This window comes from Malania oleifera, chromosome 5, assembly GCF_029873635.1.
Source record: "Malania oleifera isolate guangnan ecotype guangnan chromosome 5, ASM2987363v1, whole genome shotgun sequence".
Classification (NCBI taxonomy): Eukaryota; Viridiplantae; Streptophyta; class Magnoliopsida; order Santalales; family Ximeniaceae; genus Malania; species Malania oleifera.
The window spans coordinates 14,693,580-14,758,768 of record NC_080421.1 but is presented as its reverse complement, the minus strand read 5'-3'; the positions used below and the strand labels follow the sequence as shown (position 1 = coordinate 14,758,768).

General features: G+C 33.5%; 1 protein-coding gene across 4 annotated transcripts; it reads right to left on the bottom strand.

Moving 5' to 3' along the window:
- Positions 1 to 20,832: 20,832 nt before the first annotated feature.
- On the bottom strand, positions 20,833 to 47,181 carry LOC131156515 (uncharacterized). Of its 4 annotated transcripts, XM_058110252.1 has the most exons (6): positions 46,951 to 47,181; positions 46,149 to 46,595; positions 45,742 to 45,842; positions 29,602 to 29,908; positions 21,523 to 21,622; positions 20,833 to 21,205 (listed from the first exon to the last, which is right to left on the bottom strand). In XM_058110252.1, the coding sequence occupies exons 1-3, from the start codon at positions 47,125 to 47,127 to the stop codon at positions 45,795 to 45,797; spliced, it is 672 nt and encodes a 223-aa protein (XP_057966235.1). In that variant the 5' UTR covers positions 47,128 to 47,181; the 3' UTR covers positions 20,833 to 21,205; positions 21,523 to 21,622; positions 29,602 to 29,908; positions 45,742 to 45,794. The 4 variants fall into 4 exon arrangements, with proteins under 4 accessions (XP_057966235.1, XP_057966232.1, XP_057966234.1 ...); XM_058110249.1 differs by lacking the exon at positions 29,602 to 29,908 and having other exon boundaries at positions 46,131 to 46,595; XM_058110251.1 differs by lacking the exon at positions 29,602 to 29,908.
- Between the last annotated feature and the right edge of the window lie 18,008 nt (positions 47,182 to 65,189).

The following is a 65,189-nucleotide window of genomic DNA, read 5'->3' as shown; positions in this document are numbered from 1 at the left end:
TCATATAAAATGAAATTTAAAAAAAAAAAAACACTCTTTCATTTTATTTTTAAACGAGTCATAAATCGGTCACCCAATGGGTGACTCAACTCAAACCCGCCTGACTCATTTAATAAACGGGTTAGGCCTGGATTGACTCGTTTATAAATGGATAAACGGGTCAACTTGTATTAAACTAAAACTTAGTTTAAATGGGCAGGTCACATATCACCCATCGGGTTTCAACCCGTTTTGCCATCCCTAGTATTCTGAAATATAGTATACTTTTGCATGTCCCTTGGAAGGAGTATCTCGTATTGTGTTCTTAGCCTAACTCCTAATAGACCAATAAATGAAATATATTTTTGTATATGTAGGAATATTTTTGAGCAAGTTTGGCTCATGCATGACCAAAAGTAGATCTTGTGAACTTATTTGATATTTAAGTTGAAAAGTATTGTAGACAATAAGTAAAACTAATTGTTTACTATTTACTAGATAAAGTTATAAAAGTGTTTAAAATGTAGTAATTATATTTTTTATTATCTTTTGAATAATTTAAGCTATAAGTGATTAATAATATAATAATTCAGTATTCAGTAAATTAAGTCATACTAGTATTAAATTTACCATAACTAACCAATTAAAGTTTAGATAAAAAAGTTTCACATCCAATTTTAGAAAGAATGTATACCTCAATTTTCAAATGAATTAAAAAAATTTCTCTCTTTCAAAAGTTGCAAAAAAATTTTTGTCGAATATCACATATATAACTTTTACTTTCACAACAAAAAAAGTAATTATGCACGAGTCAAACTTACTATTCGCTCTTTTACATTATTTTCTATATCTTGATTTTCAGTTGAATCTCGTGCTTTTAAATTTTAAAAAAATGAAACATGCTTTTAATCTCTTTCATCACAATGTTAGCACATGCTATTATAGTACTATTACATATGTTTCATGTGGTCACACAAAAAAAATAAGAAAAAATAATTAAAAGATAAGGCTATTTTTGTTAGGTAATCCAGTCTAATGGAAGGAGAGTTTAGGCGCAACAACAAGGTTGTCGCCATGTGACCTAAATGTCACAGGTTCGAGGTGTGGAAACAATCTCTTACAAAAATATAAGGTAAGGTTACATAATGGTCCATCCCTTTCCCACACCCCTCATACGCAGAAGTTTTATGTACCGAACTGTCCTTTTAATCCAATCTAATGATTTGCTAAAGAATTAATTTAATATAAAAAGAATATAATATATATAAACACACTTTTGTACATTTAAGAATATATAAATGAAAAAGTTTATATAAAAAAGTTGATATACAATTTTAGAAAACACGTCTCTAAGTTCTAAAATTATTTCAAGTATGTTTCTCTTTTGTAAAAGTTACAAAATATTACCGTCAAATGTCACATGTATAGTTTCCCAAACAAAAAAAAGCAAAGTAATACAAATGTGCAGCAAAACTCACCCTTGCCTTTTTCTTTCACCTTTATTTCTATATTTTCAATTGTATTGAATTGTCTTGTTTTGATTTTTAAAAGATCAAAAATGCTTGCAATTTTCTTAACATGTGCTATTATTATATATATTTCACGTGCTCATACACAAAATATAAACCGAGCAAAGACTCCATGTTATGTGTACGACACATATTCATGTATTGAATCACAAAATTTATATGCTACTGAAATTTTTACATGCATTTCCTTTAGATTTTAAAATTTTTACATGCTTTTAACCTATACAAGTTTTAAAAAATACTTTTATATAAAAACTTTAGTATTCAATTAAATGTTTAAATTAATGGTCATCAGGAGTAAAACACAAAACTCGAAAATATTTCACTGAAATTATACACCAACTTTTAGAAAGAGTTTTTTTTCTTTACACATCAATATGAATTGGCACGTCAAGTAAAAATTTTTTTTACTTAATACTTGTATGTTGGTACTTGTAAAATATTATTAATTATATGAAATTTTTTAAATGGTTATACCTTTTAAAACAATGTGCTTTAGAAAAATATTGACCAAAGCATGTTTTTTTAATTAATGATCACATGATGTTTAAAAACTTTAATTAGGTACACTTCTCGTATAGTCATCAAATATTATTATATGACATAATGAGAAAATGTATTTCTTATCAGTCAAACTAAAGTAGGTAATTTATTAAATTAAGCAAAGTCTTATATTTGGTCAACTAATAATTATATTGATTATTACGTTATAATGGAAATATAGAAAGTAAAATTTAATATAAGAGCTCTTCTTAAGAAAGGTCGATGTGTAATACAAGAAAACAAAGACTCATTAAAAATACATATGAATAATAAGTGATCAATAAGATCAATGACTAACAAATTCCAATAAATAAGAATTTAGCTTAAATCTTTAAAAATATCAAAAATCTAAAAAAATTAGTATCAGAGGTAACCTCCTAAATCTTTTAACACTTTATACTCTATGAATGCGTATATATATATAGATGTGTGGGGCCCAACTAGTTAACTAGGCGTGTCGTGAAGGGATTCTTTGTAAGGCGACCCAAATACTTGTGTGCATTTGGTAATACTTTTTAGCAAGGTTGGCTTGTTCGGGTGATGAAAAGCTATTAATAACAAGGTCATGTGAAGTTATTTGATATTTATGTTGAAAAGTAATTAGCGATAAGTAGACGTGGTTATTGAATATTTAGCTTTAATAAAAGTAACTATTGAGTATTTGAAAAAAAAAAATTTATACAAGTGTTTAAATGTCTTTAAAAATTATTTTATTAGGTGTTTGATGGCTTAACATGACTTAATAATATTATTTTGATGATATCAAATCAAAGGTAATTTAACATGTTTTGGTGAAAGTAATGATACTTCAAGAATTATGTTTTTTAAACTCAAGTTCAAGTAATCACGAAACTTATTGCAAGACTATATGAAAAGGAAATGAAAGCTTTAATGATATGAAAGCATGAATTCCAAAGATGACTTGATGAAAGTTTAAAGAATTAAAGCTTAAAGGCAAGATAGACTCAGCAAATGACAACTATGAAAACTCCAAACTTAGAATATGTTTAAGTCTTAAGAGAGTCTCTATGTAAGTATTTCATTCAAATGATGATACGATTGGATTTGAAGCTTATTAGGAAAATTATTGACTTAGAGACCATATTTTGAAAAACCCGGGAAAATATTTTTCAAAGCCTTAAATTACTTTGGGGAATATAAAAGAGCAAAAAGATTTTGGAAATAAAAATAAAAAAATAGCAATTTTGTTTGTCTAAGCGCCTGACTAAGATGGCCTAGACGACTGACATGTAGACAGAATGATTTGTGGAAAACCCGAGAGGACCCAAGCGACCGATTCTTGATAACTCAGTCGATTGATACCTTACGGCCATTGAATTTTCAATTTTTTTAATGACCCAGGCAACTGACCCTTCATGAACTAGTCGATTGATTCTTCGAAAATTCAAATTTTAAAGATAACAGGAAGTTTCCAAAATTGAGTTTTTAAAAAGTATTCATTATGAAAACTTGGGAAACACTCCAAGTCACTTGGTGAACACGAAATTAACATTTTTACATCTATAAATACCCCCCAAAACAAAGTTATTGAATATACCAAGCAATACACAGCAATCAAAGTTTTCTTACTTACAATACTTTCAAAGCTCTCTTGCTTACAATACTTTCAAAGCTTTCTTGCTCACATATTTGCTGAGTTTTACTATGAAATCCTCACAAATCTCTGAGCATATACTGAATTCTTTCCATCAAGAAAGAAGCTCACGGTGATATGCATCTAAAGCTTCAAATTCTCTCTATTGTTATTTTGAATTAAGTATATAGTAGTATTTTATTCTTGTACTAATCAACTCTTGTCGAGAAAGTCTTTGTACATGGAATTTGTTTTTTGTTTTTGTAAACGGTTCAGGTTTTTGAATCGTTGATTGGACCGAGCATGGGATATCGCTTGGAGAGGAGGATTTTATCCTATTGAAGGAGAGATTGTAATAGGTTACTCCTACCCGTTAAAGGAGTGTGTAAGGTTGCTCCTACTCGTAAAGGAGTTGAATAGTGAATCCTTAGGTATATTGCCTAAGGCGAGGACATAGGCGGGGATAGTCGAACCTCATAAAACTCGTGGTGTCACTCTCTTCCCTGCTCTCATTTAATTTTCTGCTCATATAAACTGCATGGTTGGATATTTAATTTTCAACTTATATAAACTATGTGGATTGGATATTAAATAAGCTTAAAATTAATATTAGGATTGCGAAAATCAAAAGGGAGTACGTTGGTTGATCAATACTTCTTGTGGAAATCATATGGGAGTACTTTTATTGATTAGCACCCAAGATTCATTAATTAATTGAAAGTGGTTTGTTTAAATTTTGAGTCTTGGAAGAGTGGTTGAAAATTTCTATTGTGCTTCATATTGAGAAATCAAGTCTATTAATACGGGGCATTTATCAGCTACATACTTAAACTCAACATTGACTTACTCAATTGCTAAATCTTGGAAGCATTGCTAGAATTATTCTATATTGTCAATCTTGTCTTGGTTATCTTGGTTGGTTGAATTAAATTGCTGAAAGAATTTTTGAAAATTCATAAAGCATTCAAATTGGTATACTCATACTCATTCATAGAGGTTATAACTTAATTAATTTTTCGTTGTACTTGTTATTAAAAATCAATCTTACATGAGTGGTTGCTGAAATCAAAATAAGTTGAGAAAGAATTAATTAAAGAGTTTTTAAAGAAAATTTTTTAAAATACCAATTCACCTCCCTCTTGGGAGTACACGTAGTAACCTAAAAAAAATTAATTAAAATAAAATAAAATAAAATAATAATAATAATAATAATAATAATAAAATTAAAAATAATAATAAATTAAATTAATTAATTAAATTAGTAAGTAAAATGAATAGTATGATAAGGAAAAAAATACTGAAACAAGATAAATATATATATATATATATATATATAAGTAAGTTATTATAATATATATGTAATATATATAATTTAAAGTTATATATATGTATATACAATAGAATAAGCTTCTCCCAGAAGCTACTTTTTTTTTCTTCTTTCTTAACTTCCTGCGCCTGCATGTTCTCAGCTCTCTCTTAGTCTGTCCCTGGTCTCCGCGTCTTCTCTCTCCCACTCTCCTCCATCTCGTCTTCGTTATTTGGCCAATCAAAAATCCGAAAATACCGTTAGACTCTACTCGCTGCCACCGACATTTCTACTAGAGCGGATCTATCGTGTGAGTGGCTTAGGCATATCTCCTGGAGTAAGGTCAAATCTCAAACTTACCTCATTTTCTCTTAAACTATAAGTCCCATTAACAAACGGAAATTGTCAAGAAACTCATGGAGAGATTCTTTACAATCTAGCTGGAGCAGGTTTTCGAATTGGAGTTCTGGGGTACCAATCCTAAATCGAGGGTAAGTTTGATAATTTAGGCTTTTATTAGGCTATTTAGGGTATTTAGAACCTAGGAAAATTTTAGGGAAAGTTACTCTAGGGATTGTAACGAATAATATGGTGAAATTTGAATTTTAGGGCTCAGGAGTTTTGAACGCTGTGGGGCGTAGGCCAAGATTTTGTCGGGCTTTTCAAGAATCAAGTAAGGGGATTAAGTTAAGTCAGTAATTTTATGAAAGTTGAATCAATTTAATTGTTATGTTTATATAAATTTATTTATTTATTTATTTATTTATTCATTTGGGAATTTAAAGGTTATTTTGAAAACCAACCGTTTGAAATGAATTTTACAAATTTAGGATATATGGTATGATATTTTTGAATAAAATGAACGGTGGAAAGCTTGTTTGTTTATATGAATATGTTAAAATATGAAAAATCGTGTAGCAGATGATTTAATTTGTATGGATTATTGTATATCTGGATTTTGGATTTTGAAATACTAAATTGTTTGTGAAATACTGAATTGTTTGATAAATACTGGAAGTGCTTGTAAAATTGCTGGAACTGTTTATAAAATGCAGGTGTTTGAACTAACGGCCAGTGGTTAGGTATTGTTTGATTGACCAAGGGTCAGGATTATTATTTGACGACCGAGGGCTGAGTTTTAATTTGTGGCTATATACCGGATTGTATTTTGTGGTCGGGGGCCAGATTTTTGGAAAAACAGGAAATATATATGAATTAATGTTTTAAATGGTGATTTCTATTATCTAAATTACATGATATGCTTTGGGAACCCTAAGGACCAATGCATTTTGAGCACGGTACTGTTGCTAGTTAGACCATGTGCACTCACACTGTCTGGATAGAAGTGTAGGGGGCCAGCCGACTGCCTGCGTGAGGTTGAAGTAAGAGTGTTGGACCTGCAGTTTTGCTGTGGATGCCTGCAGATGTGTTTGTAGAGGATGTTGTATTTGACTTTGTTTGGGCTGATCACCCAGGCTTAGTCCAGCCTTTGGGCCGCACAACCCGTGCCATGGGGAAGTAAATCGCGTGTTTGTCATAGGGAGTGTGATGGGGATCAACATGCCTTATGTATCCCTTTTACTGATATGATGACACATGGACGACCTCCCGATCTCCACTCCTTTTCTGACATGGTGACACGTGGACGACCTCCAGATGTCCACTATTGTTTATATCTATTTTGCAGGAACACATGGGATTAATTGAAGATCATCTACTTCTTTGATGGAAGATTTTTTTTATGTGAAGACTTTGCTATTGTGTTAATTTATATTTTTCGTCTATATGTTATTTCAAGATTACTATGTGCTTGAAGACCCAAGTGAAGTATTGAAGCAAAGTCCAACTCAAAACCCATGTGGCCCCCACATGGCTCCAATGGGTCCCACACGGTTTTGGCCTTCCTTTTGGAATGTGTTTAAATTTCAAATTTGAATTGTAATAATGCAAGACAACTAAGCTTGACTTGTGTGCTTATGAGTTGGAGTTCCTTGTTTTTTAGTAAGTATTAATTGTGTTAGGTTAATAGAAGTTGAAGTTGAATATTGAAGAAGCATCTCTTTGCTTGAGCTTGTAAAGCTTGTTCCTCTCCTTATGAGTGAGTAGTGTGAGGCTACGGCGTTCTCTCCGGAGATCAAGTGGTGAGAGACCACTAAACTATCCAACGACTCCATCAACCCCTCCTCCATCTAATATTCTCACGGCCCCCATCAACACCACACGGCCAGCGTCTTCATACATCCACACGACGATCATCATCTACACTTCATTGCTGTGTTCATCTTGTGATTCAAAGCTTGTACAAAGGACCAACGATATGACCTAACTACGTGTGGAACAACGTCAAGTCATCCAAACCAATATCTTGGTAACTTCAATACTTGTGTTTGAATCTTTTTTATATTTTGTGAACCCTTGCTAGTAGATTAAAATCACATCTTTGAATAGCCATTTGATCCATAGATTGCAATATTGGTACTTGCTAGTTAAAATCAATTGTATGAATATTAGTTTGCTAACATAGAACTTTTATTCTTGAATCTTTGAAATAACAACTTTTCAATATACATAACTTGATTCTTTTTTGAAAAAACCAATCGGGACTTAATTGCTGGACAAGTCATATACCTTTTCAAAATCCTTGAACATGTGAAATAAAACATGATTTATTGTGTTTATGTTCGGATAATTAAATTCTTAAATTAAAGTATTTAAGTGTATGTGCTTGTGTGAGGGTTGAATTGTAGGACATAGGTCGACCTTTCCCGTCCTACATCAGAGTGTCTTATATGCATATCTGTTAATTTATGTGAATACATTTAATTAATAAGATAACTTCGAGTGCTTATTGAGAAAGGTGAGTGCCCTGGTAGTAGTAATGGTACTAGAGTAGAGGGAAGCTACTTGTATGGGCGGGTAATCTTCCCTATCCTCGACTAATTATCTGTGTGAGTGTAAAACAAGAATATTTTCATAAATGTGATTATCTGCTTAGTGAACTGGTTATTTTTTGTACACTAAATGCATGTTGGCCACACACTGACATTAACTTAATCTTTCCCCTACTGAGCTGTGCCTCATCCCTATTTTACAAAATGTCTTTTCAGGGAATCCTCGAGATTGAATCTAGCAGACTAGAGGAGCTGAGCTAGTGGTGTAAATTTTATGTAGGTAGTGTGTAGATGGAGATTTTATTTTCGTTTAGTTTTATGGGATGTAATTATATGGAAATGGATATACTTGTGTATAAAGATGGTTAGAATTCTGGTAATGTAATTTGAGGATTTTATATTTTATTTTTGATGCGTATATGTGTTTTATATTTGATGAATAAGGTATCAAGTACACTGACATCACTAAAGTAGCACTTCGGGCCCACGTGGCGGGTCGGAGTCATTACAGTACACCTTACTTTTCAATTGGTATCAGAGTGAGGTTATAGTAAATCCTAACTATAAGGTACATAAAATCCCTATGACACACCTAAGTGTATCTCCATTTGCTGAAGGTCAATCCTATTATAGACCACCCTTCTTTTGCGATGTCAACTATACTTTTTGGAAACAACGAATAAGGATATACCTACAAACCATGGATAGGAAAGCTTGGAAAGTTGTCACACATGGTGACCTATTATATTCATTATCACACAAAGTACAATAAAGAAAGTTTTTGGTTTGGAAGTTAAGCTCAACTAACCTTGTTTCGGTGCCCAACAACTCCACAAGTTGTTTTGGTTCTCCTTCGGCATTTTTGAACTCAAAATCTCCTTTGGTGATGACCCGCCACATTTTGAGATTGTGTGCTTGGATGAAAATTGTCATTCGATTTTTTTAAGCTGGGTAGTTGGAGCTGTTGAACAATGGCGACTTGGTCATGGATTGTCCTTGCGAAGAGGTGCCCACCAAATACTTCATTTGATCTTTTACGCTTTGAAATTTACTTCGAAAAATGCAAGCACCCCGCTTTGATACCACTTGTTAATCGTCCCACCTGGGAGTATATAGTCCAAGAGGGGGGGGGTGAATGGACTCTTTTCACGTATTTGGGCTTTCTTTACAAAATAAAAACTCTTGGCAAGATTCAAGCAATTAAATCACAATATACAAAATATAAATCATGCATAAGACAAATAAAATAAAGAGTAGGGAGAGAAAAACTTAACACCGGAGTTTTAACGTGGTTTGGCACCAAACCAAGCCAAAGATTTCATAATCCACTATAAAACTTCTTCACTGGTGGAGCAAGCCTTACAACTCGGGTACCAAAACCTACACTCGGGAACAAATCCCTACTGTGCTCACCAAGGGCCTTCACCAAGCTAGTCACCAAGAACCTTCATAATGGTTCACATGCAAAGAATCTTATAAGAAGAAGATGATTACAATGAAAATGCTCCTTGATTGAGCAAATATCAAATACAAAGCAAACCTCACACTTAATCTCTCAAGGAATGAATCATATAAGATAAGTGAGCAAGAGAGATGAGAGCACTTGTGAATATGAACTAAATGCAAAGTGTTAGGTTTTGGATTTAAAGATGTTTTTCACTAAATGCTTGTAATAATAATCAAAACCATGTATAAACAAGCCTAATAGCTTGTATTTATAGCCAAAGAGCCAATATGAACATTAACTAGCCGTTGGGAGTGAATCCCAATTGATTGGCTTGAGTTCTAGTCATTTTCTGCCCGTTACTGCACTGAGCTCAAGGTCATTCGTCGACGAGTCCCCTGCTCTTATCGACAAGTCACTTGGGCTGATAACTCGAATCGGCTATTGGTCTCATTCATCGACGAGTACTCTACTCTCATCGACGAGTCCCCTGTATTCATCAATGAGTGCCCTAAATTAGAAAAAAGTCATCAACATGAAAGTTGTGAGATTTTCTCTTAGCTTTTCAAGGACACCAAGATCGTCCCTTTTGAAATTTTCTAACAAAAGTTATGCCCCAAATACCTAAGGGTGTTCAAGAAATTTGATAGGTGCATAACTAAGGTTTTAAACCCAACTAGGACCAAGTATGAAGATGTCTATAATACTAGGATGTTGAAAACTTGTCCCTTTTTGAAAAAAAAAATGTTTGAGTTTAGGATTCTTTTGACAAACTCTTTGATTTTAACTTTGAAAACTATTAAAGTTGAGTTTATGATTTTAGGTGAAATACTATAAACTCATGTGTCCTAGTATGCATGCATTTACTCAACTCTTACTTAGAAATCATGTAAGAAACAAACGCAAGAGTTACAACATGTTCCTACCACACAAAACCCTTTTTACATACAATTCAATAATTAATGTTCCTTTGGTTATGCTTGAGTCCTTTCCGAGTGGGTGTCCTTTTGATCTTTCTTGCTTGACATCTACTCGGTTCGATCTTTGCCTTGATCCAGTACTTCATGTATTCATCACTGGAACCTGTACTAAACATGATCTGTAAAGATAGAAAATATTAGGAACAACATATAGGTTAATATCATCAAAACATATAAATCATGATTATGTAACCCCCAAGGCTAATAGAAATAACTTGTAACTAACAAAAAGTCGATAAATTAGTTAATTTAACGCATTAAATTTTAAAATAGGGTACCATATCTAACTTGTTTAACTAGCTTTTAATGTGCACAATAGCAAGCCATTATTTAACTTATTTAACTAGTGTAAAAGTCTTTAATATCCATAGTGTTGTGGGTTCTTATCACATAGAAAGTAAATCAAAATAGTAACACAATCTACAAGTATTCCTTTGTGTGTGTCTGTTGTGAGTTCCCATGTGTAAATCCCAAAATACTGGCACATCTCTCAATTACTATTTTTGTAGAAATAATAATAATAAAAAGTATACTCATCCCAAGAAATAATTGAATAGTAAATTTATTATATTAGTAAGAAAGAAATTAAACCATATTGATAGAAACTATTAGGCAATATTTTAATCTTAGAAAGCATTTAATAAATTAATAATCTATTTAAATTTAAAATAATCCAAAATACATGACTATGACATTTGCAAAAGAAAATAAAAGAAAGGAGAAGAGTTGTGAACATATATGTAAATTCAAGGAAAAAATTATATACTTTTATTAGATTTGTTGGTTAGCATGTGGTTAGAAAATGCTATTCAAATGTACAATCTTCAAATTATGAACATTAATAAAACTACCCTTCAAAATAATCTAAGAAAATTGATGAGTTCATTTGGGTACTCATTCAATTTGAAAGAAACCCCCAAAAAAAGGTATTCACTTTTGATCTAGACTTGTTTCATATTGTTCTAAAAATTACTTGTAATAATTTGAGTATTTGTTATATATGGTGAAATCAAAGGTGCAATTGCTAAGGTGCTTGAGGCTTATGAGGAGAAAGTCTTCATTGACATTATGGGAAATGATGGATATGGACAACTATGAGATATCTACATAGTCCAACATCTAAGGTGCACTTTAAACAAATGAAGAAGATGATCTATATACAAATTAGGTAGAAAATGGAGGTGTGGCTATTTAGGATTGCAGGGTTTTGGAAGAATAATTTTGTTAAAAGGTAATACTTTTTCTTAAAGGTGTGCAAATGATCGGTTCGGTCAAATTCGATTAATTAATCGAATTAATCAAAATTTTTTATTAACAATAATCTCTAACCAAACCGACTGAATTAGGTGTCGTAACCGAATTGAAACGGACCGAACCAACTTCTCGGGTAATTCAATTAACCGAATTTGACCGAAATAATTTAAAATTAATTATAAAAATAAAATATGATTGCAAATTTTAAAATTAATTGTAAAATTAATGTTAACCCTTTCTTTTAATTGTAAGAGTTGAATTAGGAGAATGACATTTATTTAATAAATAAATTAAGAAAATCGAATTATAATATATCAATTATATTTGATAATACTAATTTATAAAAAAAAAATTAATTAATTAGTAATTTGGGTAATTCGGTTAACCGAATTAAAAGTTTCCATACTCGAACCAAAAATCGAAAACCCAAAATTATCCAAATTTGTAACCGAACTTGGTTGATTAATTCGATTAAAAACGAATTATGATCACCCCTAGTTTTTCTCACTTGAATGAGTTTTAGGATACAATAAAACTGCTAGAAATCTGTAAGCAGCAAACTGGTTAATACATCATATAGAGATTGTGTCAAGAAGATTTTGGATTCATTGGATAAAATATTTTATTTGGAGAAAGGAAAGTAAAGGAAAACAAGTAGGAAAACTCATTTCTTATTATATTTTCTCTCGATATTAAATAATATTTAAAATAAAAATCTACTCTAATAGAATTTAAAAAATTAAAAATTTTAAAAAAAATACTAATAATGTGTAAAATTTAAATTATTGGAATTAATTTTCTATATAATTTATTATTAAATTTACTTTCCTTGAAAACTAAATATAAAAAAGTTTATTCAATTCAAAATAGTTCTTTAATTTCCATGACACTCTCCATAGTGTTTGTGTTTTTCTTGGGAGGATGGACAAATTCATAGAATGGATTCAGATCTCTACATTCATATCACATCACTTTAGATTAAAATTAAATCCTATAACCATTGAGATATCATACGTCGTTTGTTGGATTTTCCTTTTTTTTTTTTTTTGTGATTTTCATTTTTGAAATCCTTGACTGCAGACCAACCAAACCCCCCCACTCTACTACTTCCAACATCTAAATTTTATTTGGATTTTAACTAAAATAAGTTAGGTCAAAAGTCATCTTCATGGAATTGATGTAAACTAAATTTTAGCTTAACTTTTTATTCTTAATTGAGAGTTTAGATTACAATTAAAATCTATTCTCTCTCACACAATCTCAACGTTTAACACATGTTATTCATTCTTGATTCTCAAAACCCGGGTTGAATTCTTTGTTAAGAAGAATTTGAGATTGGAAATGAGCAAGGGAGGGGAGTTTGGGGTCTTAGATCTTATGTGTTTGTCCCTATGAAAATACTAGTTTGTATATAACTATAATTAAAATTTGAATCTGTAGAGTTAGTCTCCGATTAAAATTTGAGACATTTCTTTGAGATTTTGAATTTGAGTCCTAAGGAGTAACATATTATTGTATCCTCTTATCCTCCTATTTAAGAAGAATGTTGTGTAAAACCCTCAAATATGCACAACGGAATATATATATATATATATATATATATATATATATATATATATATATTTGTATGTAAACAATCAAACACACAATACAACACTTAAATGGTGAATATACAGAACAATCCACAACCACAACAAGTAAATGAAAGTAAAAACAATCACAATGACCAAAAATTACGTGGTTCTCAACAAACATCAACCAATACTTTAAATATATCAACTATGACATATATAGCTAGAGAGTTCCTAGAGATTTTCCCTCCAAAGTCCAACCAAACCAACATCTCCTAATTCAAATTTGAAATATGCGCTGGATGACCCGAGCAAGACCGTCGACAATTTCAGACAGAAAGTAAATTGTCTGAAATTCTGCTCCAAGTTGGCGACGGTTAGAGTCTTATCGTCGACGATTTCCCCTGCTGCTGCTTGATTTCTTTCATACTTTCCTTTTATGTATGTTTTCTACTCAAAATGTGAGACACAATTCACATCAAAGAAGAAGAAGTCAATGAGTGTGTGAACTGGGATGTTACAGTTTGAAATCAAAGGTCATAGGATTATGTCAATGTTGCTTGACATTTGACAAGAAACCAATTTATGGAGTCGACGTTTGGTTGCTTTAAAATATCAACCCTTCATTTCTCTCTCTCTCTCTCTCTCATTATTTTTCTTCAAGCGTTGTTTGGTTAAGGAAAAAAAAAGTGTCTTAAAATATAATTAAAATATTTTTTTTTGATTTTGTACTATATACAAGAGAAACATATTTTTACAAAAAAAAAAAATCCTAGTTAGAGTAAAAAATTATCATTTTTTTAAAATCTATTACAAATGAAAAATAAATTTTTTTCAAAAAGATAATTCCAATTTTTTTTTCTTTTTACAATCCTTCAATTATTCAAGCAAAGTGACAAGAAAAATCCATTCAAATGATGCATGATGTCCATTTAGAGCATTGGGTTAGATTAGCATTCCCAATTAAAAGGAAACAAAAAATTCAACAAACAAAGAAAGAGAGGGCAAGTGGATTTAGAATTTAAAAATGACTTACACCCACTTGTCAATTGTACTAATTTAGAGAATATTCACTATCCAATGCAGTTGAGGTACTCACTTTCAATATCAACCACAACATTACAACAATAACAAAACTAAACCTTAAGTCCCTCTAGGTAGAGTCGGCTATATGAATCTTTTTTCAATCATAAACCATTTCTTTTGACAAATTTAGGACTATTAAATTCTTCAACCACAATATTAAATAACACACACACACACAAAGATATATATATATATATATATATATTAGTACCTCAACAAGATCCATTAACAAAGATCCAATTTCATACAATTATACCAAGTGGACAATATTTTAGTTTGAGTTTAAATTTGCATTAAATTTAAATAAAATATAATATAAAAGTATATAAAATTTTCTCAAAAGTTAAATTTATAAATCCTCATCTTATGTTTGACAGAGGTTTTGGATCAAATTTATATGTTTTAGGTCTGCCATTATCACATCATGATCGTCTATTTAACAAGTGTTATATATTTTTTTATTGACAAATTTGTAAATTCATCGAATAAATGATGATAATATGTCAAATTTACTACTTCATAAATGAAGGTATGTCCCCCACAAAATGTCAAATTAAAAGCCCTAGTCTAGAGAATATTGTTGTGCCTTTGACCATAAGAGAGAGAGAGAGAGAGAGAGAGAGAGAGAGAGAGAGAGAGAAAGGATGGTCTGTGTTTGTGATCTTCAGTACTTTTTTTCTGTTTAGATCTTCATATTTGTTTTCTTTTGGAAGAACCCCACCAGTCTTACAAGTTCCTTCCATCTTTACCTCCACCTTTTTCTTTTGGGTTCCTTAAAGGGTCCTCCAAAGTATTCTTTCCATGTTGAAATGTCATTGACAATCCACTTTTTTTCATCATTGTATATCAACTTGAGTTGATTCCCCACTCACTGCCATTGCAATGGAATATATGTTTGAAAGTTAAAAAAGGAGAGGCAATTCTTCTCAAACTTGTATCCCAAGAAGACACTGGTACGAGATGGATCCCACGCCCACATACGGGTGACGCTCCATTTCGATCTTGTATCTTTCCAAAATACTTCTAATATATAAGTTTTTGAAGTTTTGTCATATTCAAAGTAAGAAGCCCCACCCCACCCTCTCTCTCTCTCTCTCTCTCTCTCTCTAAGTTTTTGGTGTATTACCAACTTGTGATTTTTTACTTAACAAAAAATATAAAGGACCATCCTCTTATACGCATACGCATGGCAGATTCTATAAAAAATTATTGAATAAACATTGACAAAATACATCACTATACTACTATATTATAATATCTATCACTTGTTGAACAAATATGTAAATATAAGACGATTTTCTACATCCATAGTAACGAGAGAATTCTTGACCCATATGTACCTAAAATATTGTCATTCGATTTAGCAAATCCTACCACTAAAAGTACACGAAACCCACTAATAAAGTGCAGTGATGTGTTTGATACACTTGCACCCAAACACACTGAAAAATTTCTCCTCTTTTCAAATTTGACTTATACCTACATTTGTGCTCTTTAGTCAAGGCACTTAATTAAAGGTGGAGGTAAAAATGAGAGTGGAGTGGTTTCCCCACTCTCCAATTTGCTCCCCATGGAGATGCTCTGCTTTAGAGAGGACCCAAGTTTGGCAAGAAATAATAAATAACCCCACTTGAAAAGTACACAAAACCAGGAGAGAGAGAGAGAGAGAGAGAGAGAGAGAGAGAGAGGGTGATGACCTCCCCACCGTTGAGAAAGCAATCAACAGAGAGAGAGAGAGAGAGAGTGATGACCTCCCCACCGTTCAGAAAGCAACCAACACCAATGTCATGAGCAACATTTATAAGAAGTCCACATCCACTAATGAATTTCGATCTCTGCATTCAAATAAGTTTGGGGGACCCAACCCTCGATGGGCTTGCATGTGATGCATAATATATATTTAAGTTTTGCTGTGAAGCCATAGCTAGGGTTTGTGTAAAGGAACTTCCTTTAAGGAAGCTAGCTAGCTATGTTATAAAAGTTGTGTGGACATCATAGCCCATGCATTGATTCGGTGTTCAACTCATTCAAAAAATCTATAGGTGGTTGGCCTGCCCTTTTTAATGAGTCTTCATCAACCCATTAGAAGTTGTGCAGTTGCACCATGCATGGCAACCTCATAAATAAACTTCAAGGCCATGCTTTATAGAGTTTTTATTTTTTATTTTAAAATGTTCAAATAGTCACAACAATGTTGAATTGTTTTTTTAATTTTTAAATATTTGTAAATAAAAACGGATCTAGATAACGTGCGAAGGATTGGGCAAATTAAAAGATCAAAAGTAATTATTTATATTCGTCTCAATTAAGTAGTGATTTGAGTTAGATAATTTGTGATCGATGGTAAATAACCTATCATTTTTTAGAACATTTGTATCATAATAGTTGGAATTGTGTTACAATTTCTAATTAATAAATTGTGAAACATTTAATAACTATTTACAAAATTAGAATCATCTCTAATAATTTAATAATTCTACAACTGCGAATTCATGCAAGCAAAATTAAAAACATAAAATTATAAAAAATAATCAAATCTAAGTAAAAAGCATAGCTATTCTTAAAACTATATCATAAACATAAATAAATAATCTAATGAATCTTTCTCAATAACTCTAAACTATGTGCGGGAAGTCTTTTTAATTAACTACAATATTTATACGTCACTTCACATCTTAGCGTCCACTATACATTTGGGAAAGCAAATTGATTAACCCCATTTCCAAAACAAAGACTTCCCAATTTCTATCCTGGGAGAAGTTGAAGTCTAGACATCTCTTTTGAGTATTCAGTTATGTTTGATTTGCGAAATATCCATTTCCAAGAATAAATTAGTTTTAATAGAATAATTACAATTAGTTATACAAAAAATTATGTTATTATTATAAAGTAAATAATAATGTAAAATATTTTTTTATAAATCCATAATAAAAAATAGGTAAGCAATAATTATTCAAAAATTTGATTATATGGATACCCATTCCTTTCTTACCATATCGTGCATAAAAAATTAGAAATAAATATGAAATAATTATTCTCTTAATTTCCATAATTTAAACTATATTTTATCTTATTTAAATGAATAGCTATTCCACCAAACTATTAACTTGGAGCTTTAATCTTTATTACACCCACAACACAAAACATAGTTTGGGCATGTGGCTTTGGCTTGAACCATAAGGAAAAAGGTCTAAAAACCAAGCCAAGTTCAGATTTTATGTATGAATTTAAATACAACTAGAAAGACTATCCGCGATATGTGGCGGGATAATATAAAAGAAAAAAAATTATATAGAAAATAATTTAAAAATAAATTTAAGTAATAAGATCAATGATAAAAATACAGAATTGCAATAATATATAATTATAGCATGGACTTTGAATGTAAATACAATTTTATTATTAGTAAAAATGTGTAGGAAAAACATATCTAGATAAATTCATTAAACAATACCTTTAAAACACATATAGGATAAAAAATATTTAAGTATAATTTCTTTTGCGTATTTTTAGCGAGATTAATTGTTAATTAAATCACGACAAAAACGAATCAAATTAATCTCCTTGATAAGCGAAAAAGTTAGAAAATACAAAATTGCAATCATATATCATTTTAGTAGAGAACTAAACATTACGTTGAAACAAATAGAATACAAACAATATTTAAGCATAGGTTTTTTTTGTATATTTTTTAATGCAATTAATTGCTAATTAAATCACTTAAAAAATAGATCACCTTAGCTTCCTTGATCAACCAACACTTTTACCAATAAGAAGGAATTATTTAAAGAAGTAATCAAATTTGTTTAATCAAAGGGAAAAATTTTCGTCATCAATTATCGAAGATGAGGCCAACAGTAGGACTCCCTTTTCTGTTAGAGGTCTGGATGTCATGTATAAAAAAAAAAAAAAAAAAAACGGATGAAAAGAAAGAAAGAAAAGAAAAGAGAGAGAAGACGGGTCCTAATACAAATCATATTTAGATATAACTTTTTTGTGTATTTTTAGTGAGATTAATTGTTATATATGTGTGTGTGTGTGTGTGTGTGTGTGTGTGTGTGTGTGTGTATTTAGATAATTAGTTTTAACAATAGTATCATAATTTAACACATTATTTTATATTATTTGTTCAACCTAACTAACAAATATTGATAAATTAATATGAATAATGTAATATGTATATAGTACATAAAACTATAAAAAAAATATTATGGACATACATATATGATATAAATTTATTTGCGGCGGATCAATTTAAATGTAAAATTAATTGAGAAAAATAAAATATAGATATAAACCATAAGAATATTGAATAAGGATTTAAAATATAAAATTTGAATAAAAATTAAATATTTTATTTTATAACATATGAAAAATTGAACACTAACTAAATTAAATGCTTTTATGTATAATTGTAATTTTTTGATATCAAAACTTTTTGGTAGAAGGTAAGTGAGAAAACAACCACTTATTCTAATTTTAATGCATATAATATATGTAAATAGAAATATAACACGGTATATGTATTTCTATATTTTTGAATAATATTAATTAAAATTAATTTTATATTTTTAGTAGAGAAAATTTGCATTATGTAAAGAAAAATTGAAACAGTAATAAATATTTTATTCAATACGTGAGTCGTGAACACTACATACTTTAGAGAGGACACAAGCATGGATATTTATACACAATTATATGACATAGGAGACAATAAAAGATTTGAATTATTACTATATATCATTTTTTTTGAATGAATAGGCTCTGATTTATTGACATATATGATTTTCAGACCATTGACTCTGGACCTTTGATGTTCGATAGTCTTTATTGTGATAATTTACCTCGCATTTTTGTCATTTAAAACTTAGTGGGACTCGACCCCATTGACAGAGATGGAAGGGAAAAAGAAATAAGAAGTTAATAAATGTGAGGCCCACAGGGCCCGTATCTGCAATTATTTTTTTTCTCAAACGCCCACATGGGTCCCCCTTGATATAAAAGACAGAAGGAAAAAAAATACAGCACAGGGTTGAAACTTTGAATTCAGAAATCATATATATATAAAAATTTCGTTCCAATTTTGTTTGGTTTATAAAGCATTTAGCTTGATTTAATTGATATATTTTTTTGAACGAAAAAATGTCAGAGGTAAGAATTAAATTGAACCGTACGGTTCTTGGCTTGGAGGAACTAAACCAATCCAAACACTACAAAGGATCAAACCAAACTGAGTTGATGTTTGAAAATATAATTTTTACAACTTGGATAAATTTCAAACAAAATCAATACAATTTCATTTCATATTTTATTCAAATTCAAAATTTCAATTCTACGCTTCTAACAGAGGAGATGAGTTATTTGATTTTGTTTTGGTTGTTCTGTTTTCATGTTTCCCTGTGACAGCAATATGAGGTGTCGTCCCCGCAACAATTTTGCAGAGTGACAAATCATTATTTCGCCATCAAGAGGGAGATTATTAATTTGGTTGTTGCGTGGGCTTCCTAACCCAACCCATGCTTTATTTAATGTGGAATAGCCTAATAAAGGGGTGGTTGGCCAACCTTTCCAATGAAACTTAGCCAACCTTCAGAATTTGTACACTCCCATGAAATGATCAAATGCTTGTATCAAGCTATGAGATGTGCCAGATAACGATGAGATGAGAAATAAGTTGAACGGCTCATAAAAGTTCACAATATGTTATGTAAGCAGTGAAAATATTAGGCACAGGCGGCAATGGAACTATTTTGTTTTAAGATTGGGCTTTAATAGCTGTATTTTTGGTATTCCACTTTCCTAAAGTTTATGCTACTCTCTCTCTCTCTCTCTCTCATGCCTTGTACTCCTGTAATCTCCTTACTATGTATTTGAAAATTTTCAGCCATTAATCAGCATCTATAGTTGAACAAAATACAATATTAAAATTTACTAGAATTTGTCCAAAATTTACAAATTCAAATTCAAAATATATGTTTCTAAATACAACTTAGACACATTTATCAAACCACATGAATTTGGGCATTGCCTATGCATTTGATCAAATCTTAACGCAATGCCTAACTAAATCATGGATCAAGCGAAAGAACAGCCACTATTATTCTCTTATTCTTATTATTGTAGCGGTTCTTCCCACTTTTTGTTTAGCTAGTTTGGGCGAAAAGAAATTAGGTTCTCTAGTAGGACTAGTGTGGTCGGTCTCTCCGTCAAATAAAATCACTACAAATAGTAGATTCCAATCAACATTAGTCCAATGGACCTATTTTAAAAAAGTGATTTCATTATATATAAGCACAACATAGGTATCCAATGGGAGCCAGGAAATCAATTGCGTGGAGCCGTAGTTATTTGAGGGGCTCAACTTTTAGCAAGCCAACCACTTTTTCCACTAGCAAACCCAGGGAATTGAAGTGGGAATAGAAACAATTGGTTGGAGTCCCTACTTCCGTCCGTTCTGATCACAAATTCAAGCTTCCCAAGGCACCCATCTATTGACCTAAGAGGGAGGCCCAATAACCCTTTTGCCCTGAGTGAAAAATATTAACACCGAACATGAGCTAACCACAAAGCATATAGTGTAAAATGGCCCACAATCATTTTGCCACCATCCAACCACACGCAGAAAATTTGGTAAAGAGTTGAGAACTTTCGTCTAGAAAAAGAAAGATAATTAAAGAAATTGTAAGCAATTGCGTGGTTGGATACTATCTACCAAAAAGTAAGACAGGCTATTTTTTGGGTTTCAATACATGGTTTTTGTAGGTCAATTTCAGGAGAAATTTTTGGGACCACATTTCACATGGTTTAATTAGTACATGCTCAAATTCAATATAGCACCATATATTTTCATCAGCATAAAGTCGACGGTAAGTTACCAGACCATGAACAAATCTTCATACTGCAGTTGAGACCATGAGATTAAAGGCATTACTTGAAGTTTGAAGGGAAGTAATATCCTCTCTCACACCAAAAAAGTCCTACTGAACATGCAAAGAACACCATTTGTTGCTCCAGAATGATATCTCACCCTGTGCACAATAAATTGGTCAGTGTTGTTCTCTCTGCCAGAAGTTTCAATATTTGGTTTCAACGTAAATGTCAATAATAGGACAAAACCATCAGTATTTTGGAATATCAGATAATCTGAATCTAATGAAATATTAGCACTTCGTTTAGTGATTTTTTCTTGATATGCAGTTGGTTAAATAAATAATTGAAATCTTAAATAACTTAGACATAAAACACAGTGGAAAGATAATGACATGGTCGAAATTTTTTGCAAATTCAAACACTCAGTCACAGCCATAGTAATATTTCTAGCTAAGGTTCTCAATAGGATACATACCATAAAAATCAATGCGGCTCTGATTCATACTCAATTAGAGCAACATGTAATCCCTTTTCCTTCAATGCGAAGATCTTAGGAGCCTGCTCAGTATGCACAACTCACAGACACCCCCCAAGTGCCAAAACCAAAATAAAATTGAGAGGTAATAAAAAGTTTGTAGCATTATTAAAAACAGAAATGGAATTATTGAAAAATATTTGAGTTAATGAGATGCAATAATAAAAGTGAAAATGCAAGGATGTCATATTTTTCCAAATTTGGAAAAACACTAAAAGATAAAAAAAAAAAAGGAAAAAAAGGAAACCTGCACAAAGAACACATTCAAAGGTATTTTTCTGTGCACTAAAATAAACAAAATCTCCGAAGACGATCCCAATCACAAGATGGTCAAATTAACTATTTTTCCTGCATTTTCACCTCCATTCTCTTTCCAGCTCTCATCATTGTCATATACTTGGAAATTATTGCACTGTTTGGAAATGTTCTTCTGGACATGTAACCAACAAAGAGAACTCAGGCGTATGTAAAGCCAGCTTAATCCATTCAGAAACCCCATATGGGTGTCATATATCTCTCTACACATGAAGAGTTTTAAAGAGATCAGAATACATGGGTGCTTAGAAGACAAGGGATTGGGATCAGTTAAAACTAATAAGAGTGGGAGGGGTGTGTCACTTTTGTAACCTTAAGGAAGGTCCTTGTCTTTTTGCCAAACCTCAAGGGAGGTCAATGTCTTTTACCCATTTTGTTAGGCTTTAGATGGGGATAGGGAGACCCGGGGGGGTGGGGGTGTGAAGGTCTAATAAGTTCAGTAGAAATTAGTTAGATTAGTGACCTCAGTGAACTATGAGAAAGGGCATTGATAGTGTAACCAAATGAAGATTTTATCTTGGAACATAAGATGTCTAAAAGAGGGGGAGAGGGGGTTAGATAAGAGACGAGTTGTTAGAGACTTAATTGGTGAATAAAGTGAATCCTGATATATTGTTTTTACAAGAGTCTAAATTAGGTGAGGTTGATTCCTTTGTTTTTAAGACTATTTGGGATCATAGATTTAAGGATTGGGTATCTCTTCCTTCCTAAAGGGCCTCTAGGGGTCAAATTATAGCATAGGATGCTATAGTTGTGTCTTGTAAGGATTTGTATTCAGTTCCTTCTCTTTGTTTGTACTACTTGAGATCAAGGGGATTGGGGGTTGGGGATTGGTGGTTACTACCCTACAATACACTCCTAAAGGGGCAGTTCTTTTTTTAGGAGTTCGCTAGCTTTTATGGCCTTTGCAATCCTTGTTGGGTGGTAGGAGGCAATTTCAATGTTATCAGAACATCTAGGGAGAATTCTGGGGCATCAAGGGTGAGAAGTTGTATGAGATCTTTTGGCTCTTTCATTAGTGATAGTGGTTTGAGAGATGTCCTTTTGAATAATGGTAGTTTCACCTAGATGGCTAGTGGGGACAAACAAACATCAACTCGTAGTAATAGACTTCTTTTTCACAGATGCTTGGGAAGATTTATTTCCTAAGATTGTGCAAGAGGTGTTAGTTTTAGGTTTGAGAACATGTGGCTTTCTCACCCTTCTTTTTATGATAATATTGGAACTTGGTGGAAAGAGTGTTATGTTCAGCGTGGGAGGGTTTTGAGTTTATGAGGAAGTTGAATTTTGTCCATTGTAAGCTTAATAGATGGAATAATGAAGGGTTTGGGGATATTAAGGAGAGGAAAAAACAATATTATGAAGGAGAACAGTAGTTTGGATAGATAGGGGGAGTATGGCCTTTTGGTGGAGTAGGATAGAAAGAAAAGAGTTTGCCTTAATGGTGATCTTGAGGTGCTTCAGTTGAGGGAAAAGAGGAGTTGGAAGCAAAAGTTGAGGGTTAGTTGGGTAAGGAGAAGGGAACTGTAATTCTAGACCTTTTCATACGGCGGCCAATGGGAGGAGGAAGAAGAGTATTATTAAGGACGTAGAGGTAGAGATGGGGATCATGGTGAGAGAATAAACAAACTAGAGGTAGAGTAGGGAGCTTGAAATTTTTCGATCTTTAATGGGTTTTGAGTCCTTGTCTTGGCCTTTTTCTTATCTTGATTTCCCTCAAGGGAGTGACCCTTTATCAAATTTTTTTGGGACCCAGTGATTGAGAGAGTGAGGAAAAGATTAAAGGGGTGGAAGAGGGCTTATCTATCCTAGGGGTAGGATCACTCTAATTAGAGCATCTTTAGCTAATATTCCTATTTATTTTCTATCACTTTTTAAAATTCCCTCTAGGGTGGTTGGGAAGTTGGACAAGATTAAGAGATATTTCTTGTGGTCGAGTATTGATGAGAATAAGAGGAACCATTTAACTAGTAGAGATGTTGTTAAGAGGCCTAAATCAAAGGGGTGTTTGGGGCTTGGTAATGTGCTTTCTAAGAGCATATTCTTAATGGGGAAATGGTTATAGCAGTTTCTCTTAGAATGTAATTCCCTACGGCACAAGGTAATAAAGAATAAATCCAGAATACATAAGAATAGATGGGATTCCAAAGGGAGTGGTAAATCCCACTCATGCGATTCCTTGGAAGTTTGTTTCCCAGGTTGCGAGTCTTTTCTTTCCTCTCACTCATTTCAAGTATTAGGGATAAAATTCAATTCTAGGAGGACGTTTGGGTCGGTGATTCGTCGTTGGAGCTGTTGGTGCCATATTTATTTAGACTTGACACTGTTCACAATGCAGCAATTCTAGCCTTTTATTCTCTTGAGGGGAGCTCTCTTTCTTGGGATTTTCATTTCTTTAGAAGTCTCAATGAAAACGAGGTTGTTGAGTTAACTCTTCTATTGGGTGTACTAGATTCTTTTGTGCCAAATTCATTGGGGGATGCAAGGCTTTGGGTTGGGGACACTTCAAAGTCTTTCTTTTCCAATCTCATGAAAAATCCCCATATCCAAGCCCTTCTCTCTTTCACAAAGCTGTTCAGAAAGCAAAGATCCTTTTTAAAATCCAGGCCTTCATTTGGAACTTAATTCTTAACAAGATCAACACGAATGATATGCTACAAACAGAGGCTTCACAAGTCCCTTAGTCCAGATATTTGTATGTTGTGCAATGAGTCTAAAGAGAATATTCCTTTCATTGTAAGGTAGCAAGATGCATGTGGAACAATTCGTTTTCATACTTTGGTGAGGTTTGGGTGGCTCCAGCTACAATTCAGGATTTTTAAAGATGAAGTTTTGGGGGTTTGGGAAGAAGGCAAGAAAAAGGATATTTTGTGACCATGTGTTTTTACAATCCTGTGGTCCCTTTGCTTGGAAAGGAATGCTAGAGTTTTAAAGATCAAAAGACTACTCCAAGATTGCTTTGGGAAAATTTTATTTTTCTTACTTCTTTTTGGTCTCATTTTTTTGGGGTTTTGGGGGGTCTTTTGCTGTTTGATATTCAAAGGAATTGGAAGGCAGCTTTGATTTAATTTGTTTCTTTTGTGCTTTCTTCTAGGGGGATTCCTTATCCTCATTTCATTGTAATTATGTTTTCTTTTTACTAGACTTGTTTTATTATATAAAAAAATATATATACTCTGGATATAATACAATGCTAAATATGCACAAGCTCACGAAATGTGTTAGTGTGCATATCTCAAATTAATGCCCCTCTTAACAATTGTAAAATTGATTGGCAAATCTATAAGGATTATATGGTTCTACTAAATAGCAATTATTCTTTCTCAAAGTCAAGTGGAATGAATGAAGACTCACCAAGTATTCAAAATCATCTCTCAACAGCATTTTGTGTGACATGCCCCACAAATTCAACATCGTCAATCTCTTTAGGTCTACTGGGCTATAAAGCAATAGTCGTGACGAGTTAGATTATCTATTATTTGAAATTGGACTCATTTCTATATGGAAAAAACAACCTCCACAACCACAAGCACACATAAGTGGTTTTGCAAAACCACATTCTGAGATTGAATAAGTTTTGAAATATGCGCCCATCCATGCATAAACATAACGCTAAGGAAGTATGACTGGGCGTAGTCTAAGTCCCTCTTCAAATGGGGCTATTCGATCAAGACCATTGTAAATGCTCCCCAAATTAGATATCACAAAAAATAAAGCATTTGCCACGAGTCATTAGATCATAAATCTAAAAGTTTCCAGTCAAATATAATCACCACGACCACAAGGAGACACAAAAATACATGACCAAGTTGCCAAAAATGTTGCAAGGTATATCTGATCTTCATCATTAGAATTGATTTCTATGATGTCAAAAATAGCATTTTTTAAGGTTTGATTGCGACGGTTGAGATGTCCAAATGGAACCAAAAAAAAGTCACAATGAATCCCCACAAATTTGAAGCATACTAAAAGGATTGTCATAATACTAATAGAAACTCCCATGAAACTGTAATCTAATCCATGAAGAGAAATTTACCCAATGACTAGTGGAGCAAAGGGGGTTGTCATCTTCTTGCCTAACAAGGTGGTAGGCATAAGAGAAATCTACAATTAAAAAGAATGAAAAGATTGCCTCACTTATCAAGTTTGGTGATTTCTTCAAAATTAGGAGCCACCTTGTTAAAAAATTCCAATGCTAGAAACCCTGCTAATTCTTTCAAATCTCATAAATAAAGTGAGAGTTCACCATGGGAAGTCTGGAGGGAGTTAGTGCTGGAGCATCATGACTCACAAAATGCATGGATCATGTGAGCACAATGACTGTCTACAAATAAAGATGAAAGGCATCAAAGTAAATGCCTTTTCTAATATGATTCTTTTGTGTCAAAGAGCAAGTTATGCATCCTAATATTGTGGGATAAACTAACTTAGAGATTTACATCATTCCCAACAAGCTTGCCATTCAAAAATGTGTTGTTCCAAAGGCAAAGGAAAATGTCATGTCTTCCCTACATCATAATTGTTAGAATGGGATTTAGGCACATTACTAGATGGACTTCTTTTTACAACTGATTTTGTTCTAAAGGTAGTCACAAAAAGTATTTTCCTTCGTCTTCCAACTACTAAAATGATATCAGTTCAAAAGATCGCTCAACCAATTCTTTGTGTAACTTCAACTCAAGGGATTACATAAGTAGCTTCCTCCTCACTTTCATGGACATTATCACAACTCAACAATACCATAAGTGAATTTCCCTTTTCTCAAACTACACTTTCTGAGAAGTAAAGATATTCTTCTAAAGCTGACATAACTATCTTTGCACCTTGACAGTGGAAAATAAAGGAATGAAGGCATTGGATTGAACACTATGAAGTTTGTCATTTCTCAATAAAAAAACTCTTGATGATAGAATTATTATTTCTTTACCAATATATATGTGTGTGTGTGTTTCGTAAGGTATGAATGCACTTCTAGAATCCCAAGTGTCATAGCATAAAATAGTTAAACACTGCAAAGGTGTAAGAGTAGCTATGCCACCTTCAAATGAATATTCTCATTAGTTCCTTACTTCTCAAAAAAGTATGGTTAAAGAAAAAGGAAGTTCAATATGATATTGTTGATTCATGATAATGCCCATGAAAGTGAGGAGGCTATAAGATGTCCTTACCATATTCCTATGGTAAGAAGTTGCGCAAAGGACTAGATGAGCGATCTTTCGAACCTTTGTCATTTGGTGACTAGATGGTGAAGGAAAACACAATTTTGATTTCCTCTAGAACAAAGTCAGCTTTGAAATGCTCATCTAGAATGTGCCTAAAGTTTAAAATAGCCATCATGATGTATCTTTGAATGGCAAACACGTTGGGAAGGATTCAACCTTTAGATAATTTTTTCCTACTTATATGATCTTAGAAGGGGGCATAACTTGTTCTTGGGCGCAACATGAACATATTGGGGGACACGAGCTTTTCTGCCATAGCATCTTTATTGGTACATGACCATTGTCCTCACATAGTCTGTGCATTTTGTGAGTCGTGATGCCCCACCACTAGCTCTCTCTAGATTGTCTGCTATGAGCTCTCACTTTACTTGTGGACTTCCAAGAATTATCAAGGCTTCCTATCATTGGAAATCTTTACAACGTGGTGACTCCTAATTTTGAAGAAATCACGAATCTTAATAAGTGAAGCATGTCCTACCTTTCAATTATAGATTTCTTTTATATGCCTACCACTATGTTAGGCAAGAAGATGACAACCATCTGCCTTCCACTAGTCATGAGTTGATTTTCTCTTTATACCTTCATGAATTAGATTCTAATCTCCTGTGAACTTTTGTATCCAACAATATGTGTTGATTTTTTGTGCTTTGGGATTTTTGTTCCATTTGGATATCTCAACCATTGCAATCAAATCCTCAAGGAAAATGCTATTTTGGCCTCCTAGGAGTCAATTCTATTAAATGAAGATGAGGTATACCTTGCACTATTTTTGGAAACTTGGTTGTGTCTTCTTGTGTCACCTTGTAGTCATACTAAAACTATATTCAAACATAAACTTTTTAAGTTGTTGATGGCTCATGAGTCATGGCACACACTTCAATTTGTTAATACCTATCCTGTCAAACATTTACATTGGTCTTTAATCAGATAGCCACATATGAAGAGGGACCTAAATTATGCCCAGTCATACTTCCTTGGCATTGTATTTATGCCTAGATGGATGTTTAATTCAAAATTTATCAATCTCAAAATGTGGTTCCCACTGTGTGCCTATGACCTATGAAGGTCATTTTCATCCTATAAAATAAAGTCCAATTTTCAGCAGCAAGATAATCTAGCACCTTACCACTGTTTCTTGGCAGCGGCAGATCTCGGGCCCTAAATGATTTTGAATATTTGGTTAGTCTTCTTTCATGCTACTTGACTTTGAGGAGGAATAAATGATATTTAATAGAACCACACAACTCTAAAAGACTTACCAAGCAATTTGTCTACTGTCAGGACACTCCAGGGGTATTAATTCGAGATACGCGCGTTGCCATATTTTGCAAGCTTGTGCATATTTGGTTTGTATTATATTTAGAGTATATAGGTACAGAGTATAGAGCATTAGTGTTGTTGTGTTGCACTAAAACTTAAAGGAGAGGGAAATTAGGCTTTATACTTCAAAATGGATCTCTACTTGGAGGGTAGCATCTAGGCAGCCTACCACCATGTTAGGAAAGAATATGACAACTATCTGCCTTCCACTAGTCATGAGGTGACTTTCTCTTCATGTCTTCATGGTTAGATTCTAATTTCCTGTGAGTTTTTGTTATGATAATCCTTTTGGTGTATCGAACAATTTGTGTAGATTTTTCGCACCCTCGGCTTTGTATTTTGTTTGGATGCCTCAACCATTGCAATCAAACCCTCAAGGAAAATGCTATTTTGGCATCCTAGGATTTAATTTTAATGATGAAGATGAGGTATACCTCACACTATTTTCGGCAACTTCATTGTGTCTTTTTGTGTTACCTTGTAGTCACACTAAAACTATATTCAAACATAAACTTTTTAGTTGTTGATGGCTCATGGCATACACCTCAATTTGTCATACCTATTATGGCAAGCATTTACAATGGTCTTAATCAGATAACCACATATGAAGAGGGAGCCATATTATGTCCATCTGTGCTTCCTTGGCATTGTGTTTATGCCTAGATGGACGTTTATTTCAAAATTTATCAATCTCAAAATGTGGTTCCCACTGTGTGCACAGTGCATATGAAGGTCATTTTCATCATATAAAATTAAGTCCAATTTTTCATCAGCAAGATAATCTAGCACCTTACAACTATTGCTTGGCAGGCCACTAGACATAAAAAGGTCGATGATGTTGAATTTGTGGACACATCAAACAAGCCATTCGTGAGGGATAATTATGAATACTTGGTGAGTCTTCTTTACTGCTACTTGACTTTGAGGAGGAATCTGATATTTAGTTGAACCTCACAATCCTCAAAGATTTACCAAGCAATTTGACTACTGTTAGGACACTCTAGGGGTATTAAATGAGACATGCACACTACCATATTTCACAAGCCAGTGCATATTTCGTTTGTATTATATTTAGAGTATATAGGCATAGAGCATTAGCGTTGTGTTGCACTAAATTTAAAGAGAGGGAAATTGAGCTTTATAATTCAAAATCGATCCTTACTTGGAGCGTAGCATCTTAGGCGGACCTTCGACTTGTAAACCCTAGCCAGTGTGCCAAAAGTAAAAGGATGATCCTTCTCTCCTCTTAGAGAACTCATGGAATGAAAGGTATTCAACTGAGTGGACAAGAACTTTTCTCAAAGGCTGCTAGGCAATGATCCCAAGTATGAGCTATTGGACGAGTAGTTGTTTGTTTAATGGAATAGGCTTTGTGTCACGGACCCCCAAAATGGGACTCAAGTAAGGACCGTGTGGCACTTGTTGAGAGCTCTCCCTCAACAAGTCAGCCAAATCTCACACGTTCAAGCCTGCAAGCACGAGCACCGGGTGAGTCTCAATACTCAAGAGAAACGAGAAACAATATGATATCACATGCACAATATATTCACATACACGGAATAATACCATAACAATTAGGGATATCACAATCCAAGGCAACAAAGCACCATAATAAAAAGGACTACTTGTACTATTCAAATCCAAGAGAATAACTATACAGACGTTAATATAGATAATCATATATTCATTCTAAATCCCTTGATAATACAATTATAGCAGTATCTCTCTCCCCCTTTTCCCCACTACATTGTCACTCCCTAACATCCTCCCCCACTCATTTTAGCGACGTCCTCGTCGATGTGTTGTAGAAGGTCTTCTCACTCTGCTGATGTTGAAGCTGATGTCGTTGTCTTCGAATTTCTGAAATCTTCAATCTTTTGTATGGCATGCAGAAGGTTGTCAACAACAGCAATACCTGGTTCAGTGGATGGGGTTGGGGGAAGAAGATAATAGTTGGGAAAAGGCAGAAAACCTTCAACATGCCATACAAAAGATTGAAGATTTCAGAAATTCGAAGACAACGACATCAGCTTCAACATCAGCAGAGTGAGAAGGCCTTCTACAACACATCGACGAGGACGTCGATAAAATGAGTGGGGGAGGATGTTAGGAGTGACAATGTAGTGGGGAAAAGGGGGAGAGAGATACTGCTATAATTGTATTATCCAGGGACTTAGAATGAATATATGATTATCTATGTTAACGTCTGTATAGTTATTCTCTTAGATTTGAATAATACAAGTAGTCCTTTTTATTATGGTGCTTTGTTGCCTTGGATTGTGATATCCCTAATTGTCATGATATTATTTTGTGTATGTGAATATATTGTGCATGTGATATCATATTGTTTCTCATATTACCACTCATGGTGCTCGCACACACTGTGCTCTGATACCAACTGTCACGAACCCCCAAAATGGGACTCAAGTAAGGGCCGTGTGACACTTGTTGAGAGCTTTCCCTCAACAAGTCAGCCAAATCTCACACGTTCAAGCCTGCAAGCACGAGCACCAGGTGAGTCTCAATACTCAAGAGAAAAAAGAAACGAGAAACAATATGATATCATATGCACAATATATTCACACAGACGAAATAAGGCCATAACAATCAGGGATATCACAATCCAAGGCAACAAAGCACCATAATAAAAAGGACTACTTGTATTATTCAAATCCAAGAGAATAACTATACAGACGTTAATATAGATAATCATATATTCATTCTAAATCCCTGGAGAATACAATTATAGCAGTATCTCTCTCCCCCTTTTCCCCATTACATTGTCACTCCCTAACACTTTGCCTAAGTCTTAGGAGTGTCTAGAGATCAGCAATACCTTCAAACTCAACATTCTTCCAACAAGGAGATTGAGTGTTATTGTAGGTTTAGGATCAGTCCCAGCAATTGAGGACCTTGCAAGCCATGGATCCTTGATTTGTTTTGAGGGATAGCACCCTTAAAGTAGTGTCCTTGGAGGAGCTAATACCACCATCTACACATCTAGAAGCCATAAAGGTACCAAAAAAAATTTTGAAGGAGAAAGAGATGAGAGGCAGAGATGGGCATGGCGGATCTTCCACATAACAAAATAGTGGATCTTCTAAACAATGTATTTGACAATATGAGAAGATGAGTTCTTGTTTGATGAAGGACGAATGTTTAAACAAAAAGCATATCACCAAGGGTGGCAAAACGGGTCATGACCCGACGGGTCACTCGTGACCTGCCCGTTTGAAACGGATTCGGATTTATAAAAATTAACTCGTTTATAAACAGGTCAACCCGGGTTCAGATTGGGTCACCCGTTTATTTAGCTCCTTAAATGATTTAACCCACCTAATGAGAGAAAACCCTAAATCCTTATTGGCGCTGCAGCTGCCTCTTGCTGCTCCTCCAGAGTCCAGTCCTCTTTCCATTTCTGCAGCAGAACGCAAGCTCTCTTGCAAGCGGAAGGCTCGAACACTCGAAGACGAAGGGTTGCTGCTGGCTCGAAGGCTCTAAGACGAAGGCCTCCTGCTGGATTCGCGCTAGTTTGACGCCATCTTGTGCTGCTGCTTCGTCTTCTTCGTGCATGACATAAGCAGAGAACGAGAAGCCTTCACTATGCTGCTGCTTCTTCTTCTTCTTCTTCTTCAGAGGCTTCGTCTCCGACTCCCGAGTCTCCGGTGTTCCTTGATTTTGGGTTTGAGTGTTGAAATATTTTCTAAAATATACGATTTTATGGGTTGGTTTTCAAAGTTTTCTTTTGATGAATTTTCTAAAGCATTTAAAGTTATGTGGGTTTGTCCCACATTGAAAAAGTAGAAAAGGAAAGGTCATTAATAAATGACAAGGTGGAGTAATCTCTTAAAATTGGTTAAGAGATGTAACCTTTTGGAACGGATGCAACCTTTCGGAAAAGGCATAATTTTGTCTATAAATAGACAGAGTTAACTCTACAAAATACATAAGAAAATTCATCATTCTCTCCTTCTCTTCCTTACAAAAAGCTTCCTCAAATTATATCTTTTTCAATTCTGGATTCTATTATTTGCAGAAATAGAATTCCAGAAAATTTGTTCAGATTATTCTAAAAGTGTTTATGATCAGTTTTCATTTGTGCATAACACAAACTGATATCAGATCATAATTTGGACTTCATTGTATCCTGAAAACGTATTTGATGACTCAATACACATCAATCTAGTGGGGGCAAATAACGTTTTAGGAAAACGACATTATAACGTGTCTTGAAGCATTTTCAGTACTGCAGCATTTTCCTCATCTTATTCCTACAATCTTAAAACATTATTTAGCTATGGCTGGTTCTTCAACCTTGAGGAAATTCGCTACGGATTTTGTCAAACTTGAACGGTTCGATGGAAGCAATTTCAGGCACTGGTAGAAAAAGATACACTTTATTCTTGTGGGTCTCAAAGTGGTGTATGTTCTAACCATCCCAAAACCTGCTGTGAACGAGAATGAAACTTTGGCGGAAGGACGTGCAAGACTAAAATGAGAACAAGATGATTATATTTGCAAAGGTCACATTTGCAATTCAATGTCAGACAATCTGTTCAATCTCTATCAGAATATGGCTACTGCAAAAGAGTTGTGGGATGCGCTTGAAGCTAAGTATCTCACAAATGATGCAACTAGTAAGAAATTTCTGACTGGAAAAATTTTCAACTATACCATGGTTGATAATAGGTATGTTGTAGAGCAGTTTCATGAAATTATGCATATCCTTAACCAATTTAATCAGCATAATATGAAAATGGATGAATGCATTTCTGTTTCATCCATTATTGATAAGTTACCTCCATCCTGGAAAGATGTTGGTGTTGACTTTTTGAGTCCGATCCCTGGTTTTGATAATGACAAACCGCAAGTTACTAATGTGTGCGCCTAAGTACTTGAATAAGTTAATCATTTAGATCACACACATGAAAGTGAAGTGGAAGCCAAAAAGACCTTAAACGAGCACATATTGGCATATTCCAAGGAAATATGAAGAGCAAAGAAGAAGACGTGTTCATCTTTATTTGTAAATGCATTTATTATTCTTGGATCTGTAATAATTATTATGGTCTGTAATAATGCATCTACATGCATGATAAGTTTATGCTCAAAGGCCATAGTCTGACCATAGGGAAATCAAAAGACCATAAAAAAGCGATCGACTGACGCCAGGTTTTTAGGCTTAATTAAAAAGCCTAGGCCGTATACTGACCTTAGGTCCTTACACATCACTTGGAAAACCCCCTCTATCTTACAAGTCATATCTATGAAAACAGGGGTAAATTTTTTAATCTCAATAGGACAAAAATAGGGCTTTGGGCGACCGAACCTAGAGTATTAAAAATGGGTTGGGCGACCGAATGTGCAAAGGATCAACAGTTGACCAAGCCCGAACGACTGAACTTAAAATGAACTAATTGTCCCGGTCGACCGAATGCTTAAAAGCCACTTTTCCACTGTCCTCGAGCGCCTTAACTTTCAATTCAAAATCACCCCAGGCGACTAAAGTATGAAGTTCGGCAGACCGAACTGACCATCGGGTGACCGAACCTCGAGCGTTTGGAAAATCGTCTTGGCTTAGCCACCCGAACCTTTCCTCGGGCACCCAAACTTGAAAAACAACTTTTCCATCTGCGTCTATTCGGGCGACCGGCCCCAAGGACCAGGCAACCGAATCTCTCGGGTTGCCATATTTTAACCGCAGTAATTAGGGTAAATTTTGAATCAAACAAATCTAAAAATCCCTAATTTGTCCCTAACGATCAATTTTCCCTTAGACTCTATATATACCCCTCCAAAATATTTTTGAGCTTTATTTTCAAAATCAAACAAAAGGCTTTATAGTCTCTTACTTTATTCATTTGAAAATTTGTTTTGAGAGTTTCAATTTGTTCTTTTACTCTCTTCATTAGCAAATCCATTGCTATTGAAGATTGTTTAAAGAATCATTTGTTTGGGCATACATATTTTAATATTCAAAGTATTTTCACTCTCATTTAAGCGTTATTTATTGAAAATCATTTTGGAGAGTATTTCTTGAATTATTCCCATATTATTTCCTTGATATATATTTATTGGGAAACTCTTTTTAGCTTGTGAATCTTGCACACTCAATTGCAAGATTCCAAGGTTTGTATTGTGCATTATTTGAAAAATATTTTTTGGCAAACAAAACCCTAAATTTCTGTTGTGCTTTATTTTTGACATATATTGTTGAGGCATGTGATTAGGGTTATTAAGATTCTCTGATTGTTCATATTTTGAATATATTATCTTAAATCAGAAATCTCAGTTACTCACACATAAACATATAGATACACATTCTATTGTGAGTTGATATACTATATTATCAAGATCTCACTTGAACTTAAAATCCTATCATACGTAAGTGCATTTCGAGCATAGTGCTGTACACATCTGCTTTTTGAGAAGCTTTTTGGTTATACAAAAATATTTTATTTGAATATCTGTTGTATTCCCAACGTGTGGTCGGAAGAGGGAGACTAGCACTGCGAATAGTCCCGGACTTGCTTAGACCCGGTTAGGAGAGTACCGGACTAATTCAGATCCGGTTAAGAGAACTAGTTGCACCATCCTGTAAGGTGTTGTATTAGGTTCCGCTCCACCCGTAAGTGAGCAATCATAGAGGAATCCTCTTTCCTGTGAGGTTGAGGTGGAGACGTAGGCAGTATTGGCCGAACCCAGATAACATATCATGTATCTACTTTTAATTTTCAGCACTTTATATTCCTACACATGTATGTTATATTCGATATATTGTGAATGTTGCGCATGATTTAAATTTCCGCATATTACTTTCATCTGCGCGATTTGTATATGCTTAGAAAGATCCTAAGTTGTGTATTATAGATATATGGTTTAACCTAGGAAGATATATTTTAAATTTCCAATTCACACCCCTCCCCCTCTTGGGAATACACCAATTCCAACAGTTAGAAAATCTTTGAAGCACGGGAAGGATGATATGTCTCTTGAACAGTTGGGCCAACATTTACAAGTTGAGGAAGTGTTCAAGTAGAACCAAAAAGGTGCAGAGGAGCATACTTCCAAAGTGCATATGATGGAAGAAGGAGGCAGTTCTAAACAACCCCAACATCCCAAGAACAGGAATTTGAAGAGAAGTACAATTCTGTCAAGAATCACAATAAGAAGAAGAAAAGTTCATGCTTTCATTGTGGAAAACCTGGACACTACAAAAGTGAATGTCGTCTTCTCAAGGAAAAGCAAGATGAAACAAACTCTAACAAGTTTGTGACAATGATTTCTGAAATCAATGTTGTTGAAGATGTCGTGCATGGCGGATTGACTCAGGTGCAACAAGACATGTTTGCAAAGACGAGTTCATTCTCAAAGTATGAACCGGTGGAAGATGGCAATGTTCACTACATGGGTAATTTGTCCACTACTGTAGTCAAAGGCAAAGGAGATGTCACTTTTGAATTTACTTCAAGAAAAAGTTTGACTCTCACTTATGTATACCATGTACCAAAAATTAGGAAGAATCTAGTTTCTGGAAGCCTACTTAATAAGTTTGGCTTTAAGTTAGCGTTTGAATCTGACAAATTTGTACTCTCCAAGGGTTGAGCCTTTGTGGGAAAAGGCTATATGTATGAGGGTATGTTTAAGCTTAAAATCAATAAAGTGAATATTTCTGTTTATATTGTTGATTCACTTTCTTTATGGCATAATCAGTTAGGACACATTAATACTACAAGACTGCATCATATGGCTAATATGGAATTAATTCCTAGATATGTAAATGACATGGATGATAAGTGCAGTGTATGTATTAAAACCAAAATAACTAAAAAACCTTTTCCTAACAAAACTACTAGAATTTCTTCTTTACTTCAAGTAGTGCATAGTGATGTATGCGACTTGCATGGTACACCTACCATAGGAGGCAAAAAATATTTTGTAACATTTATAGATGATTTTTCTAGATTTTGTTATGTTTATCTTATGCATACTAAAGATGAAGTAGTTGATAAATTTAAGGTTTAGAAGGCAGAAGTTGAAAACCAATGTGACACTAAGGTAAAGTGTCTTAGATTGGATAGAGGAGGTGAAAATCACTTTCCTACCTATTGTGAATCAATAGGTGTGATGCATGAAATTTCTGCAGCATATACTCCACAACCAAATGGAGTGGCAGAAAGGAAAACCGAACATTGGTTGAAATGAATGTCATGATGTCAAATTCAAGACTAAGTAGTGGTTATTGGGGTAAAGCCTTACTAACTACTTGTCATATATTAAACCGAGTTCCTTTTAAGAGGACTAAGACTTCTCCATATGAGTTATGGAAGAAAAGAAAGTCTAATTTAAAATATCTTAAGATTTGGGGCTGTAGAGCAATTGTAAGGCTTCCTGAACCTAAGATAAGGAAATTAGGTGAGCGAGGAATAGAATGTGCATTCCTTGGCTATGCTGAACATAGCAAAGCTTATAGATTCTTAGTAATTGAACCAAATGATTCTATAGGCGTTAATTCAATAATAGAATCAAGAGATGCAGAATTCTATGAAACACTTCCATACAAAAGGTTAGTGATCAAAATAAATCAGTAGAGACTCTGAAACCACTTCATAGTATTGGTAAACCTTTTGAACCTAGTGAACCTAGGAGGAGTAAGAGGAGAAGAACATCAAAGTTTTTTGGACCAGACTTCATAATCTACCTAGTAGAAGGTACTAGAGAATCACACTCTAGACAAATTATAATTTCACCAAGTGTGGAATCAGATCCTCTTACTTATGAAGAGGCAATGAAGTCCCAAAATTCCGCATTTTCGAAAGAAGCTATAAATGATGAAATGGATTCTATCATGGGTAATAAAACCTAGAAGTTGGCTGATTTACCTCCTGGTTCAAAACCAATAGGTTGTAAATGGATCCTCAAAAAGAAAATGAAGGTAGATGGAACAATTGACAAGTTCAAAGCAAGGCTAGTAGCTAAAGGCTTTACACAAAAGGAAGGCATAGACTACTTTGATACTTATACTAAAGTTGCTAGAATTGCAACTATAAGAGTCTTGCTTGCATTAGCTTCTATCTACAGGTTCGAAATCCATCAAATGGATGTAAAACTGCATTCTTGAATGGAGAATTGGATGAAGAAATTTACATGAAACAACCTGAAGGCTTTCTTATGCCAGGAAATGAATCTAAAGTATGTAAATTGGTTAAATCTCTTTATGGACTTAAACAAGCCCCAAAACAGTGACATGAAAATTTTGACCAACTTATTCTTTCTAATGGCTTTAGAAGACATGAGTCTGATAAATGTGAATATAGTAAGTTTAATAAAAATAAAGGTGTAATTATTTGCTTATATGTTGATGATATGTTAATTTTTGGTACTGATATTGAAAGTATTAAAAGTGCTAAGAAATTGTTGTCATCTAATTTTGATATGAAAGATATGGGCAATGCAAATGTGATTCTAGGTATTAGAATAATTAGAAACAATGATAAATTTATTCTCACCCAATCACACTATATTGAAAAGATACTGAAAAAGTTTAATCACTATGATTGCAAACCTGTTAGCACACCTTTTGATGCAAATTTGAAATTATATCCTAACATTGGTGGAGCAGTAAATCAGTTAGAATATGCTAGAGTGATTGGTAGCTTGACGTATGCTATGACTTCTACTAGACCTGATATTGCATTTGCTGTATGTAAACTTAGTAGATATACTACTGATCTTAGTGATATTCATTGGCATGCTATATATAAAGTGTTAAAGTATTTGAAAAATACTATGGATTATGGTATACATTATGAAGGATATCCTACTGTTTTAGAACGATTCACAGATGCCAGTTAGATCACTAATCGTAATGATCATACATCAACCAATAGGTGGATATTCACCCTTGGTGGAGTAGCTCTCTCCTAAGGTTCAAAGAAGCAAAGCCTTGTAACAAATTCCACTATGACAACAGAGTTTGTGGCTTTAACTTCTTGTAGCAAAGAGATAGAATGGCTTAGGAATTTGCTATTAGAAATTCCATTGTGGCCAAAGCCTATGCCACCTATGTCTTTGCATTGTGACAGTTAGGCAACTTTGTCACGGGCATATAGTAATATATATAATGGTAAATCTAGAAATATTGGCCTAAGACATAGCTATGTGAAGCAGTTAATTACTAATGGGGTAATTACCATAGATTTTGTGAGATCAAGCCAAAATTTGGCTAATCCATTAACAAAAGGACTTGCAAGAGACATGGTATGGAAAACATCAAAGGGGATGGGACTTAAATCCATAACCCATAGTCACCAATGATGGAAACTCAACTCAACACTTGAAATTTTCAAGCTCTTGAGTTCAATGAGCAAAGTACATCATATGTAGTGACTAAAAGCACTAAAATGTATTTTTGTCATATAATCCATCCCAAGAAAATAGTGCTTTGTACCTGTAATGTGAAAAGGTGAAGGTTGAGCTTAAGCTCTTAATAGGCTTATAACAGGTTCTGTAAGGTACATTAATTACAGGGGTACCTTTGATAAACCTACCTATATGAGTGTTGGAAGTGGTGCCGCTTCCTATAAGAAATGGATTTATCTCTAGAGTACTCATCAAACTGGGATATAGACGCAAGGTCAATCCACGTGTCGATTTTTGGTAACACCGTAAGATCTGATAATTCGTGTGTGATATGAATCCGGTTAATCAAAAGAGGATTGCTAGTTCAAAATTCGTCTACTATGTAATCCTGATTAACTTTTATATGAATTCATTAAGTGAAGGTTCAAGTTCTAAAAACACTTTCATTTATGCATAAATTATCTCTTATCTGAATAAATTGTTTTTCATATATATTTTGAAAATGATGGGAGAATGTTGAAATATTTTCTAAAATATACGATTTTATGAGTCGGTTTTCAAAGTCTTCTTTTGATGAATTTTCTAAAGCATTTAAAGTTACGTGGGTTCGTCCCACATTGAAAAAGTGGAAAAGGAAAGGTCATTAATAAATGACAAGGTGGAATAATCTCTTAAAATTGGTTAAGAGATGCAATGCAACCTTTTGGAACAGATGCAACCTTTCGAAAAAGGCATAATTTTGTCTATAAATAGACACGAAATACACAAGAAAATTCATCATTTTCTCCTTCTCTTCCTTACAAAAAAACTTCCTCAAATTATATCTTTTTCAATTCTGGATTCTATTATCTACAGAAATATAATTCCAGAAAATTTGTTCAGATTACTCTAAGAATGTTTGTGATTAGTTTTCATTTGTGTATAACACAAACTGATATCAGATCATAATTTGAGTTTCATTGTATCCTTAAAACGTATTTGTTGACTCAATACACACCAATCTGGTGGGGGCAAATAACGTTTTAAGGAAAACGACATTATAACGTGCCTTGAAGCATTTTCAATACTCCAACATTTTCCTCATCTTATTCCTACATTGAGAAATTTGAAAATGGAAGGGATGAAAATTTGGGTTTTCCCTCCTCCTTCAGGTTTCAACCAAGAGATGAGAGATGAGAGATGTGTTTGATAATTTAATTTTTTGCTTAAAATTTTAAAATAATTAATTTTTTATTTTATTTTTTTAAAATGGGTAACTCGTGACCCCCCCATTTATTAAACGGGCGGGTTAGGGTTGGCATGTGTGTGACCCATTTATGACCTGGCCCGTTGGTGACTTGGCCTACCTGCCCGCCCGTTTTGCCACCCCTACAGATCACAAAAGATTGGTCGACTTGTTTTTCTTCGACTATTAGTTGATTTTCATTGATTGTAGGCAACTACGATTTTGGGAGTTGTTAAAGTATGAAGGCTAGGATTCTCTCTACTTGTTGACGTGTGTTCCCCTTTTGAAAAGTCAAAGGCATTATTTATAAAGGGGTGCTAAGGTTATGTGAAACCCAAGCCCTCACATTTTGACATGTGCCTTTGTACAAAACATGAGCATATGGACTAGATAAATACAGTTTATTACTTAGGCCCACACTTTAATGTTGAGCCTAAAGGCCCATTTCTTAATGAAGCCCAACACGCTTTTTTATTGATTGAGCCCATTAAAAATAATTAGTCAAATAATTTCCTAATTACAGTATAATTAGATTGACACTTTTTTTTAAATGCCTACACGAGTGCTAATTTTTACTTGGCCAAGAAATTTATCTCTATCATTCTCCAGGTTTGTTGTTTGTCATTGTTATTTTCTGCTCATTAGGGTTCATTGTTGCTATTCATTAAACTACATTTGTTGCCCTCTTCTTTGACAACCATCTCCTCGCTATGGAAGATGGTCATCTCTTTTTCGATTAATCCTTCGTTGTTTGGGTTTGCCATCGCTCTCAATTAATTTACATTCACTACCTGTTTTAGGAACAATCACCTCCAAGTCATGACCACCAAGGTGGCAGCACCATTAATTAATCTTTGTTCATCACCACCTTTCTCCAATGTGATTTATCTATCTTCTACAATTGTTCCTCTCTTCTTCTTTACTTATCTAAGTCTAATAAAAATAGCCCAAATTTTTATTTTATTTTTTATAGCAAAAGAAAATTATATTAATGGGAAAATAATTTACAAGAGAGAGAATGAAAATTCTCCAAAGAAAACCTAGAACAAACCAGGGAAAAAAAAAAAACTACAAAATAAGAAAAACTCAATCCGCCAGCACATTCCTCCAATCTCTTAGAATCTCTTGTAAGCTATTTCCTCTGGAAAAACCAAAACCAACACACCACAGTGGTGCTAATAACTGGATCTTATCCCCAACTCCCAAATTAATTTTTTTTTGCTGGAGGAAATCCACGCATTCCATTCCATCCATAACCCCCATAAAATTGAAAATACACCACACCTCCAAGAATTTATTCTGAGGCAGAAACAATTTATAGTTCTTATTATAATTTGTTACATATTTCTGATACTTTTTATGAAATTAAGTGATTAGAAGCTTAGGTCGAAATCATGTTTAGTGAAAAATATAATGATTTTTAACCCAAATAATTGTAATTTTTCATAGGCTACCCAAATAATTGGGCAAACCCATCCAATTGAAATTTAGAGGAAGATAACAGTCATAAGGTGGGCTATGAAAGGCAATTGAAAGAATGGAATAATGGAAGTAGGAAAAGAAAAGGAAAATAGAAAAGCTGGTGGAAGAGGAGCATTATAAAAAATATTCCCCTTGAAATCTCACGTACAAACCAAATGCAAAATAGAGTAATCACCATACAAAATAAATCAAAAACATAATTACCATAGCAAATGTAATTTTATTCACATATTTATTTATAGATATGTATGCGAAGATTGACACGTCATTGAAATTCAAATACAAAAAGACACATTGATGCACCTGACAAGTCTCCAAAGCATGCCAAACTTTAGTACAGACACAAAATTGACGCCAAAAACTGGGGCAGCTTGGTGCACAATCCTCCCATCAATGTGACTCACGGAAGGTGGTTCTATTATATATTTATGTTTATATATAATCAATTTTCATATAATTTGTTAATTTCTCATTATGCATTCTTAGGGAAGGTAGCTTGTGATGCCTCTGGGGTCAGATGGGGTCTTGAATCAAGAGGGACATCCTAAAGCATTTTTTAGTAAAAAACTCTCAGATACTAGACAGAGATATAGCACATATTATAAAGAGTTTTATAATATTGGAGATACTTGTTACCCCAAGAGTTAGTGCTCTTTTCAACCACCTTGCTTTGTGATATCTGAGCTCATAGAAGAAGTTGAATGCAAAGCATGCTAGCTAAGTAGAGTTCCTCAACAAGTACACTTTTGTTCTTAAGCATACTTCTGGTGTTAAGAATAATGAGGCCGATGGCCTTAGTAGGGTAGTAGTTATTCTCCATATCTTGAGGGCCGAGGTCATTGGATTTGATCATCTAGGACAAGTATACTTGTCCTGATTTTTCGGTTATCTTTCAAGAGGTGAGTGAGGGGCACCGTAGACATTTTGTACATTTCATCATTCATAAGGGATACCTTATGCATTCACTGCACCTCTTTTAGAGATCATCCATAAGGGATACCTTACTTTAAGTGTGTGGTAATCCTTATAAGTTTGCAATATTGAAGTGTACTTCTTTAGTGTTTGGAAATAGTCTAACTTTTGGAGTTAATGATTGTCAAAAGCAAATATAATATGAAAATTTAATTGTTGGCAAAGTTTTTAGAATTTAGCATTTGTCAACCACAATCTGTAACAACAATAACAACAATAACTACTAATTATAGTAGTAATAACAATAAAAAAAAAATATAACTACAAAACTAAACAAGCCTTTACTCTTAATGGAATTAAATATATGAAAGAAGTGAGTAAAGCACAAATTAGAGTGATGCTTTGGTGGTTGTCGGTTTGTTGAAGGGACGTGCTCAAAATTGGGTAGTAGATAACTAGCTTGGTCAAAAACACAAGTTGTATGTAGGAGCGTAAACACAGGGAGGAAAAGGTGCAGGAGTTTATGAGGGCCTAATATAGGCAAGACATGACTGATGGAGGGTCGAGGAAGTGGCAAGGAGCAATTCTTTCATGAATTTGAAGTTCACCTATTATATAAAAGATGCTATATTAATATTTGGACATACTAAAACTATATAAGATGGAAGTCATTAGGATCCACAATAAAAAATAGGCTTCACTTATATGAGCCAAGTCTTCACATGATATTTTATGATTAGCGATTTCCAAATCCTTCTTAGTTGTTTCTAAAATTTTCATTTATGATGATAAATTAATTGTTCCAATCTATTGCTAAATGGGTGCTTGAATTGGGGTACGCTTCCCTCAAGCTTCATTAGGGCTTGTATAAAAGTCGAGCTAAGTGGAGTTTTTTCTTGCTCAAGCTTGTTCATTAAATTTTTAACCGAGCTTGAGCTCGAGCCAAGTTCAGATCGAGCTTTAATATACTTGCACAATTTTGTTTATTATGCAAATGAACAAGCTCATGAGTCGTTATCAAATTGAGCTACCGAGGTGCTTACTAATAGTTTGGTTCTTTTGAAACCTCTCATTTTGAGAGGAGAGAAGTTTTGTTAGGGAAAAATGTTAAAATTGGCTCTTAATAATACTCTCTTAAAATTTTTTTACCCCATCAAGTTAGCTTATTGGCCTTGAGCATTAGCCTTATTACTAAATCACATTGTGAACTTCGAGCTAAGTAATTCTAGTAAAAAACAATCCCTATTTTTGAACTCGCTAAAGTCTATCAAGCCTAATTCAACCTTATTAAACGAGTCCGTAAATGATTTTAATTCAAGCATATTAACCAAACCAAAACTGAGCCTACAATTGAACAACTCACAAGTAGAGCTCATTCGCATTCAAGCTTGCCTCGTACACTAAAAGAGTCACAAAATTGGACTTGAGAATTGATAGTTTATATAATGAATGATCCTAAACAAGCTCTTATCAAACCGAGCTTCCGAGCAAGTTATAGTGGCTTGGTTCATTTGTAGCCCTAAGCTTCATATTCTATTGTTATATCCCATAATTAAACTAAATCTCCAGGTATTTTCCTTTGTTTAATGCACGTTTCTAATATCTTTTATTAAAATAAATAATTAGTTAAACAAGTAAAATCCATATTAGGGAATGTGCTGATATGACCAATCATATTTTAGTGCCTCTATACTCAATTGATACTTTTCTCAAATGAATGCTTCAAGCCTCATGTAGTTGTGAAAAACAACTTTCAACTTTTAGACATGTAGCTTGCTGATTTGTTTACCAAAACATTGGGGGGTGTTCATGTTAAATTCATTTGTAACAAGCTAGGAGCTTATTACATTTATGCTCCAGCTTGAAGGGTAGTGTTAGAGGTTATATATGTCTTTAAGTATTATTATTATTGAGTGTGTTAGTATGTTAATTAGTGAGAGTTAGTAAGGATATTATTGTCACTAGAATGTATTTAAATTTGTATTATAAATAGAGGGAGAAACCTATCTTCAAGTTAGGTCATTCATTTTAATCAAATCTTAACACTTGTGATACGAGATGATTCTTTTCATGGTGATTGATCCTTAATGCTTCCCCCTACATAACGAAGCCGAGTTCTTTGAAATTTTTAATTTTTTTTTTTATTCTTAAAATATACATTCACATATTTTTTATCTAAAAAAAATTCCCAAGAGATTATGCTTCAAAACCTCAAGGCTTACGCAACGTTCAGGTAAGATTTGAGAATGAGAGTGAGAGAATAGACTCACGAAAAACAAAATGAAACCCTAACATCCAAAGATCCCAACCTAGGCAATAACCCATGGGTGTGGTTCCTGCAACGTGGCACACATTGGGAGACTTTAGATATCTCAAATCTATATAAAACAAACATTAACAAATATATATATATATATATATATATTATTCAATTTTTTTTGGTTCAACTCATAGCTACTAGAAGACACTTAACACTTATCAAACAATGAATTGGCACTATTGTTCCAAAATATCGTACCTTTTTGTTCTAGAAAACAAATACTGGCAATCCAAAATTTTACATCAATATTCTCACATGACATACTAAAGCATTTTTTTCAGTCACTAATCATTTACAACAATAACAACCACCATCACCAAGCCTTAACTCCCATTAGGTGGGTCAGTCAATATAAGCTACTTAACCAAAAAAATAAAAACCTTTTAGATTTAGGGAAATCTCAACATCCTCTCTTAAATATGGAAGTGTCATTACACATTTTGCTACTAATATTTTCCATATAAGTATACCCCTAAGTAATGCATTTTAGAGGATGCGCCACATTGTGATCTCATCCTATTCCACAAAATAGAATTGATCCATGTTCTATGTAATATTGACCCTTCGGCTTGTATTCAAAATTTAAACCAAAATTTTAAAAATGATAAAATTTAGTATTGAAATCAAATTTGAAAGAAAAGAAAAAGAAAGGAAAATAAGAAGGAAACCCATTTTCCACTATATTTTTTCTCTATATCAAATACTACTAAAGACGAAAATTTGTTTTAAAATAGTTTAAAATAAAAAAAATCAAATGCAAATAATTCATAAAATCATATTTTCATTCATTGATTTGATATATTTTTTGTTTTCTTTCTTAATTTCCTTGATAACCAAACATGAAAAAGTGGATTCCTTCTTATGTTCCTTTCCTTTCCCTAAGATTTTCCAAGTTCTAAACAGAGCCTAAAGATAAAATAAAGTGACAAAAAGCAAGGAGAAAGGAGAAACCAAAAATAAAAGAGCAAAGATTGCATATCTAAATAAATATAAGGCCATACTTGTAATCCATCTAGCTGAATGTTTCCTTTGAGACGACCCCAATTGAAATTTTTCAAGCAATACAAACATTAGGATCTTCTTCATCAGAATCAAACTCAACCTGCAAAAGACAAAAGGGCAGAAGGCTTGATTAAAGTTCAATATGGTTTACAAGAAAATAATTTGTGATTTTGTCTGTACACGTCACCAAGCCTGTTCATTTTCTTAGTCATAATTGTATTCGGAAATATTTTCATTTCTAATGTTATTGTTTGAGAAAGTGAAGAAAATGCATGGAAAAAACTACTCAATTGGATTAGTTTAAGTTAGAATTCCATGGGAACAGTCGAAACAGGCGGCAGGAACCATTGCGTGCCTAGAATCACCATAAAAGGTTGAGAAAGTTTACCCAAAAGAAGAAACTCACGTTTTCATCTCTGAACCACACTCCATGGCAGTCACGCTTCCAGCCTGCAGCTGTGAACTTAAGTTCTCTCTCTCTACGCTGGAGAAAATCCAGCTGCTGCTGGGCAACCAGCTCGCCAGCAGCTTTCGTTACAGGAAAACAACTTTTGTCACTATAATTAGATGGCCCATCAAAAGAGTGGCACCCGCTTGCTCCAACATCTGGTTTTTCATCTGCGGCATTTTGCCGAATAGTTTCACTGCAAGGCATCTCATAAATAGCCTTGCGCGTCTGCTCGATCAGGGGTTTGCTTGAAAACCTAAATTGCTGAGAGTAAGTGCTTACGTTGGCTGTACCAACAGAACCGCCCGACAAGGCGATTCTCTTCTTTATCTCATCTTCTCTCCTTATTTCTCTTTCCTTGAGCTTCGACTCCGACGCACGATGCCGAGATCCCTTACAATGCATCTGTCGCAAAAAAAAAAATATTTAACAATCAAGAGCTAAATAGCATGGGAAGAAAACTTTGCACCAGAAAAACTTTAGACATGTTCAAAAAGAAGGGGAAAAAAAACAGGTTACTTCTCACAATATTAACCCTAATATCTGCTAAATTCAGCAATTTCGCTGGCCAAAAATTGTTTCCGAATCTCAAATTTGTCACGCATTAAACAGGAAAGGAAGAAAAAAAAAATTTAAAAAGAAAGGAAAATCTCCGATTTTCCAAGTCCAAGACCAAAAGCGAAAAAAATGGATTTTGATTTAGCAATTAGCCGGAAGAAAAATAGAGAGAAACTAGGTTAGGGATGACTATGATGCGTACGGAGAGCATGAGAGAGGAATCGAGGATGGGATTGTGGGGGCAAACGAGGCAGGCGTATTTCCCATTAGACAGCTTCTTGTAGGAAGACGCCGGCAGGGCTTCCACGACCAGATCATCCACTCTCCTCTTCCGGTGCTGCGCCTCTCTCGCCCAGCTATCTCCCCCGAACACACTCATACGTTACTGTCGCTCTGCCTTACTCCCCTATGGCGGATCACCGAAAAATGGCCCGATCAAAATTCGAGTTTTTTACCGTTTTATTATTAATTTAAAATAAAATATTAAATAATACTATTTTTGAGAAAAAATTTGATAATCTCGCAATATGAGATTTAAACATGCAATGTTTCTAGTTGTGACGCGTGGTAAGGTAGGTGAAGTAAATTTCGCAAGACCAAATTGTGAGATTTTCTTCAGAGATGACACATGCGAGATTTGCTTCGCAGATGATACATGAGCTGACACATGGAAAATCTCGTAGCTTGGTCTACGAGATTTGTTTTGCCCATTCAGCTGCCATTTCTTTTTTAATTAAATTTCGCAAGTTGTTCCTACGAGATTTATCAGACATATATATATATATAATTAAAAATATATTATATCCAATTAAAAAAAACAAAGTATTCTAATTCGAAGTTAATAATTCAAAATATGTTTTAATTTATAATTGTAAAAAAGTTATAAAATATTTTTTCATTTAATTAAATGAATGAATTGTTAATCTAGTTTAATGTCCAAACATATAGAATTAAGTCAAAATCATATGCATGAAATTTTTTAATTTCTTCTTCTTTAACAATTATCATACTTTAGGTTTTTTTTTTTTCTTGACTTATAATGCTTCGTAAAACAATATGAACGGATTAAATGTTATTCATTGCAATAGTCAAATTTAGAATTTTTACTTTTTATGATAATACACATATATATTGTAAACACCAAATTTTATTCCGAGATCTGAGGTCTTGTTGGGTTAGCCCATGTTCTCTCCCTCACTTTTTGTGTACATTTCACATCTCACTCCAGCATACATATTTTATACGTAAAAGTGCGAAAATATCTTATAAATAAGATTTCATAAAAATTCAATAATACAGATAACTTCAAACCATAAGTACATTTGAATTGCATTATAATGTAAGGATTAGTAACTTAAGATAAATATAAGTAGACATCATAGAACATATGATGGTGCAAATATTTTTTTTATTTATAAATTTTAACATTAAATAAACAAGAAATAACTTTTTTAAATTCCATAATGAAAATGTAGTGCTTATGTTGGATAAAATCATATAAGTTTTTTTTTTTCAAAGTTTACATTTCTTAAATGTCATTCTTGATAATATTATATGAAGTGTGCACAAGACACGTGGCTATACAAATGAAATGAAAATAATCAAATGTTGTACAAATGAAATGAAATAATCATATGTTATACAAATGAAATGAAAATAATCAATGATATACAAATGAAATAAAAATAATCAATGTTATACAAATGAAATAAAAATAATCAATGATATACATACAAATGAAATGAAAATAATGTTAAACTACTCAGTGCCACAGCGAGGTCGTCTTCGGGGTCGTGGTGGTTGCCATCTGCGTTTACTCTCTCCCTGCTGGTCATCTGCATCAGGTGTCATGTCCCGTCGTCTTGTATGTGGATCATCTCCGCCAAGAGGTACTACGTAATCATCATCTATGCGAAGCGCATGCGAAGACAACTGATATGATGTCTCTGGACGAGAACGAGGTGGCATAACGGGTGCATCGACCTCCTCGCCACCGAAAATGGCGTCCAATGAAAATGAAATTGATGGGGTGGCAGTAGAGTTGGATGGGACGTCAGCTGGTCTACTGGACGGTCCTACAATATCAACTATGTGACAACCCGAATAAAAATGGGATTTAAATAATAAAGAGGAAGGAAAATGGAAACAATAACAGAAGGAAGAGGTCAACTTAGCGATCGTCGACAACATTGCACTTTGGAAGGAATAATTAAGAGAAGTTATCAGGGCCTCGTCGACGAACACAGGGGATTCGTCGACGAGGGTATAAGAGGACCTCGTCGACGAAGGCAAAATTCATCGACGAGGAGATACGGAGAGAGGTTTTGAGTAGTTTGAATTTCGTCGACGAGGAGTGGGTTTCGTCGACGAAATTATTAAAGGACTCGTCGACGAATCCAGTCCTATAAATATCAAAAATCCAAATTTTTACTTCACCATTAAGAAATCTCTCATTCTCTTTCTCTCTCTCTCAACGGTTTCTCTCTCTTCTCTCTTCGATTTAGGGCCGAATTTTCACCGGTTCGACAATCTGAAGCCACCACGACGCTCTTGGGAAAGTTCTCTCCAAATCTGCCAAAGCGGATCGTTGGTGAAAACCAGTTAGAAATCATCCCTAAGTTGAGGTAAGATTTTTTAAGTTAAATTTGATCTTACAGTAGTTATAAGAAATGATATATACGTAAAAATATTGAAGTTTAGTACTGAGAGTTTTCATTTTCAGGGTATTGATCAAGAAACCCTATGGGTATTAGATCAGGATATTTTAGGGGCTTTCTCAGTAGGTAAGGGAATAAACTAAAACAGTTATTTTCACACAAATTTATCATTATTTATGAGCAAATTGATTTTTTGAAAATATGAACGAAATTTGAATATTATGGAGTAAATGCATGTTTAGAGAAAATACTGCTGTTGTACGAGAATTATGGTTTTTGAACGAAATGTATGATTTACCCAACTTTGTGTGGTATGAATGTTATTTTTCATGAAAAGTGTTATGATATAGAAGATTTTACGAGCAAAACATGTTTTCGGGTATTATGAAAAGATACGTTATGTTTTGATGATTTTGACAAATACATGATAAATGATTTATTTTTAGAATGTATATACCTGAAATGATTCCGGTGCGAGGCCGTGTATATATATGAAATGATTCTGGCACGAGGCCGTGTATATATATGAAATGTTCGGCACAAGGCCGTATTTATGAAACGATCGGCACGAGGCCGCAATAATATCATGTATTATATGTTATCAGAACCCGGATGTTAGCTTAGTTCAGTTTCAGGAACTCGGTACCGTAACTATATAGATTAGATATCTTTGTTCAGACTTGTGCTAACCACCCCATGAGGGGGTGGGAGATGGATAGTCGGTATGGCTTTCAGTGTATAGTTGTAGACGTCCACTTGGCATACCAGACCAGGGCGCGGCGGACCCATCATCCTTATAGACATTTTTTACTCTGCAGTGCTCGGCCAGCCATTGTCGGGTTCCACCTTTGGGCTGCACAACCCGTCATGAGGGGTAATACATGACATTAACTAGCTATTCATCCTGGGTATGTTTTCAGTATTATCAGTTATAACAGATGTTTTATGAACGTTATGATTTATTAATAAATATGAAAGTATATGAGGATTCAGTATAATATGATGCGTGTTTACAAATATATGAAATGTATTGTATATGTATAATTGTATTAAATGTTCATGTTGCCACACAGTTGTATTTAGTTTATTTTCCCTTACTGAGAAGTGTCTCACCCCTGAACTTAATTAATTTTTCAAGAGACCCTGAGAGACCAGCGGGTCGTGGCCGCCGTTGAGCTTATTAAGTTACCCCACTAAGAGGGTAAGGTTTTGTACTAGGATTAGGATTATTTTTGTTGTATGATCTTAGGGTTATTTTGATATTTTGGAGGTTGTATGTAAATATAGTATTTTGATGATGTAGTAAACTCTGGCATTACGTCTTATGGTTGGATGATTGAGACTTTATACCTACTGCTGCTTAGGTTTCCGCTGTTTATGTCAGGTTATCCCCGCCACCCATGGGTTCAGGTTGATATTATTATTATTATTTATATTTCATTTATGTAAAATTAAGCAAGTCGTTACAAACTGCACTGGAAGGCACATACGATCTGAATAATGTATTATTTTTCAATTTAAAAAAAATGTATGGTAGTTATATTTTAAATTCATAGTATCATTTTAACTAATAGCCTATTTTTTTAATATATATTTTCCAAAGCTAAAACAAATTAAATTTCTAATTAAACGAAGTCTTTCAATCATAATAACAAATACAACAAGAATTCTATTAAACATGACAGCATGACAATTAAAATTTTTTAGTTAACCATATTAATAAAAATGTTAGTTTATTAGAAAATTTTAAATATCATAAGTGCTCACAAACCACACCTTATTAGATAATATTAAAAATGCCAATTAAAATGTTAACATAATCATTTACTAGTTTTTAAATACAAAATTTTGAAAATTATAAATAAAAATGTTAATTATAAAGTATTAATTAAAAATGTTAACATAATATAATTATATACTATTTTGTTGTACATTAATCATATGTTGAAATATAGTAATGTGTAAAAATTTTAATTAAAAATATTAATTGAAAATTATTAACTAATAATGTTAACACAATTTAATAATTATATATTATAATATATTAATTACATGTTGAAATATAATAATATATTCACTTGATAACAACATATTTTTAATACTTATAATAAAAGTGACTATCTAATACTACTTATTTTTATAAATACTTATATCAATTACCTTGTTAACTAAAAAATATTAATTTAAATAAAAATTAATATAACACAATTTATTTAATAAAAATGTCAAAAATTGTAACTAAAACTATCAATTATCACAATTAGTATTTATTAAATTGTAAAAAATAATATTAATTACCAAAAATATTAGTTAGGAATAATTAATAAAAGTGAATAATATTAGCATAATTTAATAATATATATTAATTATATATTATAATATCTTAATTATATGTTTGATGTTGTTCTTATAAATTCATACAACATTTACGTCATTTTTAATTTGTGAAATGAAATTACTTAGGAACAAAATGAAATAAATATTTAAATAAAAATAATCTCCAAATCAAGTGATAAAAAAATAAAATTTTGTGAGCACTTATGATATTTAAATTTTGCTAATAAAATTTTGTGAACACATGACAATTAAATTGCAAAGGCACAAAACATGAAAAAAAAAATGAAAAAACGCAAATAAATGAAAACTAACCTTCGGAGTTTCTGGATGTAGCCTTCAACCCAAAAAATCTAAACCATACAATACTTTATGAAGTTAAAATAACAGATCGAACTCAAAACCCCACTGTGAGCTCTCTTACTCCACACACACATAGTAAACACAAAACACACACGCACAATACACTCATGCATACATTGATTTTTTTTTAAATTCTTTTTTTTGTCATTTAAGTTTTATGGTTGGTATAAATACTAATTTATTCTTTTTGGGTGTAGGATTTTTGTTCATATTTAAATTTTTATTATTATTTTTTGTTTATGCATATTAAATAATAAAGATGTTTATTAGTGTTTGTTATAAGATTTCTTATGTTAATGTTTATCCTTTTTATTAAGTAGAATTTTTATTGTGGGAATTTGTTTTAATGGTTAAAGTTTAAATTTTGATATCTAATATTGTTGTAGGATTTTATTTATTTATTTCTTTAGATATATATAGTGGACATTCATGTTTGAAGGATCATTATCATTATTTTAGAATTTTGTTTTTTCTTCTTTCTTTCATGGCTAGAAGTTGTCTTAATATTTAAGTGAGGTTGTCTTAATATTTAAGTCTAAGTTTTTGTCGTCTTATTTGCATTGTGCTAGGGTTTTTATTGTTGATGTGTGTCCATTTTTAATTATCTAGGATTTTCTTCATTGTTGGCATTATGTTTAATGTATGTATACTCATATTAGGATTTTAACATATTTAGTATTAGTATTTTATCATGTTTATATATAAAGGTATCAATCATTGTTTAAGGTATGTTTTATATGGTATTACCTTTTATTGTATCTTTAGCCTTTTAATATGTATTATATTATGGTAGTTTATTACTTATTTTGATTTTTGTAATATTTTAGTAGATATATGTTATTATTATTATTATATGTATTGTGGTAGTTTAATATCTTAGCTTATTATCCTATTAACCTATATTGAAACCTCCTAGAAATTTTGAAAATACCGTAAAATTATTAAGAAAATCCTACAAAATTTTGAAACCAATCTGGGAGTTATTTCCTAAAATATTTTCTTGATATTCATCCTTATGATTGCAATTAAAAAGGGTAAAAGCCCCTTTGGGCTTCACGTACCTAGGTTCTGAGGGAATGTATTATTTATTTATTTATTCATTTTGCATGTGTATTTGTAAATTCACTAAATGGTTAGTTTTAATGACTTTTTAAATTTACTTAGAGATAATTTCATAATTAATTAGGTACCGTTTGTAAGAACGGGCGCGTAGGGGGTGCTCGTACCTTCCCCTCGCATAACCGAACTCTCAACCCCAAATTTGTTAACGTAGACCCATTCCATCCTTAATCAGGTAGTAATTAAGTGTTCTAACCATACTAAAAGGTTAGTGGCGACTCCATTCCTGTTTTTTCCTGAAAAATTTAAAATACACCGGGGCACACACGTTTTGGGACGTCACGACATATATTATTGACTTGATTTGACCTAGCCATGCAGCCGGGTCCTTCTCCTTTTTCTTGTGCGCTTGTAGGGTTTCTCAAGGGGTTTAAAATCATTTTTTTTTTCTCTTTTCCAGCCGGCCCTCTCATTCTCCAAGCTATCTTTCCTTCTTCCTTCTCGTCTTTCTTCACTCTCTTTTCTTAAGTCGCCCCCCTCCTCTCTGTTCCTCTCCCATTCTCTCCCTCTCTTCTTTTTTCTCCTCTCTCTATTCTTAACCCTATCGTCCTCTCTGTCTTTCCCTCTCTTTCTCATCTCTTCTCCTCTCCTTCTTCTCTCGACCTCAATCTACTCTCTCTCTCTCTCTCTCTCTCTCGCTGCCAACCTGAGCCCTCCCTACTATCCTGCAACCCGAGAAGGCCACCACTGCTGCTGCTCTCTTCTTGCCGCTGCATCCTTCTGCTTCCCCTTGCTGTTGTTGCTGTGAAGGAGGTACCCGAGTCTCCTACTTGCTAAAAATCCCACCAACTTGAGAAGGCTTCTCCCATTACCACTGCCCCATTCTATTGTTGTCGGAGGAAGATCCGAGCCCATTGCCACTGCCAGTCCACGAACTCAGGCCAGCTTTCTCTCTGTCTCTCTTTCTTATTCTTTCTGTTAACTTGTTAATTGAATATTGTTATTTTTCATAGGATTTCACTTAATGTTTTAAAATTTTAATTATTTGTTGGGATCTTATTATTAAAGTTTATTTATTTTCTTTCTTTTCTTATTTAATATTATCATTAGAATTAGTTTTTTTCTTGGGTTATTTTTTTTTGTTAAGGTTTGGTTTGATCTTTAAAAAAAGAAAAAAAAAATATCTTCTTTAGAATTTAAATTTGTTGTCTTCTCTAGAATTTAACTTTTGTTAGGTTTTAATTATTTTAATTTCAATTTAATTAAAATATGAATTTTTATCATGTTTCCATTTATTGTTTAGTTGTTAAAGTTTTAATTTTGGTTTAAGTTCTTGATTGCGTTTAAAATTTGGTTTTTGTTTGAGTTTGTGTTTGATTCAGTTTTTTTTTAATTGCATGCTTAAGTTTTTGCTTAAAGTTATCGCCTTTAGTTTGTTTTCGAAGTTCAACCGTGGGTTTTAATTCTTGCTTGGCTGATTAAACGCAGGATCTGTGATGACCCAAAAAAAATATATATATATATATATATATATACATATATATATATATATATATGATTAAAGTACAATACTAATAAAATAATAAAAATAGTCATTAAGTTAATATCAATATAGAAGTGTTTTCTGTAGGATCCTTGATTCCATGTTTGATGCCTAAGAAAGACCTTGTCTTAGCGAGTGCTCAGAGACCATTGCGGCTCAGTCGCTCCTTGGAGGTCGGCCTGGTCAAAATGGAATTTCATAGGATAAACAGGATAGACACTGTTTGTACACGTAAATAAGTATATATACATAAAATAGTGTTTTGACAGACATAATTTGTAGAAATACATAATAAGATGATAATAATATAGGTATCATATGTGGGGCCCAAGAGACTATGTGGGGTCCACATGAGTCCCAGAGTCACAAGACACTGTTTATATACGTAAATAAATACACAAAATATGTTTTGACTGATTAATTTGTAGAAATATATGATAAATAATAATAATATAGGTATCCTATGCGGGGCCCACAAGACTGTGTGGGGCCCAAATGAGTCCCAAAGCCGTATGGAGGTTTACACGAGTCTCAAAGCTATGTAGGATGCATAAAATCATATGAGAGTTATTCGAGTGACGTAGGATCCATTTGGGTCTCGAAGTTGTGTGGGGCCCACAAGACCATGTGGGGCCTACATGAGTTTTTAAAATTCAAATTTAATTCTTATTCAAAAAATAAAATAAAGAAATACTAAAAATAGTTTAAAAGTAATAACAATGATAATAATATTGATAATAATGATTAAGAAAAATAATGAAATAATAAAATAATTAATTAACTAATTGATTAATTAGGTAAGTAATTAATTAAAAAAAAAAAATTATTTAATGGGAATGGTGGCAAGCACTCCCACATGGTCTCCATCCCCATCCCATACTCAACTCATACCTTGCCCATCCCTTGCCCATTCTTTAATTTTTAAAAATTATAATTTCACCTATCTCCCCACACTTTTACAAATTCCATTTCTTCCCCAAAATTTTCCTATAAATAGGGAGCTCTCAACCTTCATTTTTCACAACAATTTTCCAAGGAAGAGAAGGATTAGTGAGTGAAAGAATTTGTGGTGGAGAGAGAATTTTTGAATAAATTCTCAATCACCCACTTTTTCCGATCTCATTTCTTAAAGATAATATTGTGTTCGTAGCACACGGTAAAGAAGAAGTAAGTAAATTTTGATTATGTTAGTTTTCTTTTTATTTAAATTCATAACCCGAGTTTATTTTGTACGTAATTTTAATTATGTCAATTAGTTCCACAAAATTTTATGAGTTTATTTTCACCGCATATTTAATTATACCAGTTCTATCTTTAATATACTTGCATCTATTTTTGGGTTAAGAAATGTTCCAATCCCCTCGGGTAAATTTTCAGCATTTTCTTCTATTCCAAAATAAAATTATATATATTTTTAACACAAAAATTGTGTGGCATGAGTTTATTTCTATGTTACATTTTTTTTTTATGTAAATATGAGTAAAGATGAGATTTTCACGATATTATTTTAAATTGCATAAATGATAATAAGATGATTTTCAAACCCCTTATGGCAACGAAAGTTCAAAGTTACAGATGCTCGGTACCGCAGCTTAAAGTTTATACGGATCAGAGTGCACCCACACTATTTACAGAGTGGTTATTTATGTTAGTGGATTTCTCCTGAGTGCACACCTGGTTCCGGACCAGGACTTAATAAGGAAAATCTCACTTAAAGTTTACGTACGTTGATTTAGTTTGGTCGGCCAGCCAGCTAAGTCCAGTCTTCGGACCGCACAACCTAGTCATGGGGGTAAACATGACTTACGACAAACAGACCTAAGAGTGGTTTTTATAATATATGTTTATATATATTACGTATACAAGTTACTGATGATTTGAAGGAAAAGTATAAGTTTACGTGAAAAGGATCATTCTGGTGCTTAAATGACGATCTAAGGAAAACGTATAAGGAAAAGTATATGTATGTTTATCATTAAATGTTTTTACAGTTTTAAAGTTAAAAGTTTAATTTAGCAGTTATAATATATGATTATAAAAATTTACTGTTGAAATTGATGACAAAAGTTTTATGCAGAAATTTTTAAATTTATATTTATTCTAAAAGCAGTCTTGAAGTTATAGTATTAAATATTGTTTTACAAAATTCTTTAAAAGCTCATTTTAGCCACACACTAATAATAATCTTATTTACTTACTGAGCGTCGTCTCATCCCAATCATTTTTTATTTCATCAGGCTTAGCAAGTATGCGGGTGGGGATTAGAAAAATAAAGATTTATTAGAAATATTAGTATGGTTTCAGATATTTATATTTGTACAATTTTTCTTCTTTGAAATAAGTGATTGTAACATGAATAATTAGCGCTCTGGTTTAATAAAAATTGAGTTTATTTTGCTTCCGCTGTAAATCAGTAGTAAAAAGTTAATATCCCAGGCCCCTCGGGGTCGGGGTGTTACAGGATCATTTCCCGTTGTTAATTTAGTTGTTACATTTAGTTCGTGTTAGGATTTATAATTTAAATTGCACATTCTTTTAATTTTTCAAAAAAATCTCAAACATCATAGAAAACCCGAATCTGAACTGTATTTAATAAACCTTTGGTTTCTTATTTTCTGTTGGAATTAAACAAAATTTGGAATTGAATTGCATTCCCTGAGGAGATGATATGACCTTTGGGCTAAGTATTGCACGACTGAACTCCTATACTTGAGATAGCTTTCGAGCTGCTCATTTTTCGAGTGAGTCAACGAGATCTTGAGAGGCTTGACCATCATCTCGACTAGCAAGACTTAATGGTGCGACTAAGTCGAGGATGTTGAAGTTCAAGATTCCTGATTTCCCGCAAGGCTCGACCAGGTCACGACCATGGGGAACAGGGGTGCGACTAGGTCGTCAACGACAATCTTCTTTGCGAGATTTTGGCTGAACTTTCCTATTTCGAAAGTTATGATTTTGTAAACCCTATGATATATATTTCTAATGTTCTTCTATGTATGTAGAGCGGCGTAGAAGTGTGCAGCAGCGTGGAAAGTGTTGTGAACTCTTGTGTGCACGATCCAAAGGTGTTCGCTTTGGTGTTTAGGGTGTGTGCACGTTGTTTCTTCCTTGTTGAGAGTGAGGGAAACTATAATTGCTACACTTTGTATACTTACCTGATAATATTGAAATCCCTACAATTCCGTGGACGTAGGCAAAATTGCCGAACCACGTAAATATTGTCTTGTGTGTGCATGTGATTTTTCTTTGGCGTGTGTGCTTGTCTCTATCTTGTTTCTCATAGATTTTGTGTTCCGGGAATTTCCCCGTGTTTGTTTATTGTCCCTACAACTAATTATGCATTGATTTGGCAATAAGTGTTAGAAGGGTATGCTTACTGAGCCCAATTACATATCAGTGAAGTGCATTCTTTTAATCACGAATAAGCAATATGCAACCACTTAGAATAAACAAGTTAAGTGCATATTTTTAAATTAGATGAGGATAATATGTAGCCAATTTAGATGATATACGAGTAATATATATTTAATTCTAGACTATTTCACTCTAAAAATGAAATATGGTTAAATACAAAAAAATGTTAAATTAAATAGATAAATATGGCCATGAACTTTTTGAAACAAAGAAAACTTGTCTAAAATTAAATAAAAAACTTTCTCCTTTTTAATTAAATATTTATTCATTTTAAATAATTGGAACTAAAATTTTTTATCAACAATTCCCAAGTTCCTCTCAATGTGTTTGGTTTGATGTTTGAAATAATTTAATAAGTTTTAGTAAGTAATTTATTACTTTAAGTGTTTAGTAATCCTTAAAAGTTTGCAATATTGAAGTGTACTTCTTTAGTGTTTGGAAATAGTCTAACTTTTGCAGTTAATGATTGTCAAATGCAAATATAATATGAAAATTTAATTGTTGGCAAAGTTTTTAGAATTTAGCATTTTTCAACCACAATCTCTAACAACAATAACTACTAATTATAGCAGTAATAACAATAAACAAATATAACTACAACACTAAACAAGCCTTTACTCTTAATGAAATAAAATATATGAAAGAAGTGAGTAAAGCACAAATTACAATGATGTTTTGGTGTTTGTTAGCTTTGATCTATGGGAGTTTGTTGAAGGGACGTGCTCCAAATTGGGTAGTAGATAACTATCTTGGTAAAAAACACAAGTTGCATGTAGGAGTGTAATCACAGGGAGGAAATGGTGCAAAAGTTTATATGAGGGCCTAATATAGGCAAAACATGACCAATGGAGGGTCGAGGAAGTGGCAAGGAACAATTCTTTCACGAATTTGAAGTTCACCTATTATATAAAAGATGTTATATTAATATTTGGACATACTAAAGGTATATAAGAGGGTCCACAATAAAATATAGACTTCACTTATATGAGCCAAGTCTTCGCATGATATTTTATGATTAGTAATTTCCAAATCCTTCTTAGTTGTTTTTGAAATTTTCATTTATGATGATAAATTAATTGTTCCAATCTATTGTTAAATGGGTGTTTGAATTGGAGGACACTTCCCTCAAACTTCATTAAGGCTTGTAAAAAAGTCAAGTTAAGTGGATTTTTTTCTCACTCAAGCTTGTTCATTAAATGTTTAACAGAGCTTGAGCTCGAGCCAAGTTCAGATCGAGTTTTAATATACTTGTGCAATTTTGTTATAATGCAAATGAACGAGCTCACGAGTCCTTAAACTTGAGCTACCGAGGTGCTTACTAACGATTTGGTACTTTTGAAACCTCTCATTTTGAGAGGAGAGAGGTTTTGTCGGGGGAAAAAGTGAAAATTAGCTCTTAATAATACTCTCTTTAAATTTTTTTATCCCAAGCTAAATAATTCTATTCACTAACAATCCCTACTTTTGAATTCACTATATATAGTCTATCAAGCCTGATTCAACCTTATTAAACTAATCCATAAATGATTTTAATTCAAGCATATTAAACAAACCAAAACTGAGATTACAAATGAACAACTCACAAGTTGAGCTCATTCGTGTTCAAGTCTGCCATGTACACTAAAAGAGTCACAAAATTGGATTTGAGAATTGCTCATTATATAATGAACAATCTTGAACGAGCTCTTATCAAACCGAGCTTTTGGGTTGCTTATAGCGGCTTGGTTCATTTGTAGCCCTAAGCTTAATGTTCTACTGTTATATCCCATAATTAAACTAAATCTCCAAGTATTTTCCTTTGTTTAATGCATACTTCTAATATCTTTTACTCAAAATAAATAATTAGTTAAATAAGTAAAATCCATATTAGGAAATGTGCCATATGACCTATCATCTTTTAGTGCCTCTATACTCAACGAGTTCTGGGTGTTTCTTTTCTCCAAACGGCGAGTTCTTGCAAGCCTCCGTCGCTGGATGTCACGTCGTGGCAATCTCTGAATGGCGAATCTAAGAGAGGCATACTCATATGTAGAGGAGTTATTGCTATGCCCTAGCGAATCTGAGAGAGGCATATTCAAATGACGAATCTAAGGAAGGCAGGTGTCTTTGTGCTTTCCGAACGTTGAGGGACGGTGATGCAAAGGTACGCATCTATGTGCAAAATAAATAAATAAAAAACATATAGGTAAATACCACCTAGGGTTGTTGGGAAGGTGTCGTCCCCCCCTCCAATGGCCTCACCATCAGCGGGGAATGCCGTCCAGGCTGGTTCTAGGGTGTAGTCGTATGCACAAGCCGTGAATAAAATAGTGGAGATACTTGTGTTCAAAATTCCTATGAGATTGCCAGTTAATATCAATGGTGAATTGGGATTTGTTTTTTCAGAAGCGGAGATGGTTAAGGTTGAGGAAGAGTTTCTTTTTGCTTTAGTGATGAAATTTATGAGGAATCAACCATCTATTGATAAAATTCGGCTATCAATTGTGAAAACGTGGGGCTTGAAGGAAATTCCAATGATCAGTGTTATGAATGATTACCATGTGTTAATTCACATGAAGAACGAATGTGATTTTTTGCATGGTTGGGTAAGGGAAGGTAGAACTATAGAAGACAATTCATTTCGGTTGTTCAAATGGACGAAGAATTTTGATGTCTAAAAAGAATCTCCATTGGCTCCTTAATGAATTTTCTTATCGGGGTTACCAATGCATCTTTACCGAACGAATTTTTTACAAATTATAGTGACTCATTTTGGTTGTTATCTTGGAACCGATAATGCAACAATCAACCGTACAAGAGGCTCAGGGACACGTATTTGCGTGGAAGTCGACTTGACGATGGAGCCGGTAAAGGGATTTCCTCTTGTTTTATCTCCGAAACAATATCTTTGGAAAGAGGCTAAATATGAAAAATGGGTTTTTTTTCTGCTCTAAATGTTGCTGGCAAGGACATGCCTCGATTGTTTGTAAGATGGGAGAGAAACGAAGGGATGTTAGAAAATATAAAGAAAAAAAGATATGGAAACCAAAGACTAATGATGGTGTAATGGAAATCAATACTGATGTGGATAAGGGAGCAAAGAAGGTGGAGTAAGAAGCAGGACCCAGTAATGTGTTGATGATGAAGAGGACCATAGATAGGTGCCTTGTATTATCAAAAATTCCCGTGGCTCAATAAAAAGGGGAATATGCAATGCAAAACTCTGCTGTACTGCAGGGAGACTTGGAAAATAAGGTAAATGAAGGTTCAATAGAGAGTGATGAAGAGGGGTGTGAGGAAGTTTGGTGTGATATTGATGCTTGAGTTTCATATGGTGAAACTATGTCTCAAGAGAAAGTGGATCATGCAAATAGTATTAAACTGACTGAAGGTGGGAACCAAGGTTTACATCAGGGGGAATTGGCTTTGGGTTATTCATCCGAGAGGGAGGAAGGTGAAATTTCAGTGTTGAAAGGCAAAGAAAAAAGTGTATGAGTTTGATACAGGACAAAGATGGACTTCCTAAAACGCTAAAACCATAAAGGAAAAATTTGTGAGGAAATCCCATAGGGTTCATATTCGACCACATAAATTAAATTTATGACTGATAAAATATTTTTTTGGAATATTAGAGGGTTGGGCAGGTCTAGAGGCAGGTTAAAGAAGCCGATTAATAAGTCTAATGTTGGTTTGTTTGCTATTTCAGAACCTTTCGCGGTTGAGGAGAGGATGGTAATGCTGCGTAATTTTCTGAATTATCACCATTTTATATCGAATGAAAATCAGGGCGGTAAATTGTGGCTGTTTTGGAAGAATATGAACGCCTTTAAGGTGATTTCAATCACGACCCAAATGATTTCCGGGCGGTCCTTCAAGGATGGCCAAAGGATGTTGGTAAGTTTTGTCTATGCCAAATGTTCTTATGTTGAAAGAAAAGAGATATGGCGGCAACTAGAGGAGTGCCAAATTTCAGATTTTCCTTGGTTGGTCTTGGGTGATTTTAATGTTATTCGAACGGATGCTGAAAGAATTGGTGGAAATCCAAGACCACTTTTATCTATGATGGAGTTTAGTGACTGTTTACATCATTGTGGTCTTTTTGATTTATCAAACACAAGACCTCGTATGTCATGGTGCAATGGCCATGAAGGGGTGGCTCGTAGCTGGGCTAAGCTTGATCGAGTTCTTATTAATAATACGTTTTCCAACCTCTATGGTTCGACTCAATTAAAATATCTAAGTCAGATCCTCCGATCATAATCCGATGGTGGTTTATACGAATACGTCATTCTCTTTGTATGACCCTACTCTATTTCGGTTATTTAATATTTGGAGCTCACATGATTTTTTTTTGTTGTGTGTTAAAGATGCCTAGATTAGGAATGACTCGGCTTCGGGTATCTTGAAACTTGCTATTCGTCTTAAGAGAACTAAAGTTGCTTTACGTGCATGGAATAAAAATGTCTTTGGGAGAGAGGGAGAAAACCTACAAGCTTTTGAGGAAAGGATGAAATCTCTAAAAAATCAGTTGCAATCAGGTTTTTTTGAGGAGGTCAAAACCGATTACTTGACTACTAAGTTAGAGATTCAAGTGTGGGAGAATAAGGAAGCATCTCGCCTATGACAAATTGCGAAAAAAAAAAGGTTGCTCAAGGGGGATCAAAACTATAAATTCTTCCATTCCGTTATTAATCAGAGGTAGAATAAGGGCCGTATAAACCATATGGTTCTAAATGACGAGAAGATATTAGATGGTGCGATAGTAATACATAATGAAGCTGCTGCTTTTTATCAAAATTTTCTTTTAGAGTCTTCAGTAGTTGAACCTTGTGATCTCTCTGAGTTAATTCAAAGGCAGATTTCGGATGTTGATGATAATTTTCTCTGCACCGAACTGACGGAAGAAGAAGTTAAAAGAGAGGTGTTCTCTATTCCCAAAGAAAGCAGTCCGGGACCAGATGGATTTGGCTTTAAATTTATATATTTTTCCAGGACATTGTAAAAAAAATTTCTTGGATGCGGCAAAGAATTTTTTTCAGGGCACTCCTCTTTTCAGGTTCTTTTCCTCTTCATTTATTGTCTTAATTTCAAAGGTGGACAATTCTTCTAGCTTTGATAAATTTCAGTCTATTAGTTTATGCTCTGTGGCTTACAAAATTTTTTCCAAGATTATTGTTTTTAGACTAATTGAGGTTGTTGATAAGTTGGTCTTGCATGAATAATGTGTTTTTATTCCTGGGCGTAGTATTTTTGAGAATATTACGCTTGCATAGGAAATGGTTCATTCTTTGCACAAAAAAATGGCTGGCGGCAATGAGATGGTAAAACTTGATATGGCTAAGGCTCATGACAGAGTGAATTGGAATTTTCTTTTGGAGGTTCTTCAGACTTTTGGCTTTTCTAAGAGGTTTTACAAGCTCATAAAAAATTATGTGGAGTCCCCGTGGTTTTTCGTTGTGATGAACAGAACCTTGAAAGGATTTTTTCAATCGACTAGAGGCTTGCGGCAAGGGGATCCACTTTCTCCTTATTTATTCATCATAATGGAAAAGGTTTTGACAAGATTGCTTAGGAAAAACTATGAGACAGGTCGTATTGGACAATTTAACCATCCGATTGGGGCCCTCTTTGGTTTCGCATTTGCTTTATGCTGATGATATTCTTATTTTTTCAAATGGTGGGAAGAGGTCTATTAAAAATTTGGTTTACACTTTAGAGATGTATGAGAAGTGGTCGAATAAAAAAATCAGCAAGACAAAATCAGCATTATTCCTTTTGAAATACATTACTCCTACTCGGAAACGTTGTTTATTGAGAATCACGAGTTTCATGGAAGGTAAATTTCTAGTTACGTATTTGAGTGCACCTTTGGTTTTTCCAAAAATTATCTTCTACGATCTTGGAGCCTCTTGTGGAAAAGATAAGGAAGAAAATTGTAGGGTGGAAATTTAAATTGCTCTCACAAGGTGGAAGATTGATTTTATTAAGACATGTGTTGTCTAGCATGCCTATACATTTGATGTCGGTTATTAATGTTTCACAGGTCGCATTTTCTCACATAAACTCTCTTTTTGCTAATTTTTTATGGGGAGAGGTGGAAGGTAAAAAGAAGATTCATTGGCGCTTTTGGGGGAAAATTTATAAACCTACCTCAGAAGGGAGTATAGGCTTGAAAAATATTAAAGAAGTCCAAAAATATCTTCTCATGAAATTTGCCTTCAGATTGCTCACTTCTAATAGTCTATGGTTAGGTTTTTTTAGGGCTAAATATTGCAAAAATGATCATTTATTAATAAGGAAGGGGAAACTAAATGACTCTTAGTTCTAGAGATCAATTATGGCCACCATTCCGGAAGTTGTGGATAATGTTAAAATTTTGGTGAGAGGTGGGAACTCTTCTTTTTGGTTCGATAGGTGGCTTACATAAGGCCCGTTAGCTGTGCGCACTGAGGATATTTCGAACAAGAAGTTGTGTACTAAGGATTGGTGGCTGAATAACAACTAGAACTCTGATTTATTACTGGAATTGGTTGGGGTCGATAGAAAAATGGAAATCTTGCATAATGTGCCGGTTGGTAAAAGTGGTCAGGATATATTCATTTGGAAGCCTGCCCCTGACACTAATTTCTCTACAAAAATAGCATGGGAGGCAGTGAGGAGTAGAAGTGATAATTTTGAGTGGAATGACTGGTTTTGACATTCTTTATTGCCTAGACGAATCTCAATGTGTTTATGGAAATCCTAGTTCAGATGCTTAGCAGTAGATGATAGAATTTAGGTCAAAAGAATATCGATGGCTTCGACATGTGATTGCTGCGTGTAGAGAAGTCAGAACAACACTGATCACATTCTTTCTTTAGGCAAGGTGACTTCAAAGGTTTGGCGTTGGGCTTGTGTGGTGTTGGGGATTCCTTTCCAACGGTTCCTTCTCTGGAAAAATAGAATTGCAAACTGGTTTCACTATGCTGAAAAATCGTCTATTAAAGGTATTTTAATCAAATTAATTCCGTGTTTGATTACGTGGTGCCTCTGGAATTGAAAATGCAAAGCGAGAATGGAAGAAGTTTATCAAAGTGCAGATCAGATGTGGAG

What these genes read in the sequence shown, in the direction of transcription:
- LOC131156515 (XM_058110249.1), bottom strand. Translation starts at nt 47,127, where the DNA reads ATGAGTGTGTTCGGGGGAGATAGCTGGGCGAGAGAGGCGCAGCACCGG. An exon ending in ATTCCTCTCTCATGCTCTCC is followed by an intron (nt 46,596 to 46,950) that starts GTACGCATCATA and finishes TTTTTGCGACAG; the next exon opens with ATGCATTGTAAGGGATCTCG. An exon ending in ACGTGAGTTTCTTCTTTTGG is followed by an intron (nt 45,843 to 46,130) that starts GTAAACTTTCTC and finishes TGTCTTTTGCAG; the next exon opens with GTTGAGTTTGATTCTGATGA.